Consider the following 72089-nt stretch of genomic DNA (forward strand, 5'->3'; position numbering starts at 1 on the left):
TTTTTCTTAATAACCCCTAACATATATCACAGTGCCTGGCACATAGTAGTATTTGATAGATGCTTATTGGCTGAACAACTGACTCCAGTACCTCTACCTCTCAGTTACTTTGAAGGACATCAGCACAGCACTAACTACTCCATTCTCCTTTCCCAATATGGACTCCTTTTCCTCTAAAAATCTTTTCTACCTTATCTAAGGACTTCTGGTTCATTTGAAATTATTGATCTCTCTCTCTACTTATAATGTCTCCTGTAAATCATCTTCAAGCTGGCTAATGAATACTAAGGTTTGTGATGCCCCAAGGGGATAATCATTGCTCTATTATAACTTCCCCATGCCTCATACTGGAAAAAAATTTCTCTTCCACTTTCTCCAACAGCCCCATTCACCCCAACCTTCATAAGCCCTGGTAATATTAGGCACAATAAGAATTAATGACCATATTTTCTTTATATAACAAAGATAATGCCAAATGTGATGGATTGTACCTTTAAAGCCCCCCTACCAGGGAGTCTCGGGTTGATACAAAAGGGTGTGTTGGAGTGAGCTCTAGCCAGTTAGCTTCCAGCAGTAAGGCTGATCAAACTGGCCCAAGTCAGAAATGAAGCATATTGAAGTTCCCACAACTGTCAGTACTGGGATTAGTCTAGTGAGTAGTCATTACACTACTGGCCTGGGGAAGGTAGAAAGATTCAGTCAAAACTCACACAAACATACACACACATTTTTAAGGGGAAAAAAATAAAATACATAATGTTGCAAGGAAAATCAATTTTATTGAAAGTTATCAAAATATATATTTTTAAAACTATGTATTCATGTATATATATATATATACACACACACACACATACACACACACACACACACACACACACACATATATATATATATATATATATATATCACAATGGAAATATATGATCAGGTGGGAAAGAACAGAGAGCACAAAGGAAAAAGGATGGTCTACAGATATTGCAGGATTTGTATTGGGAAAAAGCCATAAAATAGAGTAATAAGTGAAAAGCCATAAAAAACTTAAACTCTGTGAAAGGTGGAAGCCCAAACATGGTGGGTGACCTATTTACAATCATAACTTAAACACAGATTCATAATTTAAGATACTGTGACCTATAAAAGCCAAAACAAGAATATTGTGACCCATATGTGACAGGTACATGATCGATACCCAAGCTTACATTTGGGCATAACATTGGCTTAATTCCCAAGCTCATCACTAAGCAGAAAACTAAAATATTCACCAATAAGTAGTGATGCACTCTCTAGCTCCTCCTGCCTTTGTCTATTTTCTATAATTGCCAGAGGGATTTGGGTGTTCTTGAGTGGACATCCACAGAACTATCTGGCTGCCTCCCCAGACCAGAGATTACCCCTGGTTGTAAGTATTCATAATGATTGATTAAACTACTACCTATAATCAATCTAAAGCTCTATGGCCTCTTCCTTTGGTATAAAAAGAACATCTCATGGTTAAGGGGGAGGTACAGGGCTCCCCAGCCTGGGGAATTCTGAACCTTACAGATATACATAGCGCTGGACACTGCTAACTTAACTGGTTGCTTTCAATTCCTTCTTTATAATAGAGGGGTCAGGGAAATTTCTTCCTTCTCTGACTTAGTCATGGAAGAAGGATATTGTACATTGTCTTCCAAGGGCCAGTGAGTCATCTCACCAATCCTGGCTCCCTCAGTATATCCACACCTCTTTCCTCCCCACTCCACCCCACCCCCCAGTCAATAATAGCAACAAAGGCAACACCTTTCTACTGCTTGATTCTGGAAAGTCCACATGGTACCAAACTGTGAGACAAACTCCAAACTCCAACTCTCAACCCACATTCTTCCCTTCTGGAATCTTTTTTTCCCAGAAATACTCACAAAGAAGTCCCAGAAGCTGGAATTCCACAATGTCAATAGCATATGGATTCTTGGAATGTCTCTGTCATATCCATGTCAATGGCAATGCAGGGTTAATGTTTGTTTTCATTTTATTCTATGTGTATTAAAGTTGCAGTGATCATACATTTTGTGTTTGAACCAAGCATGTAAAAAAAAATCATGAGAGCTAGCTATTGAAGAAGTACAGGCCTGAGATGTCTATTAAAAAGCACTATCTTAAAATATTAATATTTCTTCTCTTAAACCAGGGCTTAGAAATAAGGAGTTAAAGGATGCTTTGCCAAACAGAAAAAGGCAAAATGGTAGTGGGGGCAAAGTATTGCCCAGGATTGTTTATACACTGATCTCTCCCCAGTGGCCAATGGTGGTATTACAGCCGGCTTACAGATTGAAAACCACAATCAGGTAGTAGACAGGGAGAACCCATTCGAAAAGACTGCCACCTAGTGGCAAATTCGGGTTCCAGCCTGAATTAATCCAAACTCCTCTGATTTTTTTAACCCATATGTCAGCACATGAAAAAGAAACCAAGCTCTCATATCACAAATGAATGTTCTAAGATATTCTCATAGAGAAGTTAATAAAGTGTGCATCTTCAGACCATAAGGCTGGTCTTTCCAGAAGTTACTCAACTTACCTGTCCAGTCAGAAAACAGATAAGGTGGCTATCCTGTACAAAGCTCTAGTTACACAGAGAATGCATGTCTCAGATATAAATAATGATCAAAGCCTATTAGGTCTGGTCACCATACCACTTTCTGCAAGAAGATTTTCCTGTTCCCTCCAGATGTTAGTACCTTCCTCTAGCACCTCTGTCCACTGTTCCATCTAGCTGTCTGAAACATATTGTCTCTACCCACGCCTTAGAATATAACTTTATTGAGAGCAAGGACAGTTATGGTTTTGACTTTATATATATATATGCACACTCACATATATATATACATATATATATTGACAATATATATATAGATTGATCAATCCCATACTCAAAATAGTTAAAAGAAAAGAAATCAGAATCATGAAAGTTTCAAGGGATTATTCTTTATTAGAAGCAAATAAATCAGTGCTTTTCTGTTTCTGAGTAACTGTATTAAAAAAAAAAACCTACTTCCATCTCTCCTGAAAGTCCATACCATACTGTCTGTTACACAGACCTAATGTGATCTCTGCAGCCATAATCAGTGGCATTTTAATTTGACTTTTTGTTTGAACATTAAACCAAACACTTTCCAAATGTTGTGTCTCAGAATCAGACATTACGTGTATGATGAAAACGATCTACCTGCTTGTAATACCTGAGCTGTAATTCCCTTTAAAAAAAAATAGAATCAGGCAGTTAATGTTCCATTTATGAGCCTAAATACCATACATGGATTCTGGAAATTTCCAAAGCTTGTGTGATTATATAGTTCCTCTCTGTGACCATACAGTCATTACCACTACATAAAAGTCACAGTGCTTTTATATCTCATAATTACTTTCTCTTATAAATTTAAATTATACAGAGTGTTAATACTTCCCTTGCTGTATAGCCCAGGGCAAATTAATAAAATGAAATGACACCATCCTAAACATATGTATGCTTTTATTCTCCTAGATTTTGATCCCTCTTTCATCCCCCTCCCCTCTTCCTCTGTGGTTGTTTTTTTACATAACTTTTTCAAGGTCAAGGACAGCATCAGAAACATGGTCTGGTACGTACAAGGCACCACCATCTTGAATTCATCAAAAAAAATATGAGGAAAGGCATTCTTGTAGCTTTGTCACAGACAAAGTAAGTCACACAAAATTCTTGCCTCCCTCCCAATCCCTTTCTGCCTGAAATTATGCTTGACATAAATTTCTGATTTAAAGTATAAAGGGTACAATAGATTTCCTTTACATTATAACATTTTGAGGAGGCATCATATACACATACATTATATGTAGATATGATAGGGGCTTATGGGGTGTTCAAGAAGGATTAGCAACTCTGGTATGACAGCTTGCTGAGCTCTTTTCAGGGCTGCGCATCCACCTTTGGTGTCTACCTGGCACTCCACTCTCCCCTGTAGCTCCAAGAAGCTAAAGTGTGTGCAATGGCCACACCCCAGTAAACCATCTTAGCAGATGGGCTAAACCAGGTTAAGGGTAACTGATAGGCCTAAAATTCATTGGTGAATTAGGGGAGGAGGTGTCTACCCCAAATATGTGAAGACTTCCTCCAGCATAATGGGTGACTGAGAACAACTTATTTCAACAGCCATGAAGGCAAATCCATTCCATCCTGGGCCATCAACAGTGGTCTTGACTTTCTCATGCCACTGGATGTCAATGACTCTGGAAGAGTGAAACTGACAACTTTGTGCAACTCTACTTCACTTAAATCCAATTCACCCATGAGTCAAGATATCACCCTGTGATATCATTGGTCCTTTTCAAAAATTAAGGACAAAACAACAACATATGTAGATATGATATATGTTGCTTCTATAAAAGGATTAATGGATTTAGAAAAGATGAGTCACCTTCAGATAGTTTTCTTCATCATATCAAAAATGCCCTGTGCATTTGAAGTGCTTACACCTAATTTGCAGAGTATAAGTGAAAAAGATCCTGAAAGGATTTGGAGATTATTAAGTCCACCTCCCTTCATTTTATAAATGAGAAAGCTGAGGCCCAAAGAGGTCAAATGACACATGTACAGTAAGAGGTATTAGACTGATGACCAAATTGAAGGCTTACAGAGCCATTGTGCTGACCTCATTGTTGTATGCCTATGAAACCTGGACAGTATACTAGCACCATGCCAGGAAACTGAATCACTTCCATTTAAATTGTCTTAGGAAGATTTTAGAGATCATCTGGCAGGATAAGATACCAGACACTGAAGTCCTTTCTCAAACTAAACTGCCAAGCATTCAAACTCTACTGCAGAAAGCATAGTTCCAATGGGCTGGCCACTGTTTGAATGCCGAATATATACTTTCCAAAAAAGCTATTTTGTAGAGAACTCACACAAGGCAAGCACTCACATGGTGGTCAGAAAAAGCAGTGCAAGGACACTCTCGCGGTCTCTTAAAAACTTTGGAATTGATTGTATGATATGGGAGACACTAACACAGGACCTTCCAGCACGGTGTGCCCTCAGCAGAAAAGGTGCTGTGCTCTGTGAACAAAGTAGAATTGAAATAGCTCAAAAGAAATGCAAGATGTGAAAACTGAGGATCCACTCCAAATGTTCACATGGACTATTTGTGCCTAACCTGTGGTAGAGCATTCTGACTGGCCACATTTGGAAACCCTGTAACTTGACACTAGCATAGTAATCTCTTTTTGGTCCTCTTTAAGAACAAAGGACAACAACCAACCAGTAAGTGACAGAACCAGGCTGTGGATCCAGATCAGGGACATCCACATTGAGAGCTCTTTCCTTCTCATTTGCTCATTATTTAGTATATGCCTAGTTCTGGAAAATTCTGGAAATACTAAGGTAAACATGAAATACTTTCTGCCCAATAGCAGCTTACATGGTGGGGATGGGAGGGTGGTGGGAGGGAACAAGGTAGAGACAGTGTACGCAGACACTTTATTTCAAAAGACTTACAAGGTAAATTCTAGAAGGAAAGCAGTAGCAACTGTGGAGATTAGGATATGCTTTTAGTTGGAGGTGGAAATCAAACTGTACAGTGAAAGGGTACCCTTGAAGGTAGTTAGATGATTATCCCAGAATTCCTTAACTGAAGTTTGGTGCAGTGAAAATAAAGGGTCAGAAAGTCTAGGTTTGAATTCTACCATTTTCAAGGTATGAGACCCCAGACAAGTCACTGGTCCCCACTTAACCTTAGTTTACACAATGTTAAAATCCTCAAGGATGATTGAATATGTAACAGTCTCCAGCAAGGCTTTGAGGAAATACCATAGGAGCTATAGTTCTTTCCTACCCCAGGAAGAGAGGAAGCCAATGGGAGAGTCCTCTGGGCCTCCTGAGGGATCACATGCAACAGAAATCTTGAGGAGTTCTAGAAAGAGAAATAGGAGAGAAGAAGAGACTGTGGGGATCTTTGGGGCCAGTCAAAACCTTGGCGGAGGGTATTTCCAATGAATGAATGAATAATAAAGCATTTACTATGTACAGAACAGTTTGCTAAGCTTTGAGGAATACAGAAGTAAGACAGCCCTGTTCTCAGGGAGTTTACATTGTGATACGGGAGAAAACACATATAAGAGATTTTAGCTAGAAGTCAGGTAGAAAGGTCCTATGGCCTTTCAAGGGCAACAGTTAAGCAAATAGTCATGCATCTTCTTCAATGTTATCTTTGGTGATAAAATCCTATCTGTTTCTGATATTGAAACATCTAACACCACCAAGGACTTTGGTGGCATGAATTTTCTTTTCATAGATCTTCTATAGTTGTGGCTGTCAGGTTTTTTTATCCACAAAGTTGCTTTCTAGAATGCTGGCTTTGGGGGGGTTGAGCTGAAAGAAGCAATCTGGTGAGTGCTGCTATTCCCGGGAGATCTTGACCTTACCTGTCCATGGATGGCAATTGATTCGCAGGTGGGGCAGTGAGGAAGATGAGACACTTCTTCATAGCGAATATCAGCTCCACTAACTGGATGATGGATAGTGCATGCCAAATCCACCTCCCAGAGTTTTTAGGAGAAAAAAAAGTATTGTGAACTTTAAAGTACTATAGAAGTATGAATCATTGTTATATAAATTAAGTCAAGCCTAAAAAAACTCTAAAGTTGATTATGATTCCTGGACCACAGAACTGAAAAGGAGAGTGCTAAGAAGTCATAAATGGCATATAATTTGTTGTTGTTGTTGTTCAGTCATGACCCATGGACCCATGGACCATACTGTCCATGGAGTTTTCTTGGCAAAGATACTAGGGTAGTTTGAAATTTCATTCTTCAATGGAATAAGGCAAACAAAGGTTAAGTGACTTGCCCAAGGTCATACAACTAGTCAGTGTCTGAGGCTGGAATTGAATTCAAGTCTTCCCAACTCCAGATTCAGTGCCCTGTGCAATATGCCATCTAGCTGCCCCTTTCAATAACAGCAACAACATTTATATAGCGCTTTTAAGGTTTGCAAAATGTGTCACAAATATTATATCATTCGATTCTCACAGGTAGGTGTTATTATTATCCCCATTTTACAGATGAGAAAATTGAGGTAGACAGCAGTGACATGCTCAGGGTAAAACAGCTAGTTAGAGTTAGAACTAGAGCTCAGGTTCATGTGTTGTTTGGGGGGTGAGGGAGTTTCATCCCAGTCTAGTGTATTAAATTCCTTTGCTGCCTTTAGATAGCATCTGAAAGCCCACTAACTTTGACCCAGAATTCTCAGTAATCTGCCAGGATTCTTTTATTTTTCTTTTTTTTCCGTTAAGACCATGTCAGTAATTCATGAAGGTGGAACTAATATAATTCCCTAAGTCCTAGGGTCATATAGAATCACAAGATTTATAACCAAAGGAAACCTTAGAGAAGGGGTTCTTAATCAGGGATCTACAGACTATGGCTAGATTTCAGGAAGAGTCCATAACTCTGTAGAGGAAAGAATTATATCTTTATTTTTACTAGTCTCTAACTGAAATTGAGCATTTCCTTTAGTTATTTAAAAATATCTTTTTGGGAAGGGAAGGGGTAAAGGGAATAAGCATTTATACAGTGCCAGACACTGTGCTAAGTGCTTTTTTTTTTAACAAATATTATCTCATTTGATGCTCACAACAGCCCTGCAATACTTGTGCTATTATCTTCATTCTACAGTTGGGGAAACTGAGGCAAATAGAGGTTAACCAACTTGCCCATGGTCATATAGTTAGTTAATCTGAGACTGAATTTGAGTTCAGGTCTTCCTGATTCCAGTTTCAGAGTTCTTTCCACTATACCACCTAGCTGCCTCAAAAGAGAGAATAGAATAAATGGGGGGCAGGATAGGATTAAGGAAATATGCTTAATTTTTCACAACATGACTACCATGGAAGTGTTTTGCGTGACTACACATGTATAACCTGTATTGAGTTGCTCGCCTTCTCCATGAGGGTGGGTAGGGAAGGAGGAAGAGAGAAAATTTGGAAACCAAAGTTTAAAAAAATGTTAAAATAATTGTTTTCACATGGAACTGGGAAATAAGATGTATAGGCAATGGGGTATAGAAATCTATCCTGCCTTACAGGAAAATTGAAGGGGAAGGAGATAAGAGAAGGGTGGGGGAGATAGAAGGGAGGGCAGATTAGGGGAAGGAGTATTCAGAATGCATATCACCTTGGGGTGGGGGGAGGGGCCAGATAGGGAGAAAATTTGGAACTCAAAATCTTGTGGAAGTGAATATTGAAAACTAAAAATAAATAAATTAACAAACAAACAAACAAACAAAAAGGAAAGTATCCATAGACTTCACTAGATTGCCAAAAAGGTCCATGACACAAAAGAGGTTAAGACCACCTGACTTTGAGGTTACCTAATATAACCCTATCATTTTATCATTTTATAGCTCAATCAATAGCCATTCATAACTTTTAAGTATATGAAAAATAAATACAAAATAAAAACAAAGTTGGTAGCCAGGGAAGAAGAACGAAAGAAGTTGGAGAGACCAGCAACATCTTGCTAGAGAAGTTTGCTTGAGCTGCATCCTGAAGGAAAAAAGAGATTCTGTGTGGAAGAATTAAATAAGGAATGCATTCTAGACATGGGAGAAAGCCAATGCAAAGGCCAGAGACTGGAGATGATATCTCATTTGAAAAACAAAAACAGGGCAGAGCAATGAAACTGCAAAGTGCTGTCATTGTCCAGTTGTGAAGAGCTTAAAAACCCAACAGAAGAATGCAAATTTTTATTCTAGAGGCAGTAAGGAGTCACTTGTTGTGGTGGTGGTTGTGGTTGTGGTTGTTGTTGTTGTTGTTGTTGCTGCTGCTGTTGTTCATCCATCGTTCTCAGAGAGGACCAAGTAAGCCACCAGACTTTGCTGACTTAGGGAAGTAAAAATGCCAGATTTGTACTTAAAGGAAATCCTTTTGGAAACAACATGGAAGATGGATTGGAAAAGGAAGAGATTTGAGGTAGGAATAATCCTTAGGAGGCCCCTAGAATGGTCCAGGCAATAGGTGATAATGAGCTGAACTAAGGTGATGGTAGTGTGAGCAGAGAAGTAACCAGACATAAGAGATGTTGTGGGGGCAGAAATGACAAAAATTGGTAGGTAATGGGATATGTGGGGCAAGGGAGCATGAAGAGTTGAGGATACTGTCAAGGCTGGGAACCTGGGAAAATAGTGATACCTTCCACAGTAATAAAGAAATTTGATAGAAGAGTATGTCTAGGGAAAGGATAATGAGTTATATTTGGAACATAGTGAGTTTGAAAACAGTTCTTTAACATTTGTTATAGTTCAGTTGTTTTAAGTTGTATCTGACTCTTTGTGACCTCATTTGGGGTGTTTTGGTAAAAAAAAAAAACACTAGAATGGTTTGCCATTTCCTTCTCCAGCTCATTTTACGGATGAGGAAACTAAGGCAAATAGGGTTAAGTGACTTGCCCAGAGTCACACAGCAACTTAGTGTCTGCGGCCAGATTTGAACTCAGGAAAATAAGTCTTCCTGACACCAGGCCTGGCATTTTATCCACTGCTCAACATATTGAGCACTTCATAAATGCTTTCTTCGTTCATTCCACAAGGCATCAAAGCAGGTTCCAAATCTGGTGTTCTTTGTTTGCTACATCTACTCTGATATCTCACAGGAATGCTGCAATTATACTGAAGAAGATCTGGCTTTTATTTTTGGGCCAGTGGTTGAGACCGAGAGAAACTATATACAAAATAGGATAGAGAAAGATCTGTCACTCCAAATAAAGTGCTAGAGAGTACAGAAAGAAAAAGCAGGAAAATATCAACATCCCTTTCACTCCCTCTACTGGCTGGTATTATAGAATGTATCAGAGAAGTTTTGTAATGAATTAAATCTTGGTTTCTTTTTACTTATCAGCTTTTTTTTCTTTTTTTCTCCTTTTTAAAAAAATTATTTTATTTGTAACTTATGGGATAAAATGAGCATTTCTTGCCAGCTAAAGCCATTTTAACACACTCTCTACTATAATCACATCAGAGTTACAAGGGCTTTTTTTTTTTTTTTGCTGTGGCTTAGTGACTGAGTCCTGGTTTATGTGAATTGCGAAATGTCTTGGCTAGGAATAGAAAGATCTGAATGGAAAATAGTAACAGACACTCTCAATTTTTCAAAATGCTTTGCATCCATGATCTCATTTGAGCCCCCACAAGAACTTGGTCAGGGATTACTACAGGTATTAACAACATCATCTTCATCATCATCATCATCAGCCCTATTTTACAGGTGAGGAAACAGTTTATGCATGATTAAGTGACTTGTCCAGGGACACACAGCAATTAAATGTCAGAAGTGGGATTGAAACCTAGATCTTCCTGGCTTCTACTCCAACATCCTTTCCACTGCTCTAAATTGTCTAGAGGCCCAACTCAGCTTGTCAATCCACAATCATTTTAGGAGCACTTACTATGTTCCATGCTCAATCATTGGGAAAGATACAAATGGAATGTAAGAAGCAGTCTCTGTGTTCAAAGAGTTACAATCTCATAGGGGCAATAGGACATACACATGTGAAATCTTATATCTTACAGAGATTCAGTGAAGGGAGCTAATATGGGCTACAGGTCTTAGAAGACCTAATAGAGGAGAAACATAGACTTGATTTAAAAGGGACCTCAAAAGTCATTGAGTCCAACCCCTAGACAAATCATAAATTTGTTCTATAACATCTTTAACAACTGGTCAGCTAGCCTTTACTAAAAGACCTCTAGAGACAGGGAATTCACTACCACCCAGGGTAGTTCATTCGACTTTTAGATAACTATAAGTGCTAGGAATTTATCCTTATGACAAGCCAAAATATATCTCCATGCTACCAGGCCTTTAACATCTTTCAGTCACCAGAACACTAGCATCCTAACTGACTTCCCTGCCTCCAATCTCTTTTCACTCCAATCTGACCTTTACATAGCTGTCAAATTAATCTTCTTAATGCACAAAATTGACTATGTCACTGCCCTGTTCAAATACCTTCACTGACTCATGTAAAAACTACATTTAAGGCTTTCCACAGTATCCTCCAATTTTTCTTCTAACCTTATTTTCTTCATATTACTCCCTTTCAGGCACCTTATGTTCCAGCCAAACTTGGCTAGTAGCTTTTTGTGTGTGTGATTTCATACTACCCTCTCACAATTTCACTTATTCACAAATCATTCCCTATGTCAGTATCTAGGCCTAATAAACTACTTGTCTTTCCTTCAAAGCCAGCTCAGTTGTTACCTTCTCTACCAAGTCTTCACTGATAATCTCCCCCCCCAATCATTGCTAGCTCTTCCTCCTCAAATTTTTTTATAGTACTTTATCTAGATTGCTTCCTCACCACTAACACATCTTATTTTGAATAATATGTATGTAGGTACAAGCAATATTCAACCCCTTCCCATTAGATTTTAAGCCAGGGATTGCATCATCTTTCATCTTTTTCATCCCTAGAGCCCAGCATAGTTCGATGCTCAATATATATTTGTTTAATTAAATCAAATTGACCCTAGAATATATTTTGTGCTATAAAGCAAGAACATTGAACAGATAACTTTTGATGTGGGTGAGGGAGAGTTAGAAACTAGAAATAGTGTAGGGGACTGCTGGGGTGCTCAGGTGAGAATGGTCTTAAGGAACTAAAGAGAAGTATGAGGATATTAAAGGGCAGCTAGGTGGCACAGTGGATAGGGTGCCTGGCCAGAAGTCAGGAAGACTCATCTTCCTGAGTTTAAATCTGGCCTCAGTCACTTACTATCTGTGTGACTGTGAGCAAGTCACTTTACCCTGTTTGCCTCATTTCCTTGTCTGTAAAATGAGCTTGAGAAGGAAATGGCAAACCACTCCAGTATCTTTGCCAAGAAAACCCCAAAAGGGGTCACAAAGAGTAGGATATGACTGAAAAATGACTGAACAATAATAACAAAATTAGGACACTGAAGTGAGGGTTATTTGGGTAAGGGATGAAGGCAGTCAAAAGACAAAAGCTCCTACTCTCAAGGAGCTCAAATTCTAAGCTCTTCATAAAACTAAACCTTCTTATTCTAAGTGGCCTTGATACCTTAGCTAGTTGAGGACACTTCTCAATCAATCATAGGTATTAGATTGAATTTTAAAAGTCTTTGAAAGCCACTGAATTAAGTTAAATGATGTTATATGAGAAGTTTTGTTTTGTTTTGTTTTGTTTTTTTCTAAGGTGCTGAGGGATTTCATCTGTCCTTTGTGTCCTGTATAAAAGCATGGAGTTAGCTAAGAGGTCTAGAAAAGAGTGAACCTAATGTTCCAGCTAAAATTCCTAAGAAGAAATGTTCCAGGGAAAGAGGGAAGTAGAAGAGAGGCCTCTTCTCTCCTCCTACCCTTTTGTCCAAAGGAGGGCCTTGTAAACTTTGAAGGTTCCAGAGGTTTTGGACCTTCCATTTTCCCAACAGCCTAGCCTTGTCCCCCTGGAACAACAGTGGCTGTTGGGTAGTAGTTAAATCAGTGACCAAAGATAGCCTGAAGACAGTCACCATGTTTAAGGGGAACTTCTTGACTATCTCACAAATGGGAGAAAAGAGCTTCCCATAACAAAAAACTGTGAGTTTCCCTTTTGCCAGAAGCTCTCTAATCTTGAGCCCACTCTGCCCCAGATTCTATATGTATTGGTGGGAAAGTGCATCATAAACAAAGTTTGGAACAAAGTTTTATACCAACTTTTTCTTACTGTGTCACTTTAGTAAATACCCCTTTATAAAACTTATTTAAGGCTGGTTCATTAATTGATTCCCAAATGAAAAGCTTAGGGAAACAGACAGGTAAGAGTTCAATTTGATGGCATTAGAGAATCAGTCCCTCAACTCCCAAGGAACCCTAAACCTTGAAGGAAAGAAGTAGCTGGACTCCAGGACCAAAGACTCATCTGTGAGAATAGAAGTTTGGATAAGGATCCTCAGAGCTAGCACTTGTGTGGTAGTAGTTAGCACTACTATGTGGTAGTGAAGACAATGTAGCTCATTGGAGAAGTGGATTTGGAGTCAGAAGACATGGATTCAAAATCTGCCTCCACCATATAATCCCAGTTCAGAGTTGGCAAGGTCAAGTGAATACTCTGAGGTTTGGTTAGATTATATATAAAATAGCAAGGAGAAGGGAAGTGGTAAGGAAAAGGAAGCCATCTCTATGTTCTTATAAACTGTTTTACTCAGGAGCATAGTTGTTTTGTCTAGGGCTTAGTCAACGATGACAATAGGACAATAGTCTTGGGCTACTTATCAGATAGCTTGATTTCTACTGATGTGAATGCTAATTAATTTCCCCCCAAAAAAAATGAAGAAAGAGTGAGCCTGAGGCACTCTTTATACAGTACCGTTCTTTGTGTATTGTCTCTGCCAAGAGACAATAAGATCCTTGAAGGTAAAGACCCTATTTTCCCTTCTATATTATCCCCAGCACTTAGAATAGTTCCTGGCACATAGTAGGCATTTTAAAAATGCTTGTGTGATTGGGGCTGAGAATTTCAGACTGTAACAACAGGTCAGTAGGAGAGAAATGTAAGCAGGGATTGATTGTCTTTTGAACCCCTCCAATCACAATACATACATAGCACCTATATCCCTATTTTTAAGAGATCTGTTTGTGGGCCTCCTTTGTCATTTCTTCAAGTTATCTCAGCCCAGGATGATGGATTCATGGAAAGCCAATGATAACCTGGAAAAGAAGGTAGTTTCATTTCTGAAGCAGAATATGGGATAGGACCCTAAGGGACCTCTACTCTATTCATTTGGGTAGTTAGGCAGCACAGTGCATAGACAGCCGGACCTGAAGTCAGGAAGGCTCACCTTCTTGAGTTCGAATCTAGCCTCAGACAACTAACTGTTTGACCCTGGGCAAGTCAGTTAACCTTGCTTGCCTCAGTTTTTTCATATGTAAAATGAACTGGAAAAGGAAATGGCAAACCATTCTAGTATCTCTGCAACAAGAAATCCAAATAAGGTCAAGAAGAGTTGGACATCACTGAAAAGACTGAACAACAATACTCCATTCAGAAAACATGCATATGTTGTTTGGAGGAATAAAATGGACTATGCACATGGTTGTGCAGGAATAAAACATTTACAAAGAGACATTGTAATGTGGTGAAAAGAGGGCTGGATTTGGAGTTGGAGGACCCGGGTGCAAATCCTTGCTAGGAAAGTACCTCTATGGTCTCTTGTGGCTTTAAATTTCTAATCCTATGTGGTTCACTGTAGAAATAGTGCTTTATGGTTTACAAAGGACCTTCCTTACAGTGACCCAGGGTTCAAATTCCATCTCTGTCACATGCTGATTGTTTGACCCTGGGAAAGTCATTTAACTTCTCAGTGCTTTAGGCAACTATATAGGACTCTAAGTTACAGAGAAGGGGTCTATTCTTTCTCTCCAACAAGACATTAGGCCCCTTAAAGTCAAAGATTTTGTCTTATCACTCCATGTATACTTGGTATGCCCTGCACAGGATCTCAATAAGTGATTTTGATGATGAAAATGACTGAATTATTGGACCTCAGATTAGAACTTGAAGGACTTTAGGGGTTCATGAGTTCGTAAATTTAGAACTGGAAGGACCCTTGAAGTCTTATAATCCAACTCCCCCAATTCTCATTTTACAGATAAAAAAAAAACACTGAGGCTCAAAGAAAATAAATGTTTCATCAAACATCACAAGTGAAAGGATGTGATTTGAACTCAGGTCCTCTGACACCATAGCTAGTGATTTTTCTACTATGCTAGGACAATAAATATGAAAGCATTTTGAAAAGTTTTAAGTGCCAGAAGTCCTTCTATCAAATGTTCTATGACATGTATGTGACATGCCAAGTGCTAAACCATCAATCAGAGTAGCTCCTAAATCTTGACTCAAATGAGCAAAGGAACATGACATCACGGAAAGAGTCCTGAGTCAAGAGACCTGAGTTCTGATGCCAATTCTAGTTCTTGATAGCTGTGTGATCACAGGCAAGTAATCTAACCTCTCCTTTGGAAAATAGTAATTTTTGTATATGTCATTGAGATATTGTGAGTAGAGCATTATATTAAGTTATAAATAAAAATCAGTGAGGACATTTTTCAGTATGAGTAAATATAATACTCCCTTTTCTAGATGGCGGCACTCAGCAAGTTCTGCATATAATTCAATTCACATGATCAGAATTTAAGAGAGGCAGCATGGTACAATGGTGAACTGACAGATTTTGACCTTGAATCTGCATTTACTTTCTTTGGGTCTCATTTTCCTCATTGGAAAAATAAAGGAGTTAGACTAAATGACCTCTGATGGCCCTTCTACCTTTAGATTTATGATCCTAAATTATAGAGGTTGTTGCTTATCCTTCATTCTCAAAGAAGACCATCACATTAGAGAGGTGATGGCATGACATGCAAGTGAATTGTATTTAAGTAATCTATGATGATGCCAATAAGTCCTGCCTCTGATAGGCATTAGCTGTATGATCTTGAGGAGGTCACTGAAATTCTTATTGGTCCCAGGCAACTTTCTAAGATTCTGAATTTGGGGAAAGTTGATGATTTACATTGAAATCATTGAAAGAGTTCCCTACATTGATGAAATCACTGGCCCCAGCCCCTCTAGGACCAAAATAAAAACCAAACAAACAAATCCAGAGCTTATTAGCTGCTTTGTGTACCTCTATGGGTTTTTTTGTTTTGTTTTGTTTTCTTTTTGTTTTCTTTTTGCAGATAGACTCTGCTGAAACTCATTGTCTAAAATACGTTCTTTTATCTTCCCAAAGGCAGGGTGTGGACAATTTTCTCCAATTGCTTGGTTCCATCCAGTAAGGGTAACTCAAGCCACCTGTTTCCATTTGAGGTTCAATGCACAAGAAGTTGGTTATTTGCCATTGCTCCACTCTCTCTAGTCACCATCACTCCCCTCCCCCCAACCAACCCCAGCCAAAGAACTGGGGTGGAAAACATCAATAGGTCATGGGTATGTGTTGTATGCCTAATTCCTGACCAATGCTAAAGCTTTCACAGCTTTTGTACCCTAATCATAGATAGTTTAAAGTAAGACAATAATTTACAAAGGACTCATGAAGAAAAGCTAGCAACATCCCTAGGGTTGTCAGCAAACATGTATTTTTGATAGTTTCCCTTTTCTATTTTTAACTATAATACCTGAGGGGAAGAAACCAAGTCATGGCTTTTGAGTGAGGAAAATGTTAATGCATTATTGATTTGCCTTCTAACCATGTAACTCAAGAAAGAACATAGCCTTGGGGACTGAACGGTTTAAGAGGTTGATAATGGAATATGGAAACTCATTTCTTGCTTCAGGATCTGGGGGCCCACCTCTATTATTGAAAGCTGTTCTGTCTAGTAATAATTTAATGGACCATTACAGGAAGGAATAGAATGCACTGATAACTCAATTGTCCACAAAACACCTTCATTACAAAAGAGTTGCTCATTCAAAGAAAAGTAACCACAGTAAACAAATGTTGATGGATACGCTAAAAGAGAAATGATTAAAATAACATGGGAAAAACTTTCCCAGAGAAGACATCCTGGTTTATGTAGGCAGCCTAAAATTGTCTTATAGAACTGTTTATCTGCAGATAAAATAATGAATGTCATTTGGGATTGCTAGTAGGAAAAGCCAAAGCCTCTTCTGTAAGAACTAACTGGCAAATACATAGGATTTTGTCATTGGCTTTTTATGTGACCATATCCAAATCCCATGACTTCTTGTTCCTCCATCTGGAAAATGGATATAAGACTACTTTCTTCTCTGCATCTTCTAGAGAATAGAAGAAAGCTATTCTAGAGAGCCAAATGTGATAAAAAGAACATAATGAATGCTTTTGCATGGTATCACTGCCATCTTTCAATGCCTTGCCAAAATGATTAACACAAAGGGAAAGAGGAGAGGGACAGTCCAGGATCTCTAGACCCTTTTGTCGACACAGAGTTGGGCTATACATGTGTTAATTCACAACTTCTTAACCTGGGGTCCATGAAATTTTTAAAAATATTTTCGTAACTGTTTCAACATAATTGATTTTCTTTGCAATACTGTGCATTTTATTTCATATATTTAAAAGTAAATTATTCTGAAGAGTTCAGTTCACGGGGTTCAGCAGACTCCCAGAGGGGTCCTAGATTTTAAAAAATGGTTAAGAACCTCTGATCTACAAAAAGGATCATATTGTAGCTATCAAGGTGATGGGTGGAGCTCAGCAAAGAAGATTCCATAAGTAGCAAGTCTGGGAGGGTCTATAATATTACTTACATGATACTAGCATTGTTATAAACAAACGAGTTAAAGGAAAGAGTCAGACCAAGAGAATTAATGTGCATAGTGCTTATGTCAACTACTCTAAGCACAGTGATATCCTTCTGAAGCGTGTGAAGGAAAATGATGAGAAGAAAAAGGAAGTCAAAGAGAAAGGTGCCCGGGTTCAGCTGAAGTGTAAGCTGTATCCACCAAAAGATATACACTTGGTGAGAATTCATAGCAAGGAGCCTGAGCTGTTGAGCCAATCCACTCTAAATTCACGGTGTAAGATTCTGTAAAATAAGTAATATTCATTTTTTAATATTTTTGGGGTAGGGGGAAGTAAATTCTGCTTCCCTTGGGGTAACCTACAAGTCTAATCATATTTAAATAGCCTTTTATGATTTTTAATGCACTTTCTCAACAACTCTGAGAGGTAGGCAATCCCTATTTCACATATGGGGAGCCTAAGACTGATGGAGGAGAGCCAGTAAATGTCAGAGCTGAAATTCAAACCTAGAGGGGTTTTTTTTGCCTTCTCATCTAGTACTAGTGTCAATGAGGATATTGTCAAATGAGGGCGTTGCCCTACCTGATCTCACAATCCTTCCTAGATCTGATTCCTGTGAGGCTATGGTTTCTCCTGAGCACCACCTTGAAGAGAATTATAAGTGTTTGCAGATTCTAAACAGTGACTATTATTTTTGGACAATAGACCCCTAAAGTATATGATAGCTTTATCTGGACTACTGTGTTAGTTCATATCATCCCATTTTGAGAAGGATCTTGATAATGAAGTTGAGAGTGTTTAGGGGAGGAGATCAGGATGGCTAATTGCAGATCAACTGACAAGACAAAAAGTGTTTAGCCTAAAGAGTAGAGGGCATTAGGTGGGAGGGGTCAGGGGAAAGGGAAGAGGACCTGGTAACTGTCTTCAGCTACTTATATTTTAATTGCTGTTACCATAAGATGGATTAAACTTATTTTACTTGGCCCCAGAGGTTACAGGTAGAAACTGGCAAAGCTGATTTGAACCTAAATCCTCTGGCATCAGATCCAGTGTTCTTCCTACTATATAGACAGATAAATAGGCAGATATATGTGTGTCTGTTTAATCACATGTACTGAAATCAACCATATTAGTATAATCAAATATATCCTCCAATAAATCATGTAAATTTTTAGTCTTCTTATTACATCTCTATGGCACTGTACTGCCAACGGCCCAGATACAGTTATAGCTATATAAGCTATTTACGAGCTTCTTGGACTTTACATATTGCTATATTTAAAGCCTCAAAGTCTCAATCTGACTTGGGCTTATGGTTCATATAATTGGGGGGTAATTACATGGCTTTGAAAAAACTCCCATATTTTCTTACTATCTTTCAAAAGATGCACCCTGATCGGTAGGTATTTAATGTACAATGCCAGCCACAACTCACTATGATTAAATGCCTTCCTTGGACAAATTCAGGCCTTCTTCAACTTTAAAGTAATGACTTTACAGAGTGACATATTGGTCCTATATGCCAAAGTAAACTGCCCTGGTAACCTCATCTTGTTCCAGGGAAACTCTCAATAGAAAAATTCCCTTTTGTAAAACAGGAATTGCATAAAGTTTTTCTGTTCCCTTTCTTACATGGAAACCCGTCTCTGGACAAACAAAAAAATATATAAATTATTCATTACAAAAAAAAAAGGGACATCAGAAAAAAAGTTAGTTTTCAACATCAAACATTTCCCATCACCTTTACTCAAAATATCCATCTGTGTTCCAGGAATAGGGATTAGATCAAAGTGTCACCTGATATACAGACTACAATGGGAATTTTAAGTCCCACGAAGAGAGTTTCAGTCTGCTTGTGCCTCGTGGAACAGTCCATGTTTCCTCACACAACCCCATCAAACCAGTCAGGGGAGGCCCCAGGGAATAGCCAGGACATTTCTCAGAGAGAAAACATCCCAAGGGGCTAAGCAGCTGAACATACGCCAGGAAAATAGAACCATGAAAAGTCAGGCCTGTTTCATCTGTGGCAGGTGAGAGCAGGTCCCAGAAGGTAATCCTGCCCTCCTAGTTAGCTTTGGGGAGAAAGTTTCAGAGGGGCAGGTCCAGAATGCAAGGGAAAAGTGGAGAAGGCTCACAGAACAACAAAGGAAAAGATGAAAGATTGGAAAAGTAGAGCCTAAGAGGAAAGCTTAGGGGTGATTTTGTAGGGGAAAAGGATGTTGGGGGAAAAACTTAACAAGTTTTCAAGTATAATGGGATATAACATAGATAGTTTTGTGCAATTTTCCCTTAGACCATAACAAAATGAAATGGATTTAAATTGCACTAGGAGGAATTGGGGTTAGACATAAGGAAATAATTCACGAAGGCGATTGTAAGATATGATAAATTGTCCAAAGAAGAGATTGCAAGCAACTCTCTTCTTTAAAATCTCCAGAGGAATGAAAACCAGTATGGGTCTGAAGTACTTTGTACTACATAGCCTAGAAGCCATTAGATGGGTTATACGACATCTTAGAGTCCTTTCCTATGACTAAAATGGACTAATTCTAAATGATGATGAAAATAAGGGTATGCCTAAAAGTTGTAAGAAGTGTGGATGCAAGTGAAAAACTAGTTGGGGAGGCATGGGGAAGAAATTGTTATGCATAGTCTATATCTGTCATGTCATTCACAGCCAAACTGAGAAAGAGGTAACTACACTGATTGCCTCCGGTTTCATATCTTCCTCTCACTTAAACAACCCCCCCAACCCCGCAATCGGGTTTCCAGTCACTACCACTCGACAGAAACTGCTTTCTCCAAAGTCATCAACAATCTCTTTATTGCTCAATCTAGTGGTCTTTTCTCAGTCACCACCCTTCTTGAACCTTCTCTAGTATTTGGTACTTTTGGACAATCATATAATTCCCTGATCAACTTATCCTGCTCTCATCTCTCTCAAGAGCTCTATTCCTACATCTCCAACTGGTTTTCTCTTTGATGGCTCAAATTCATCATCTCTAAAACAGAACTCATTATCTTTCTCCATAAATATAACCTTCCTCCTAACTTCCTTATTTCTGATGAAAATACTATTATAATTCCATGCACCTAGGTTTCCAACCTAGGAGTTATCCTTGAATCTTTGCTCAAACTCAATCTCTATATCCAATTAGTTGCCAAGTATTAGTGATTCCAGAACTTCATCTCTCACATTTGTCCCCTTCTCCATATTCCCACTGTAATCACCCAAGCACTGATCCTCACTCAACTCTCACCTGGACTAGTGCAATAATCACCTAATTGGTTCCCCTCCACTTTGTCTCTCTTGTCTCCTATCCATTCCATACACAAGCACCAAACTGATATTCTCAAAGCTCTGGCATAACCATGTCACTTTCCTGCTCAAGAAGCTTCAGTGGTTCCCCATTATCTCCAGTATGAAATACAAATTCCTCTGTTTGGCATTTAAACCCCTTCACAATCCAGTATAAATCTATCTTTCCAGGCTGGCCATACTCTTCCTCATGACTCTATTCTCTAGCTAAATTGCTTGCTACTCCCTGTACCTTAGTTCTTCATCTCCTTCCTCTGTACCTTTGCATAAGCTATGCTCCATGCCTAAAACTCTCTCTCTCCTCACCTCCACCTCTTGGAAACTGTAACTTCCTTCATGACTCAGCTCAAGTATTACCTCCTTCAAGAGGCCTTTCTTGGTATTCTCAGTTGTTAGTACCTCCTGTCACTGTGTATTTATTTTGTACCTGACCTCTATTTAGTTACCTGAGAATATACTATATCCCCCAAGTAGAATGTAAGATCCTTGAGGGAAGGGACTTTGTTGCTCCTGCATTTGTATGGCCAGCATTTGGCACATGGCCTGATATCTAGTAGATGTATGTATTGATTGAGTGATTGATCGATTGCCTACAAAGAAAAAATGAATGGTAAAAAATCATATTTAATTCAATCCTGTAATTAGATGCCACATGAGACACCTCCTTTATTCTAATTGTACTGGATCAGGACTGAATTACATAATTACATCCATAGACAATCAATTAAGAGTCTAGATTTCCTATAATATCAGAGTCTAAATAGTAACAACTTATTTTTCTATTTTTTGGCACTTTCACTTGTTTATTCCATCAACATGGGTATGATTAAAATGATAGATTCAGTAAGTTAGATAGCTTTTTATTTCTTCCCATGGGAATCCAGGCTAAAAATGAGATTTTTCCATCTTTTCTACACATGCATCAAATCAAACGATTGCATTTATTAAGTGCCTCCTCTTTTCTAATTAAAGTTTCTACCACCCAACTCCCCCTTACTTTATTTTCTCTTCTACAGTTAGCATATTTCTTCATTTTGGTTCCTTTCTCTTCCTTATTTCAAATTCATTGTACTTTGTTCAACTTGCCAGAGTCCAGCTATACAATCTAACAGTACAACAAATGCAATTAAATTTTACCTATGCTAGTCTAGACTGCTCTTTTCTTTCTTCTTATCTAACTATTCTTTCAAACCCCTATCCTGTACCTGATGATTTTTGGTGGAAAGAGGAATCAGGGTCTAGGGAAACCTCAGTAGAAGAAGCAGAAATTGAGAACAGGGATGGAATGGGGTGAAAAGGAAAACACACAGATGGTCTAAGGAGCTGGCGGGAGGTAGGGCTCTTGGGAAGACAAAATTCTCTCCTGCCAAACTCTTGCTCATAGCCAATTCACCACAGACCAGAAATGTGTTGTCAGAAGGTTTCGATGTATTTCCCTTTGTGGTAATAAATTTTCATCAAGTCATAGGGCCAGAAGGGGGCTGGAGTCCATTCCCACCCTTATCCATCCTCTAAGTAAGACCGTCCTGAAATCTTTCCCAAGGGCCTCATGTTGGGCCGCTTTTACCAAACAAATTTTAGCAGTATTTCTGGTCTGAGTTCAATAGGAAAAGAACTAATGAGTCAGACCAAACAGAGGCTAATTCATTCCCACTATTATCAAAGCAAAGTCTGGGCAGCATTCACATGATGGCTATTGTGCTCCAGTGTGGGGCTAACCCAGGCAGCTTTACTTTGGATACAGACAGTAAAATACAGTTTCCTTTCATCAATAATTAATATCTTACTTTTTTTTTCCTTCAAAAACAAATGACTCTCCAAAATACTGACTCCACAGACATGGGTACTACCTTGTAACAGAGGCAGTGCCCTGGCAACTGGAATAAAGAACTGTATTTATCGAAATAACTGGGTTTCATTTGAGCAACAGGAGATAAAAAGAGCCTGTGTCCCATTTTAATATAGTAAATAATAAGCTCATGCAAAGTCAGGTAAATGCAGCTGCTAAACCCCCAGGCAGTGCTTTTCCTTGGCTCTGAATGAGCATCAGGCTTCTGAGTGAAAAGGAGGTAGGAAAGCAGAGAAGAGACAGGTAATAACAAGTAGAGTTGACTGCTAGTTACATATCTTGTTGGGAGGGAGGGTGAGGTCTGAGGTACTCAACATTAACAGGACCTCAAAGATGCAGCACCATAATAAACACGATCATGAAAGCCTCAAAGTATCTCAGCTTTGGTAGGAGTAGTCCCTCACCTCCCATCCAGCCCCCATCATACACACATACACACACACACGCACACACCCCTTAATTTCTGATCCAAATTGACTGTATATGTGAGTATGTGTGTGAGCTTGCATGGATTGTGGCATGTTACAAGTACATAATGACTTTTACCAATAAGAAATTATGGGCCATCACTGGCAGAAGTTGCTATATATTATTCATTTCTGTATCCTGCCCGGGTTTGAAGAGCAGTTGTGTCCATTGGGAAGTGTCCTATCAGAATACAGGTAAGTATTATGAGAGGCTAGAGATTCTAGTTTGTTTCCTTTCTACATCATTATTTTTCTGAGGCCTCTATAAATAACATGCTCTTGTGAATCATTGCATATGAACTGAAATGTGGCAATACTCCAGGTCTCTGACCTGATCAGGATATTTTCTCCTGAATTTGTCATGGTGCTTCAACTCTCAAAAGAACATACAGTTTTTAAAGTATATATACTATATTTAATGGAATAAAAGACTTTATCAAAGGAATAAAATTCAGCTATAACAAACTATCCTGCCTGACTTCCTAGACTGCTTTGCCATTGTTCAATTGTTTAAATCATGTCTGCCTCTTCATGACCCCATTTGGGGTTTTCTTGGCAAAAATACTGGAGTGGTTTGTCATTTCCTTCTCCAGCTCATTTTACAGATGACAAAAGTGAGGCAAACAGTGTCAGTTGACCTACTCAAGGTCACACAGCTAGTAAGTGTCTGAGGTAGGATTTAAACTCAAGGCTTCTTGACTCTAGGCCTGGAGCTCTACCACTGCACGACCTAGCTTCTTAGGTAGATATAAATGCTTCCTTCAAAGTCTATATCAAACAAAGTCAATCAATAAGCATTTATTAAATACCTACTATGTACAATGCCCTGTGCTAAGGGTTCAGAGCCAAAAATGAAACCATCCCTGCCATTATGGAGCTTATATCCTATCAAGGAAAAGACAACACATACATAATAAATGCTTAGTGATAGATATGAGCACAAACACATAGAATATATATACATATATAACTATATATGGTAGCTGTGGAGGAAGGGCACTAGCAGCTAGGATTATCAGAGAAAATATGGGGTAGGTACATGATAGCCATAGACTATTTTAATATCTAAAGTAATATGGTATCAGATGCTCCAATAAAATCTTGCTCTAATGACTCACCACACCATGGATGTAACATAGGTATTTCTAAGCCTAGGCCAGTGGAGCTCAAGCTCTGGAGGTTTCTGTTAAGCTTGAAAGACTTCAAGGATTAGCCCAGAAACAGGCTGCATTTCTGTGGTCTGTAACCCAGCCTACCCAAGTTAGGAGAGGCTCATCATTAGGCTGGCCACAGCAGGTTGAATCTGTAGGCCATAGACACACTCAAGAAGCATCTCATCTACAAAGTCATAGAGGGGTTGCAACTTACATTAATTACATTAATTAAGTATTGCTATCAATAAAATCACAGTAACCTGAACCAATGAATTGTTTTATCTATTCAATGATGCCATCTTCTAGTTTATCATAGAATCGAATCATAGAACTAGAGCTATCAGGAAACCGTCTAGTCCTGACATCTCCTAGTTAATTATTATAGAAAAATAAGAAATATTTGGAATTCTATTGAATATTCTCTAGCCTTAAAATCTCATTCCCTTCCTATTATCATAAATACCTGGCTTCATTTGTATTTTTAATAAAATTAAAGTAGTGTATCAAAACTGATAAGCTTAACGTCATTAATAAATGGATGAAACATTAAACAAATCATAGACTTTGTGAGAGTGGGAGGGGACCAAAGGTCATCTAATCTAACTTCAAATCTTAGTAATCCTTTTTTAAAAGAATCCCAACAGAAGAACATCCAACCTCTACTTAAATAAGTCTAGTGATGGCAAGTTCATTATTTGGGAAAGCCTTTCTCATTGCTGAACAGCTCAAATTGTTGGAAAGTTATTTCCTAGGAACCAAAACATACCTTCTTGGCCTTTTTATACATTGGCCCTAACTTTCTCTTGAACCAGAACAGGAAAGTCCACTAAATACTCTTACTAGACTTTTTTTTAATGGACCTGTAATTTCATTAGCATTTTGAAGTATCAATGAAGAAAGTCTTTCTACCAATGCAGATTAGCACTTATCCTATAACATAATAGAGAATTGTCTTGGAAATTGAGAGACTAAATGGCTTACCCAGAGTCACACAGCCAGAATATTTCAGTGGTGGAACTTGAATCCAGGTCTTCCTAACTCCAAGCCACCTCTCTATTAGTCACACCATGCTGCATCTAACCAGACATTAATTTGGCACTTTTCCTGATTCCCCCCATAATGCTAATGCTTTCCTGCTATTGCTTTTCTCCAGCTTATCCTGTATGTATCTTGTTTGCACATAGTTGCTTACATGTTGTCTCCGCCAGTAGACCATAAACTCCTTAAGGAGTAGGAACTGTTTTGTTTCTGTTTTTTTGTTTTCCTTTGTATCCCTAGCTCTAAGTACACAGTGGGCCACAATAATGCTTGTTGACTGACAGACTTACAGAGGTTCATAACATTTTAACTACAGAAGTATTTTTAATTTGATAATATAGTTTCTTAACACACAAATAATTAGAACAAAAAATAAAAGTAATCCAAGTTTCTATCTGGAAAATAAATCAAAACTTGCTGAAAGAATCATTCAGTTTGTTAAATGAACAAAAATCTCCTTAGCCTTGCAGTTTGGTTTTCATGTCTATAGAATTTCACTGGATTCTTTAAGAGGACCCACGCTGAGTAATTAAGACTAAAAATCCAGATCAATTGGATGTAGCCTCCTAAGCACATTATTAACAGTTAAGATGGAAATATGCTGGCATCTCCTTCATTTTTGGTAATGTCAGTGATTCTTATATGTATCCAAATCAAGATTACCTTTCCTTTTTATCAGTAATGGAGTTACAAGAAAGCACATACCTCTAACAAGTTGTTCACTTTTCTCAAGTGCTGAAAATGGGCAAATATAGGTGGCCGAAGAAACAATCACTTTATAACAAATCAGGTTTAGTGAAAAATAGTCTTCACTGACCCTTTGACATACCCATCATCCTTCACCACAACATATCTTCAGCACTGATATACTCAGCATACGCTACGTAGACATCAACACTATGTTCAGCGGGGCTCTGGGCAACCAGAAAGCAGTGCTACAAGTATCTAGGAAGAGAGAAAAAGCTTACCAGAAAAGAGAATGGAATACCAATGACAACTTTACCCTTTTTATTTTTTCTGCAACAACTAATTCTTCTCTCTCTCTCTCTCTCTCCTCTGTGTGTGTGTATAATATTCTTAGATAACATTAATATAAATACATTTATGTATTATAAATATATCTCTTTTAATATATGCATATATGAACATGTATGTGCAAAATTAAATTTATACAATCTATATAATGTGTAGTATGTCGTATGTATATAAATATATAATATGTAAAAAAAGGAATGCAAGATGCACACATTCAGGGAATCCACACCAAATGTTCACACAGACTATTTGTGTCCAACCTGTGGTAGAGTATCCTGAGCTCATACTGGTTAGATCAGCTGCAGTTGGACATACTATAATTTGACTCTAACATAGTGATGTCATTTTGGTCCTCTTTGAGAACAAAAAACAACAACAAACCAACCATGTAATACGTACATAACATATACATTGACACATTTATAGTGAATTATCTAAACATATATAGACAGGAAAAACAAAACAGATGAAAGATTTAAACATGAGTCTATTAAATAGGAGCCTATTGAGTTGCTAGTCTACTTATCTTTCCATTTATTTATTTAATAAAGCTTGCAGGTGGACAATGAACTGGGCTCAGAATAGAGTAGGAGGGCTCTCCCCAAGATGGTACAGTGAGTTGAAGCAAAATGGCCCAGGTTCCTCAGAACTACTCCATTTAAAAAAAAAAATTAAGGCCAGAAATCATGAAGAAACCCAAAAAGAAACTATAGTAAGTGCATTTTGCCAGCCTAGGTTGGCACAAAGAGATAGTCAGAAGCCTGCAGACACTGGGGAAGAGGTCCAACAAGAAAAACCTAGCCAGGGTGTCCAAGCTAGGAAAGCTTTCCAGTACAGGGGCCAGTAGCAAGCCAAAAAGCCTAGAGCCTATCACTATGCTCTGGGCAGAGAGATGGAAACTTGGACCAAGATCTAGCCAGGGGAGCCTGAAGTCTGCAACTGTCATTCTGAGCCCATGCACAAATGGTTCCATGAAAAACTACATTATTGTTAACAGAAATTTAGTCCAGGCCAACAATTAAGAAGGAGGGCACATTTAGGGACTTCTTAGTCAAATATGTCAACAGTTATTATTGTTATTATTATCATCTAGCTTCTATTAATTCTATTAATAATCTTTGAGCTTATGTAGCACTTCTCACACCTTATTATACGGGTGCTGAAGGACATGAATAAATCTACTACATTAGACTTTCCACATAATACTGGAAGAGATACACTTTCTGTCACTCATTGTCTTGTTCATAATAGATACTTAGTAAATGGTTGTTAAATTGAGTATAACAATATTGTTTGACATGCAATATATCCAGACCTTATAATAGGGCTTTATGGAAATAAATTGAATGTTCCTCTCTCCCTCCTCTACAAAGGTGGGGAACCAAAGGTGGGGAATGTTACATATACTGTTTGACATGATTGATTTGTTGGTGGCTGTTGCTAAATTGAATTTTTCCTCTGTAAAAAAAAAAATTTCTGTTACTAGGGATGGTTTAATAGGTTTAGGAGGGAAAAGTAAGAAACAAAGGAGATCAATCAATGAATAAACAGTTATTAAATGCCTAATAAGTTCCAGGAAATGGGTTAAGGGCTAAGGATACAAAGATAAAAGAGAATCAGTCCCTGCCCTCAGGGAGTTAACATTCTAATGAAAGAGACAATATGCATGTATAGAGGTATATACAGAACACAGACAAAACAGATACAATGCAATGCAATGCAAAAAAGCTCAAATAAAAATGGTTTTTTTTTTGAGGGGGAGTGGAGCCCAGATGGTGGAATGAAAGCAGTGACTTGTTTGAGCTCTCCCACAAAGCCCTCCAAATACGTGTAAAAAAATGGCTCTAAACAAATTCTAGAGCAGCAGAAAGCAAAAAAAAAAAAGACTGAAACAAATTTCCTGGATGGTTGATTGAAAGGTCTATTGCACCAGGCTAGGAGACAAACACAGTTCAGCATGGACATGCAGGCCAAGACCAGGCCTCAGCGAACCTGGAGCAACGGTCAGAGGACTGAATCACAGGCAGCTGTGGCAGTTTCCAGACTTCTCAACCCACAAACACCAAAGACACCTTAGAAGGTCAGTAGGAAAAGTCTGTGACTGCAGTAAGAGAGAAATTCAGTCCCAGCCCCAGTCCAGGGGAGGCCTTGGGGCAGTGGCTACTTTCAGAGATTGGCCCACAGACAGAGGGGGAATTGAATGGCTAATTACAGGGGGATTGCAGGGATCTTTTTGCTGATGCTGAGTCAGGATTCTCTTGCTTTGCGCTTGCTTGGATATGGGTCACAGGTCTGAGTGGAGGTCCTGGGTCCAAGAGGAGCACTGGTGTGGTGGAGCTTATAGTGGTAATGGAGAGGGAATCCTCCTCACAGTTCCAAAGCACTGGAAGCAGACCCCTACCTTAACAAAGAGTTTAAAACTCAAGTAATTGGCTGGGAACATGCACAAACAGCAAAAAAAAAAAAAGTCAGACCATAGAATCTTTCTTTGTTGACAAAGAAGATCAAAACATGCAATCAGAAGAAGACAATAAAGTCAAAGACAACAAAGTTCCTACAACCAAAGCCTACAAGAAAAATATGAATCAATCTCAGGCCATGGAAGAGCTCAGAGGATTTTGAGAAATGAGTAAAAGAAATAGAGGAAAAACTGGTAAGAGAAATGAGAGTGATACAAGAAAGTTATGAAAAACAAGTCAACAGCTTGCTAAAGGAGACCCAAAAAAATACTGAAGAAAATAATACCTTAAAAAATAGCCTAACCCAAATGGCAAAAGAGGTCCAAAAAGCCAATGAGGAGAAGAATGCCCTAAAAAGCAAAATTGGCCAAATGGAAAAGGAAGTCCAAAAGCTTACTGAAGAAAATACTTCCTTAAAAATTAGAATGAGCAAATTGAAGCTAGTGACTTTATGAGAAATCAAGACATTTTAAAACAAAAGCAAAAGAATGAAAAAATAGAAGACAACGTGAAATGTCTCATTGGAAAAACAACTGACCTGGAAAATAGATTCAGGAGAGAGAACTTAAAAATTATTGGACTATCTGAAAGCCATGATCAAAAAAAAAGAGCCTAGACATCATCTTTCAAGAAATTGTCAAGGAAAACTACCCTGATATTTAGAACCAGAGGGCAAAATAGAAATTGAAAGAATCCACCAATCACCTCCTGAAAGAGATCCCCAAAGGAAAACTCCTAGGAATATTGTAGCCAAATTCCAGAGTTCCCAGGTCAAGGAGAAAATATTGCAAGCAGCCAGAAAGTAACAATTCAAATATTATGGAAACACAATCAGGATGACACCAGATTTAGCAGCTTCTACATTAAGGGACCGCAGGGCTTGGAATATGATATTTAGAGGGCAAAGGAGATAGGATTACAGCCAAGAATCACCTACCCAACAAAACTGAGTATAATCCTTCAGGGGAAAAAATGGATATTCAGTGAAATGGAGGACTTTCAAGCACTCTTGATGAAAAGACCAGAGCTGAATAGAAAATTTGACTTTCAAATAGAAGACTCAAGAGAAACATGAAGAGGTAAACAGGAAAAAGAAATCATGAGGGACTTATTAAGGTTCAATTGTTTACATTGCTACATGGAGAGATAATATTTGTAACTCATGAGAGGTTTGTCAGTATTAAGGTAGTTGAAGGGGAAAAAATTATATGCGTAGATAGGGAGAGGGAGAGAGAGAGAGAGAGATGATACAGGGTGAGTTGAAAATGAATGGGTGATATCTGGAGAATAAAATTAAGGGATGAGAGAGGATTATACTGGGAGAAGGAGAAAAGGAGAGGTAGAATAGGGTAAATTACCTCACATAAAACAGACAAAAAAAGGTTTTTACAATGGAGGAGAAGTGGGGGGAAGGTAAGAGGGAATAAGTGAATCTTATTCTTATTGGATTTGGCTTAAGGAAGGAATAACATACATACTCAATTGGGTATGGAAATCTATCTTACTCTACAGGAAAACAGGGAGGAAGAGGATAAGACAGCGGGAGGATGAGAGGGGAGGGCAGATTGGGGGAGGGGGTAATCAGAAGCAAACCCTTCTGAGGAGTAACAGGGTCAAAAGAGAATAGAATAAATGGGGGGAGCAGGATAGGATAAAGGGAAATATAGTTAGTTTTTCACAACATGGCTACTATGGAAGTGTTTTGCATGACTGCACATGTATAACCTGTATCAAGTTGCTTGCCTTCTCAATAAGGGTAAGTGGGAAGGGGAGAAAATTTGCAACCCGAAGTTTTAAAAACAAATGTTAAAAATTGTTTTCACATGCAGCTGGGAAATAAGATATACAGGCAATGGGGTATAGAAATCTATCCTGCCCTAAAGGAAAATAGAAGGGGAAGGGGATAAGAGAAGGGGGAGGGGAGTTAGAAGGGAGGACAGATTAGGGGTAGGGGTATTCAGAATGCATGCTGTCTTAGGGTGGGGGCAGGCATGAGATGGGGAGAAAATTTGGAACTCAAAATCTTGTGGAAGTGAATGTTGAAAACTAAAAATAAGTGAATTAATAGAGAAAAAATTTTAAAAAGAAATAAAGAACAAAAAAGAAAGAAAAAATGAATGACTGAAAAAAACGGTTCTTTTCAATTTAAAAGAATGAAATTGAAACAGCAACATTTTTGAGCACAAGCTTTAATTATCTACTATGTGCCACACATTGTGTTAAGCACTGAGGATATAAATATAATTAAAGAAACAATCCCTACTTGCAAGGAGCTTACATTCTAATGTAGGAAGCCTATACACATACAAAAATAAGAAGAAGAATAAAAAGAATAAAGCAAATAAATAAAAGTAGTTAATGGCAAGATAGTTTAGGAGAAAGGGAACTGCAGAGGGAGGGGGATATCAAGATAAGTTTTCCATGGAAGATAGGGTTTGAGCTGCCTTCTAACTTAAGATTCATATTGTTCAGTATCTTGGACCTTTCTACCACCTACAGGAGCTTGAATGTCTTTATGATGAAAATCAACATATAGAATTTGTCTCTTCATCCCAAATAAGCATTATTGAAAACTTGTAAAGTAATGGTTAGTGATTAACCATCTGAGCCTTCTCCTAAGTTTAGGAGTCTTCAAAACGCACACTGACCATCACATAGTGCAGTTCTTTAGGTAAATTGTCATCCTAGCAGATTTCCTTTGGGGTTCCAGAGATTTTTCCACAGAAAAAGCAAAATTATCTCAAGTTCAGAGCATTTTTTTTGACATGGCATTTTGAAGTGTGAATTTTTCTAATTATGTGATATAACTCAGAAGACAATAGGGATTAGACCAAGACTTTTTTTTGTCCAGGTTTCTTAGAGGAGAATGAATCAATTTTATGTGAGTCAATCGTTCTTTCCATCACTTTAAGGAATTACAATCAATAAAATTGTTTCATCTTCCCATCTTTACAGTTAATAATGAAATTTCCTGGAAATAAATAAAATCAGAAGAATATAGGCAAAGAATTCAAAGTTTAAATGTGAGTAAAGTAAACCAATGGAGTTCTGAATATATTAATTCAAATGTAACAGAATCTACAAATCATGAATCATTAAACAACAACAATAGTATGTTGTACTATTCTTTTCTTCAAAAAATTGTCTCAACTATTACAATGTAATAAATATTAATATGTGGAAGCTAGAAGAAAAGTACGATTGCCTCCATTTCTACACATTGGTTCCAATAGCCAATAAGAAGAGCTCCTTGTCAGTAGACAGCTTCTCCATATGGCCTTTTCCCAACTGACATTGTTCAGATTATATAACTCCTCATAATGTAACAGGACCTCCTTCGATGAGATCCATGGTCATTCAGAAGAAATCCATAATGGGAAAATCAAGTAGATTAAGGTTGTGTATTGCCCATATCTTAATATGTGTTTGGGTGATTGTTTCATCAGGATCTATACTCATACACCACATATTCACACATACTCACTTGGATAAATGCTATGAATGGACAATGAGCCAGACTCATAACTCAAGAAGAGAATAATCTGAAATGAATTTGAGAAATCAGAGTGCTTTCTTTCAATGATCCAGAATTGCTCTCTGCAACATGTGCCTCTTTTTAATATCAACATTCTCTCTGTACTGGTATATGGCTGCAAACATGAGAAAGCTCAATCTCAAAAGAGTCAAAATTTCTGATTCCCAAGATGGGTTTACATAAGCTACAACACTTATGGATGAGGAATGGTGTTAAAGATAAAGACATGTATGATTAGAAAAGGAGGAAAGTAACACACGTATTGGTAGTGAGAAATATAATATGGATACTACAGCATCCAGAAAACGCTAAAAGATCTAGAGGGAAGTCTATGGTGTTTGAAGAGAAGTGTCTGCTCCTTCCTAGATTTAAGGGAAAAGGTGAATGAAACTATGCATGAACTGACAAAAAAAAAACTCAAAAAAGCCCATGAATTTTCTTGAAAAAAAAATCCCCAAAGAGGAATAATAAATCAGATAAAAAGCATAAAGTTATATAGGGTGGGGTAAAGAATCTGTGCAGATAGGACTGCATTGAAGTAGGTTAAGCAAAACTAAATATAGGTAGAAAGTTGTTGTTGTTTGTCCTTCATTTTTGAAAAGGAGCAATGACTCATGTATGAATTGTATTTAACTGAGATTAAGTTGCACAAAGTCTTCAAGATGACTGATGGTATCCAAAGAAAGAACTATGGAGTTTGCAGATTGCTATTTTTCTTCTGTTTTGTTTTGTTTTCTTTTTTTTGTGGTTCCTCCTATTGGTTCTAATTCTTCCTTACAACATCACTCATGTAAAAATATGTTTAATTGGAATGTATATGTATAGACTATATCAGATTGTGCACTGTCTTGGGGATGGAGCTTCCGGAAGTGATTGTTGATAAATCAAAATAAATCAATAAAAAAAAATTACTGATGGGGGGAAGGAAGTACTGACTCAAAAGAGAGAGAGAGAAAAACTGAAAAAAATACCAAAGCTACAGATGGAGGAAAGCAAGTGGAAATAGAAGAAAATAGAAGAATACCCCTCATTTTAAATAGGAATTAACTGAACAATACAATAAGAATGGCAGAGTGGATAAGAAATCAAAATCTCTTAATCTATTGTTTACAAGAAACATCTAAAAAGCAAATAAGATTTAGGTATAAAATTTATAACATATCAGATTAATCCTAAAAAAGTAGGAGTTGTAATCATGTTATAAGAAAAAGAAAAAGAAAAATTCACCGTATAAGTGGAGATACACAAAGAAATTACATTATGTTTAAAAGAACCAAAGATACTGAAACAATGTCATTATTAAACATATATGTACATTTAAAGGGAAAAATAATTAAAATTGACATTGATAGTTACATAATAATAACAGGAGGCTTAAATAGTCCTCTTTCAGAATTAGACAAATTTGACAAAAAGATAAACAAAAGAGAAACTGTAGAACTGAATAAACTGTTGAACAATTTATAGCTAAAAGGTTTGTAGTATCTTCTGAATTTGTGTGTGTGTGTGTGTGTGTGTGTGTGTGTGTGTGTGTGTGTGTACATTTTCCTCAGGAGCCCATGGCATTTTTACAAAAACAGACTTTGTATTATAAGACTCAGAGAAATGTTAAATAAGTATAAGAAATATTAATACTCAACACAGCCTACATAGAACATAACACAATAAAAATGATGATCAATTTGGAAAAGGAAAGACGAAGTCCTAAATGGAGATTTAATAATAAAATCCTAAACAATGAGTGGCCATAGAACAGATCATCGAACCAAGCAATAATTTTGTGAAAGATGATAATAATGATGAATCATCATACTAATATTTCTGGAATTCAATTAAAGCAATCTTCAGGGAAAATTAAATCTCTAAAGATATACCTTGAGGAACTTGATTTTAAAAAGATTAAAAAATTGTACATACATTCTAAAAAATTGTAAAGCCAATAAATAAACCCAAAATAAGCAGAATATAGAACATCTTGACAACTAGAGAAGAAACAGATAAATCCAAAACCAAGAAGACTATAGAACTGATAAATAAAATTAAAAGCTGTTTCTTTGAGAAGATTAATAATTGATAATCATTTAGCCAACTTGATTAAGAGGAAGTAAGAAAATAATTTAATGAAAATTTTAAAGTATGAAAAAAAGAAGAAAAATATATAAGAATCTACTCTACAGTTATATGCTAATGAAACTGAGAATTTAAAAGAGAGAATTATCTACAAAATTAGAAAATGTTCAAGTTAACACAAAACAAAATAGAAATTCTAAATAATCCAGATTTAGAAAAGGAAATACAACTGCTATTTTAAAAAATTAGCAAAGGAAAAAAATCACTGATTCAAAAGGATTTTAGAAGAATCCTTTCAAACTTTTAAAGAGCAATGTAAATGTATGTTGTAAATTATTTTTATTCTCAAAACTTGAGAAAAAACTAATCTGCCAAATTCATGAGGCAAATATAGTTCCAGTTCCTAGACTGGGGAAGCAGAAAGAAAGTAAGGATTAAAATAGACCAATGTAATTAATGATGATCTATTTAAAATTCATAAATAAAATTCTGGAAAAAAGTCCTATACTAGTGTATTTTTTAAATTCCTATGATTAAGGTAAATTTACACAAGGAATGCATGAATTGTTCAACAAAAGGAAAGCAATCATTATAACGGTAAAACATTCCAAAACACATTAGTATAGTAATAGTTACTGAAAAGACCTTTGACAAAGTACAGCACTCATTGTAGGCTAAAGAGACTACAAAGTATAGGTATAGATGGATCTTTTTTGTAAAAATGATTTTTTAAAAAAAAATCTATCTCTAACCAAAAGCTAGAATTATATTCAAAAGAGAATTTCAAGAAACTTTCCCCTAAAAACATCAGAGTAAGGTAAGTATCCCCCCTTGTACCATTATTATTTAAGATAGTTCTAGAAATGCTAGCAGTAGTAATGAGAAAAGAAAGAAAGGCATTTGTTGCTGCTGGGTCATTTCAATTGTGTCCGACTCTTTATAATCCTATTTGGGGTTTTCTTGACAAAAATACTAGCATGGTTTGTCATTTCCTTCTCCAATTTATTTCACAGGTGAGGAAACCAAGGCAAAAAGGATTAAGTGACTTGCCCTGAGTCACACAGCTTGTAAGTATCTGAAGCTGCATTTGAACTCAGGAAAATGAGTCTTCCTAACTCCAGTCCTGGCAGTCTATCAACTCCACCACCTAGAGGCCCATTAAAGGCGTAACAATAAGCAATAAGGAGATGATACTATCTTTATTTGCTGACAACATGATAGTTTCCAAAGAAATCCCTGGTAATATCAAAGAAAATAACTTAGTCAATAGCACCAATAAAGTTGCAGGTTATAAAACAAACCCACAAAATCAATAACATTTCTATATAGCAATAACAAAATCTAGGAGGCAATTAATAGGAAGGGAAGCATCATTCAAAATAATTACAAAATACTTAAAATATCTGGGAGTCAATCTAGCAAAATCCAGTCTATCTCTGTAAATGGGTCATGAAGAGTTGGGCATGACTGAAAAATGACTGAACAATAATAACTACACCTGTGATTTCATTGTATAGGGAACTTCCAGGTGAGGAAATTCCCTATGCTAATGAAGGCTAGTACCTTTTCTTCAACTCAGAATTGGTCAGCTGCCTAGGACACTGGAAAGCTATATGACTTGCCCAGGATCACATAGCCAGTATGTGTCAAAGGCAGAATTTGACCAGGCTTTCCTGGCTTAGAAGCTAAGTCTCAATCCATCATGTCATGTTGCTTATCTTATAGATACAATTACAAAATATTCCTTAAAGAAATAATGAACAACTTAAATAACTGGAGGGATATCCAGTGGAAAAGTATAAAGACTAAATATGACTGAAATAAAGAGGTGTCAGAAAACACTCTCAACCCACCCCTTGGTGGAAGTGGGAGGTCCATAGCCATTGCACGTTGCACATGTTTTCAGACTTTTTCAGTGTATTGATCAGTTGTGCTAAATTTTTTTCCTCTTTTTTTGACATTCAAAATTACTACTTTTTATATGGGATCATTCTCTGAAAGGAAGAAGGCAAAACAGGAATATGGGGTATAATTACAATGATGCATGACTACCAAATACTTCATAAGCAGTGGTTTCATTACCACTCGTGCTGATTTTTGTGCGCAGTTGTTAGCACATGCTAGACACAGCAGCTGACAAATTCAATCTGGAAAAAGCTCCCTCAATTGGACCTGTCTGGGATATTAGCCTTGACAGTCAGGGCTAAGGTACAGGTATAAATAAAAACCACTGAACCATTATGAAAACCCTCCAGAGTTACCTTGAGGGGATCTGCCTAGAAAATTGGCAGGGGAGGGAAGGGAATAAGCATTTATTAACTATATATTATGTGTCAGGCATTGTGCTAAATACTTTACAATTTTTTTAAATTTTATTTATTTTTTGTCACATTTTGAGTTGTAATCTCTCTCTCTCTCTCTCTCTCCCTTCCAACCTCAAACAAGAGAAGGCCAACATTTGACACAGATGTATATGTGTGTGTGTGTGTGTGTGTGTGTGTGCGTGTGTGTGTGTGTGTGTGTGCATGTATGTATGTATGTATATATGTGAAATTATAAAATATATGCTTCCATATATCAGTTCTTTCTTTGGGGGTGGATAGCATCTTCCTTCCTAGGGCCTTTGTGGTTAATTTGAATATTCTTGCTCAGAAGAGGTTAGTCATTCAGTTACTCTTCAAACAATATTGCTGTTACTGTATATAATGTTCTCTTGATTCTATTCATTTCACTCTTTATCATTTCATGCACATCTTTCCATGTTTTTCTAAACTCAATCTGCTCATCATTTCTTACATGACAATAGTATTCCATCACAATCATATACCACAACTTATTCAACCATTCCCTAATTTGTTTGTTTTTTTGCTTGGAGGCAAATGGCGGTTAAGCGACTTGCCTAAGGTCACACAGCTAGTAAGTATCTGAGACTGGATTTGAACTCAGGTCCTTTTAACTCCAGGGCCAGTGCTCTATCCACTGTGCCACCTACCTGCCCCTCCAATTGATGGACACAATTTACAAATATCATTTCATGTGATCCTCACAAAAATCCTGTGAGGTAGTTGCAATTAAAAACTCCACTTTCTAGTTGGAAAAATTGAGACAGATAAAAGTTAAGTAACTTTTCTGGGGTTACACAACCAGTAAATGTCAGAGGCTGGATTTGAATTCACGTCTTCCACATTCCACATCTAGTGATTTATTGACTGTGCTAACCTTTGGAGGGAAGACACCCACAAATCCTCTGCCCTTTCCCCTCCCCATTAGAGATTAAAACTTCAGAAACTTAAAATAAACAGACCCTAAAAAGCATAAGCATAAAAGGCTCTTTGTTAAATATGATCAGTAGCATTTATCAAAAACCAAAGCATAGCATTATTTGTGACAGAGAAATGGGGAACTTTCCTAGTAAATTCAGAGATGGAGTAAGAATGGGCCCTCTCTTCAATATTATTTGACTAGCAATAAGACAAAATTAAGAAATTAAGGAACTAAGCAGTGGCAAAAAGAGAGGAAAAAAATCCCCATTAATAGATGACACAACAGTTTATTTAGAAAACTATGGGAAATTAAAAAAAATTAATCAGAAGTAATAATAGCTTCAGCAAAATAGCAGCAGCATGTAAAAATAAATCCATAAAACACAGGCCTCTGGAAACCTCATCCAAGGCTGTTTCTATTATGCTAGTCTGCCCTCCTGCTAATAAAAATAATCTACATATGTAAAGTGCTTTAAAGTTGACAGAGCACTGTTCTCGTAATAGCTCCTCGATGTTGGAAAATATGCATAAATTTTTTTGCTGAAAATCATGGAATCACTATGTTTTTGGCCAGCCTTGACTCAGGCCCATCAAGTGGGTCAGGATGAGAATGAAATGAGACATTTGTAGACCATACAGCCTTTAACCAAAGGAAGTGACTCGACAATTGTACAGAAAGTGTGTTCCTCAGAGATACAACATTAGTTCAGTGAAATGTCACTCTCCTCATCTCTGTTCTTGACAGGATGGTGGTTTTCTGTCAGAAGGGTGGATGAATTAACTTATATAAGAGTAAGAGTGCATCAAGCCTGAGGATATACTGTGCTCTGGGCTTTTATTCCTTCTGAAACCAGAAAGCTATGTCAGTGACTCAAACCTTACTCTCCTCAACCAATCAAGTTTTGAGGATTCTTTCATTGCATTTTTAAGAGAAAAATTAGGTGGTGTAACAACACTAACAATAACAACAAACAACAATAATAGTAGCATTTATATAATACTTTAAGGTCTAGAAAATGCTTTACAAATACTATTTCATCTGATCCTCACAATAACCCTGGGGGGTAGATGCTATTATAATCCTCATTTTTTCAGATTAGGAAACTGAGGTAGAGATAACTTAAGTGGCTTGCCCAGAATCACACAAGTAATAAGATTCTGAGGCTGGATTTGAACTCAGGTCTTCTTGACTCCAGGGCCAGCACTCTGGTGGCTGGATGTGGTATCAGGAAGACCTGAGCTGGAATTCTCAGACAGAAGTTGTGTGACCTTTGGCAAGTTGTTTAACCTTGTTGTCCCTCAGTGCCAATATCTTTAAAACAGGGGGTTAGGGGGTGGACTCAGTGCTCTCCAAGATCCTTTCCATATCTAAATTGCTGAGCCTATGATTCTATGACTTTCCAGATTCCTTAGGCCACACATAATGAATTTCTAGCTTTGTGCCAGCATTTACTGCTATGCGTCCCAACCACATTAGTAGTAGATGTTACTCTTAAACATAATATAAAGGCTGGAAAATACTCCATGCTATAACATCTTCATTTTACAGATGGGAAAAATGATATTCAGAAAGGTTAATTGATTTGCCAAGTGTCAGAAGTATAGTTATCATCTGAGCTCTTTCCATGTCACCATATAACTTGCCCAAATCTAAAATGTCAATAAAGATGTGCATTCCACATCTAGTCATGTGGCAATATATGGTGTAACTACAGAGTACTAAAAGACTTTTTTTTTTAAACAAACAGCCCAGAACTTATCCATAAGACTATTGTCTTTCAAAGTAGCCACTTTGGAAAGTACCTACTAATTCTCAGGACAAAATATTTTTAGAACTCTCTTTTAAAAAATACCTTTTTTAGTGCCAATTTATTAGTAATACAAGAAAAAAAAATCTCCACAAATCATAGTCTTGGTGCCTTCTCACTCTCTTTCCATTCTCATCTTCTCCCCAACCCTATCCCACAAATCAAGAATGGCATTCTTTGGATGATCAGCCACTTCATTTGACAGAATAGTTTCTTTATTACTTAGACTAGTCCCAAAAACCAAACCCAACCTCAAAGAATAAAAGTTGGCTATCATTAATGATATTATAGATAATATGCTGAATTCTGAAGGCATTTAATAAAGAGAAGGACCAGAAGTAGTTAAAGCACTGACAGCATAGTTAGAGTGACTGAATAACTGTGAAGGAGAATACTTCTTCGGATGTTGATATAGCCCACTTAGGACAGCCCCTTCACTTCAAGAGGGAGGGGAAACATACAAAAAGACACAGCAAGAATAACTGATGAAAATTCAAGGGGACAGGCCAAGACTTCAAAGGAATTCTGTCCATCCTTGGGTTTAGACTTATCTACTTACCTTAAGATAGGCACATTTATCAAACTCTTTTGTTCCTTTGTTTTCTTGTTCAGCCTTTTTACAGTCATGTGTCCTCTTCTGTCTGACCCCATTTGTGCTTTTCTTGGCAAGGATACTGAAGTGGTTTGTTGTTTCCTTCTTCAGCTCATTTTACAGATGAAGAAACTGAGGCAAATAGGGGTAAGTGACTTGCCCAAGGCCACACAGCTAGTAAGAGTCTGAGGCCAGATTTGAACTCGGGAAGATGAGTGTTCCTGACTCCAGTCATGGAATTCTGTCCACTGCACCACCTAGTGGCCCCAAAAATACCAAACCTCACAGGCCTCTAACGTTTGCAGGACACACAGAACCAGTCAATCGCCAAGACCAATCAGCATTTCTGGGAATTTAGCTGTTTATGAATTGGTTCATGTTTCCCTATACCAAGACAAAGCAAAGACACTGAAAAGGTCTTGAGGTGGAAAGGATACATATCTAGCACCCTCTTTGTGTGAGCTCCTCTAGTAGTTTGCATTAAATGATTCAACAAACCTTCTACTCATTTTAAAGTGAGTGTGGCAGGGTGCAGAGCCAAGATGGCCAAGTAAAAGCAGCGACTTGCCTGGGCAAACCCCAAACCCCTCCAAATACCTGTAAAAAATGGCTCTAAACAAATTCTAAATCAGCAGAGCCCACAAAAAGACAAAGTGAAACAAATTTCCAGCCCAAGACAACCTGGATGGTTGATTGGAAAGGTATATCATGTGGGGCTGGGAGAGGAATGCAGTTTGGTATGGGCGCGCAGGCCGCAGCAAACCTGGAGCAGGCCTCAGAAGATTGAATCGCGGGCAGCTGTGGCAGTTTCCAGACTTCTCAACCCATGAATGCCAAAAACAACTTAGAAGGTCAGTGGGAAAAGTCTGTTTCTGCAGTGGCAGAGGAGCACAGGGTCTCAGTCCCATTCCCCAAGCTCAGCCCCAGGGCAGTGGCTGCCTCCTGAGCTTCTGGCCCACAGTAAGGGGGAATTGAGTGGCTGATCAGAGGGGGATTAAGGAGATCTCTTTGCTGGTGCAGGATTCACTTGCTTGCCAGTACTTAGATCTGGGTCACAGTTCTGGGTGGCGGTCCTGGGGAAAGGAGGACCGCTGGCATGGTGGAGCTTGTAGTGGCAGTAAATAGGAAATCCTCCTCACAGTTCCAAGACAGAAAAGAGTGCTTATGGTCACTCATAGAGCTGAACACAGGACAGGAAAGGAGTAAACACCTCACCATTGATCATAGCACCTTGGAAGAACTGAAAATTTGCAGATCCCTAGAAGTATCTCTGAAAACAGCTGCACAAAATCCCTGAAGCTTGGGACAGTACATTCTCCACACTGGAAACAGAATCCAACCTTAACAAAGAATTTATAACTGAAGTAATTGGCTGGGTTCATGAGCAAGCAGTGCAAAAAGAGTCAGACTATATTATCTTACTTTGGTGACAAAGAAGATCAAAACATACAAGAAGAAGACAATGAAGCCAAAGCTCCTACATTCAAGGCCTCCAAGAAAAATATGAATTGGTCCCAGGCCATGGAAGAGCTCAAAAAGGATTTTGAGAAGCAAGTAAGAGAAGTAGAGGAAAAACTGAGAGTGATGCTAAAGGAGACCCAAAAAAATACTGAAGAAAATAACACCTTAAAAAATAGCCTAGACCAAATGGCAAAAGAGGTCCAAAAAGTCAATGAGGAGAAGAATGCCCTAAAAAGCAAAATTGGCCAAATGGAAAAGGAAGTCCAAAAGCTTACTGAAGAAAATATTTCCTTAAAAATTAGAATGGAGCAATTGGAAGCTAGTGACTATTTGAGAAATCAAGGCACTGAAAAACTAATCCAAAAGAATGAAAAAATAGAGGAGAATGTGAAACATCTCATTGGAAAAACAACTGACGGGGAAAATAGATCCAGGAGAGAGAACTTAAAAATTATTGGACTATCTGAAAACCATGATCAAAAAGAGCCTAGATATCATCTTTCAAGAAATTATCAAGGAAAACTACTCTGATATTCCAGAACCAGAGGGCAAAATAGAAGTTGAAAGAATCCACCAATCACCTCCTGAAAGAGATCCCCAAAGGATAACTCCTAGGAATATTGTAGCCAAATTCCAGAATTCCCAGGTCAAAGAGAAAATATTGCAAGCAGCCAGAAAGAAACAATTCAAGTATTGTGGAAACACAGTCAGGATAACACAAGATTTAGCAGCTTCTACATTAAGGGATCAGAGGGCAATGGAGTATGATATTCCAGAGGGCAAAGGAGATAGGATTACAACCAAGAATCACCTACCCAGCAAAACTCAATATAATCCTTTAGGGTGAAAAATGGTCATTTTATGAAATAGGGGACTTTCAAGCATTCCTGAGAAAAAGACCAGAGCTGAATAGAAAATTTGACTTTCAAACACAAGACTCAAATGAAACATGGAAGAAGTAAACAGGAAAGAGAAATCATAAGAGACTTACTAAGGTTGAACTGTTTACATTCCTGCATGGAAAGATGATATTTGTAACTCATGAGTTCTTTGTCAGTATTAGGGGAGTGAGAGGGAAAAAATTATCTGTATGTATAGATAGATGGATAGATAGATAGATACATAGATAGACAGACAGATAGATAGATAGATAGATAGATAGATAGATAGATAGATAGATAGATAGATAGATAGATAGATAGATAGATAGATAGATAGATAGATGGATGGATGGATAGATAGATACATGGATGGATAGATAGATACATAGATAGATAGATAGATAGATAGATACATAGATAGATAGATAGATACATAGATAGATAGATAGATAGATAGATAGATAGATAGATAGATAGATAGATAGATATATAGATAGATGATAGATAGATAGATAGATAGATAGATGGCACAGAGTGAGTTGAAGATGAAGGGGTGATATCTGGAAAATAAAATTAAGGGGTGAGAGAGGATTATACTGGGAGAAGGAGAAGGGAAGAAGTAGAATGGGGTAAATTATCTCACATGAAACAGACAAGGAAAGGCTTTCACAGTGGAGGAGAAATGGGGGAAGGTGAGAGGGAATGAGTGAATCTTATTCTCATAGGATTTGGCTTAAGGAGGGAATTACATACACAATGAAATATGGAAATCTATCTTACCCTACAGAAAATAAGGGGGGAAGGAGACAAGAGAACAGGGGGTTGATAGAGGGGAGAACAGATTGGGGGAGGGGATAATCAGAAGCAAACACTTCTGATGAGGGACAGGGACAAAAGAGAGAATAGAATAAATGGGGGTAGGATAGGATGAAGGGAAATATACTTAGTTTTTCACAACATGACTACTATGGAAGTGTTTTACATGACTACACATTTATAACCTGTATCGAGATGCTTGCCTTATTAATGAGGGTGGGTGGGGAGGGAGGAAGGGAGAAAATTTGTAAGCCCAAGTTTTAAAAACACATGTTAAAAATTTTTTTAAAAGTTAAAAAGAAATAAAGTGAGTGTGGCACCAGCTTCTTGAATTCCCAAGCCCAAATAATATGAATGTTTCTTTTCAGGTGTTCTTGCTAAAATAATAATAATAATAATAATAACAACAACAACAACAATAATAGCATGTTTTACATCTTACATACATATTTCACATGTACAATATGTACAAGTCTGTATGTATGCATAATATAGATATAGTGGGGTGAATAAATAAGGTAAATTTAAATACTTTGCTTCAGAAACATGAATAAAATTGTTGCCAACTTTATACCGTATAAGACACGTAGTTGGGAGATTGTTAGTCAAGAATGAAACCTGTAATTGACTTCCATTCAGTAAGCAAATATTAAGTCCCCATTATGTTGAAGGCAGTGTGGATACAAATAAATGACACAATTTGAGGAAGCTTACCTTCTTCTGGGGGTGAATGGAAGAGGGAGGTGACATGGACAGATATATAGAAATGAGATAATTCTAAAATGTAGCAAGTATTAACCTCAAATGAAATCAGGAAAAGTTTTCCCTAGAAGTGATTTGCTGAGCTGAGCTCCAAAAGAATTTAAAGATTCTAAGAAGGGTGGAAAGGAATAAGCATTTACTAAGCACTCTCCAAATATCATCTCATTTAACCTCCACAACAACCCTACAACCCAACAACCCCGGTTGTCGTTCTCATTTGTCAACTGAGGAACTTGAAGCAAACAGGTTAAGTGATTTGCACAGGGTCCAGTAGATAGTATGTGAAGACACATTAGAACTCAATTCTTCCTGACTTCAGGCCCTGTGCTTTATCCACTGTACCACCTAGCTGCCTCTAGGATTCTAAAGAAGAGGAGGGATTATTAAGGAGGTACTATATTCAGGGCGTGAATAACATACTGGAATAAATCTGTACAAAGTCTCAGGAGCAGGAGATACAATTCCCAGGTTCATGGAACAGCAAGAATAGATCAGTTTGGTTCAAACAATTCAGTTCAATAAACATTTATTTAGAGTCTACTGTGTGCCAGGCACTGTACTAAGTGCTGGGGACACAAAAAGGGACAAAAGACAGTCACTGTATGTATTTATTATGCAAATAGATATATACAGAGCAAAGAGATATACAGAATAAATAGGAAGTAATTAACAGAGAGACGGCACTAGAACTAAGAGTAGTTGGGGAAAGACTTCCTATAGGAGGTGGAAATTTGCTTGTAATTTAAAAGAAACCAGGGAGGAAAGGAGTGAAGGAAGGCAAAATGGATATAATAATAATGCTTACTTCCTAGGGTTGTTAAGATCAAATGGTACAATAATTTTAATTATTTTATAAACCTTAAAGCAAAATAAAAATCCTAGCAATTTTTACTAACATTATTATAATAATTATTATTATTAACTACTATTTTTAAAAAGCATAGGACCTAGTAGATTTGTAAGAGAAATCTATCAAACATTCAAATAACAATTTAATATTACTTTTTTTGCAAAAATAGAAACAAAGTATTCTACAAAATTCCTAATGAGACAAATATGATATAAATTGATTAATAAGTAATTGATCAATAATTTTTAAGCATTTATGATGTGTAAGGCACATATATGTTAGGGATGCAAAGAATGGCCAAAAAAAGTCAATTTTATCAAGGTGCTTATTTTCTGATGGGGAAGACAACATGGAAAAAATAGATATATAATATAATTCTAAAGAGGTGGCATCTAGGGGAACCAGAAAAGGCCTCCTGCAGAAGATAGGTTTTGAGTTGAGTTTCAAAGGAAGGCAGGTATCCCAAGAGATAGAATTAAAGAAAGTCCCATAGGTACATAAATATTTATAGCAGCTCTTTTCATTGTGGCAAAGAATTGGATATTAGGAGATGCCCATCAAGTGGGGATGGGCTGAATAAGTTATGGTATATGATTGAGATGGAATACTATTGTGCTATAAGAAAGAATGAGGGTGGTTATGATTTCAGAAAAACTTGGGAAGACTTATATGAACTGGTATAAAGTGAAATGAGTAGATTGAGGAGAAAATTGTACACAATAATATCAATATCGTAGTAATAACCAAATAAGAAAGACGTAACTATTCTGATCAATGCAACGAACCATGACAATTCCAAAGCAATCACAATTTTTACAATAATGCTATCTGCCTCCAAAGAGAGAATTAATGAACTCAATGCAGAATGAAACATTTGTTCACTTTATTTTGCCACTCTTTTTTCCACATGACTAATGTGGAAATGTATTTTTCATGACTTAATATGTATTATGGGTATAGTATTTCTTCCTTTTTCAATGGGAGTAAGGGGTTGAAGGGAGGAAAAGAATTCAGAACCGAATTTTTTTAAAAAAAAGAAGCTTACAAAGTCTTGATTTAAATGAAAACATAGTTAAGTTGGTTCTCAATCAGTATTTTTAAATTAATAAATATATGAATTAATGAATAAATAAACTGAAAATTCAGATCTGGGCCTTGAAATGGAGCAAAAATATAAAACTATATAGCTATTCAATTTGTATGTGTGTCTGAGATAGAGCATAAGTGCACAGTATAGACATATATTCATCATCCTTCAATTTACCTGATATTTTAATCTGAAAGTTTCAGTCATGACATCTAAGATATGACAATATTCTAACACAGCATTAAGATAATTTTCAGGGATCCAGAGATTGACAAATGAGACATTCCTTGCCATGATATATTAAAAAAAAAAAGAAAAGAAAAGAAAGAGAAAATGAAAATGAAAAAAATCAACATCCAAAGTAGAAGTTTGGGGAGATTTGCCTGGACAATAGTCCATTTGCAAAAGATTTGTCAGGTTTTATGAATTTTCAACCATAACATTGTATGTGTCAAGAGTAAGATAAGGTAGCTGAAACGATTTTGCAGGATAAGAGAGGTGATAGTTATACTGTATTAAGACTATCCATCTGGAGTATTGTGTTCTCTTCCAGGGTGCCACATTTTAGGGAGGACACCAATAAGCCAGAGAAGATGTAAAGGAATATGACAGAAGCGCTGAAGAATTTAGAATTAGATGGATTGCTTGAAGTAACTGGAGATGTTTAGACTGGAGAAGAACAATCTAAGGGAACATGAGAATTGTGTTCAAGATTCTGAAGGACTGTCATGTAAAGCAGCAATTCAGTTGGTCCTTCTTGGTCTCAGGGGACCCAAATAGGAGCAACCAGTGTAAGTTGCAGAGATACAGAGTTAGGCTGAGTATAAGAAAAACTTCCTTATAAGTTGAGCAATCACAAAGTAGAATGGACTGCCTTAAGATGTCGTGAGTGTCCCTCTACCTAGAAGTCTTCCAACAGAGTCTTGATGACCACATGAGTTATATGGAAGAAGAGATTCTCTTCTAGGTATTATTTCAGCTATCAGTCTTCCAAGATCCCTTGAATTCTGAGATTCCATCATTCTGAAATATGAGTTTACATATTCCTTTAGGAATGAAAAAACCCCTTGGTACTATATATGCTATAAGTAAATGCTGTCTGAGAAATAAAAATGGAAAATAGAAATTTTCCCAAGTTATTGACCCATCCCTCTGTTAAGTATATTCACCTGCATGCATGTGTGCATATCAGTAATTCATAACTTACAGTATTAGAGAGTTTACCTGAGCTACTAAAAAAATTGACTTGTCTGTGGTCACACAGCTAGTATGCATCAAATATAGGATTTAAAAGCAAATCTGCCAGCCTCCAGAGCTAGCTGTTACCCCATACAAAATTCTACCTTCATACACGAATTGCAGAAAAATTTTATATAGGTGCTTTCTGAGTGAAGGAGTTATATCCATTTTCTAGAGACATTCTTTTTCTGAGCTAGACATGTCTCCACTGTTGGCTAACTTCTGTTTCTAGCAACTTGGCAAGTTTTAAGTTGATCTATTAATTTTCCTAATAGGACACATCTCAGTGAACAGGTCATTTTAACCCCAGAAAAGTAATTCAGTGAATTGCCTGCTCGAGAAATGCTTGAGATATGACGTGCTGTAACACCTCTTTCTTACCCTTAAAATAATACTCATCAAGAATCTTGACAAGTTAATGAAGCATCTCTTTCCCTGCCTTAAAAAAAAGAAAGAAAGAAAGAAAGAAAGAAAGAAAGAAAGAAAGAAAAAGAAAGAAAGAAAGAAAGAAAGAAAGAAAGTAGGCTGGCATGCTTTCCTGAAGTTGTATATATGTGCTTCCAAAAATTCTTCATTTGACCCTCAAAATACCTTTTAACACTTTCCTTCCAAGTGATGTCAGGGTCTGGGGGCCACTTGGTACACTACCAGACTATTTAAAAATAATTCCATCATATTGGTCAATTCTCAGGGGTCTCTCTAGAACTAAGTAGAATTGTAAAACTATCTGTAAAAAGATCTCCTATTTCAGTTTCCACTTCCTTTTAACACCCTTGATTGTATTTTACTTGGACTGGGGAACAAGTCAAATCTCAAAGTTTAAAATATGGGTAAGTTTTTCAGCAGTTTTGACACGCCTGTTCCCTCTACACTCATCTTTCATCCTAATAAGCCTGATCAAATCACATTCCCATTTGTATAGCTAGATTCCAAATGATTTTGCTATAATAATCCCTTTACCACCATTTTATCTTCTTTCTCCATTCATTGTCTACTGGAATCTTCAAGACATTCCCCCAACCCCACCCCCACCCTTTTCCTGTCCTGCATGTACTTGTTTTAAAAGTCTGTCAACAGTCAGTTGAAATGTTTAGTCTTGTTTGATATTAATTTTCCACTTTTGTTGCTCTAATTATTTGGCAGATTTTAGGTCCTCTTAATAATCCCCAAAGTCCTTTGAACCTTTTTACCTTTTTCTGTTTATGCTTGGTGTTGTTCCTTAGCAACAATTGAATTCTGCTGACTTTTTATTCCATGAGATTTATTGAGTGAGTGACTACTGTGTGTGAGAGTGAATGAGGACATTCCAGGTACTTTATTTTTGATGATTGCCCTCCATTCTCCCCCAAAAATTTTTGAATTGTGATTACGGTCGAGATATAGATAGATAGATAGATAGATAGATAGATAGATAGATAGACAGATATAGATATAAAATCAAAGCCAAATCACATTTTTCATTAGCTATTATACTTACTTTCTTCTGTTGATATCTGCTTCCTTTACTGATATAAATACCTTTTTAAGGCTACTAATCAATAAAACTCCATGGAACAATAGAGGGATTTTTACTTTTATAGAATAATAGTAGGGAGGGACTTCATCAGCCACTGAGTCACCCTTAATAAATCAACATACATTCATTAAGCACCTGCTACATGCCAGCCACTGTGCTAGATTCTCATGATAAAAAGATGAAAAAAATCTTTGTTATTAAGTAGTTTACATTCTAGTGTGGGGGCAGAGAAGTGTATATACATATATAAGTTTGTGCAAGATAAATTAAAAGTAATTAAATACAAGGTGATTAGGGATGGCAAACATTAGCCATTGGGAGGATCAGAAAAAGCTTCATATAGAAGGTGATTTTTGAGTTATGTCCTGACGGACAAAGATTCCGAGAGGCAAAGATTAGAAAAGAGTTTTTTGTTTTGTTTTGCTTTGTTTTTGTTTTTGTTTTACTGAGCATGCAATACAGACAGGTCAAAAGACACCATTAAGAATCTCCAACAAGTGATTTTTCAACTTTCCTTTAAAGACTTCCAAGTAAATGGAAACCCACCAAATTACTATAAATCCAGCTTTACTGATAGGTTCTAACCACTTTACCACCACAAGTATAATCTGTGTCATTTTAACAGTCTATTCTACATGCTGATAATTAATTACATTGGCAGTTGACTCTAGAAATAATTTACCAGAAATGCTTGATGAACCTTCAAATCACAGTACCAATTTGGTTTTTGGGTTTTTTGTTTGTTTGCCTGTTTGTTTGTTTGTTTACAAACCATGGTAAAACTAGGTTTCTTTTGAGATTTACATAATTTCTTTCAGGCCCTTAACTCTTTCATAGTTGATATAAAACAAGAGTCCATAACTATTACAGCAGATCTATATCTATCAGTAAATTCTAAAAAGTTATCTAGACAATTTCTAAGTTAGCCAACCCATCACACCACCCCTCCCACACAACAACATAAACTTTATTCAGACCCAATTAAAGGGGAAGAAGCATTTATTAAGTGTGAACTATGTGTCAGACATTATAAAATGTCTTACAAATATTATCTCATTCAATCCTGACAACAACCCCGGGAGATAGATCCTATTATGACCCCCATTTCACAGTTGAGGAAACTGAAGCAGACAGAAGTTAAAGAGACATGCTTAAAGTTACACAACTAATAAGTGTCTGGGGTCAGATTTGAGCTTAGGTCTTCTTCACTTCTTCACTTAGGTCTGCTCCATTCATTGCACTACTTAAGTGACAGAGAAGAGTCTGACCAGCAACCCCAGGCCCTTCTCTGCTCCTAAATTTCACTACCTGTACCACACATTCCTCCCTTCTCCCACATACTTTCCTGTGTGTGCACATACACACATACACACACACACATACAAATTCATACTTTATTTTCATCATCTTCACAAGACCCCTGATAATCTTAGTGATTAGAAGAAATGAAAAGTAGTTTTTCCTCACAATTGGGAAAAAAGATGCTTAGCTGTTCTATGTTTTCCACAATATCCAGAAACCTGAATTTGGCATGGTCCAGATCCTCTTCCTTTCACTTTATTTAAAGGGTTCACAAACCCATTAAACAAATTTACATATATGGGAGGAGGTTGAAGGAGTTCACATATCAAATAATAGATGTAAGAGGCTGAGTTGCCCAGGGTTGCCTAGCATGTCAAAGGTGGGACTAAAATCAAGAGAGACATGACTTCAAATCCAATGTCAGACACATGTATGACTATGTCAGACACATGTATGACTATGTGTTAAGTCCCTTAACCTGTGTTTGCCTCAGTTTGCCCATTGGTAAAAATGAAAACAAAGCCTGAGGATAATGACATACCTGCTTCCCAAGGTTGTTGTGAAGATCAAATGAGATAAAATTGTAAAGTGCTTAGCATAGTATTGGGCACATAGTAAATACTATATATTAGTCAATAATAAAAATAGCAATTATAAAAAGCCATTTACTTAAAGGAAATTCTAGTCATTCATTTAAAATATCAATCTGTTCTTCATATATACAAGTATTACAAAGAAACAATGGAAAAGTGGGGAAAAAAAACACTGAGACAGTGAAAAAAAAATTGAGACAGTGAAATATTCCATTATCACATTCAGCTGTTCATCAAAATTATGCTCAAGTCATTGGAATCTTCTTTTCATAGAAACCTTTGGAGAACAGGTTGTGGTAATAATTTTACCGAACTGCTGTTGGACCTCTAACTTTTCTTCCCTGTCACTGATCCATCTGAGAAAAGCACAAGGCCTTAGCCTCCATAAACACAAAGTGCCCAGGTTGGTGGGGACAACTACTCACACTAAAAAACCCCCCTCTCTTTGCCATCACTGGAACTAGGTGAAGTCTCCAGCCACATCTACTTTGATAGACTCTATTTGGAGTCATCCAGAACCTATAGCATATTTGGAAGCATTAGGGAAATATAGCTGACAGACTTTGAAATTCTAGAGGCTGAGTTCAAAGCCAGTCTCTGATGCTTACTTCTTGTGTGACTCTGAGCAGGTCACTGAATGTCCATAAGCATCATTTTTTTCACCTACAAGACAAAGTGGTGGGATAAGATTTATAATTCTATAATCCTGAGAGGAAGCATCTACTTCCTCCTTCTCCAAACTGCCTTAAAAAAACAATTCTTCTTACTTCCATAACTATCATATACCCAGACATCAGCACTCCAATCAAGACCAGGGTTTCAGATTCCAGGAACCCTCATTCCCAGTCTACACATGGGAATGTGTAGCAATACAGCTACTAGATCTGTACCCCTAAGAGACAGAAGAAAAAGGAAGATGACCTTCACATACAAAAATATTTATGGCACTTATTTTGTGGTGGCAAAAATTGGAAGGTGAGAAAATTCCCATCAAATGGAGAATGGCTGAATAAGTTGTGGTATATGGTTGTGATGGAGTGTTGTTCACCCATTTTTCAGTTGTGCCCAACTCTCTGACTCCATTTGCAGTTTTCTTAACAAAGATACTGGAGTGGCTTGTCATTTCCTTCTCCAGATCATTTTACAGATAAGGAAACTGAGGCAAATAGGAATAAGTGACTTGCACAGGGTCATACAGTTAATATCTGAGGTTGGATTTGTAGTCAGGTCTACCTGACTCCAGTCCCAGAATTCTATTTACTGTGCCATCTAGCTGCCCTGTGATGTAATACTATTGTGCTGTAAGAAACAGTGAAGGGGATAGTTTCAGAAAAACCTGGGAAGACATGTATGAATTGATGCAAAGTGGAAGAAGCAAAAGGAGAACATTGTACATAATAACAGCAACACCATAATGATAAACAACTATAAGAAGACAGCTACTATGATTAATATAATGATCCCAATAAAATAATAAAAGACTTATAATGAAAAATGCTATTCATCTCCAGGGAGAGAACTGAGGCATTCTGAGTGCATATTGAAACACATTTTGTAACTTTATTTTTCTTGCTTTTTTGGTTTACAATCTGGCTAATATGGAAATATGTTTTGCATGACTTCATATTCATAATGGGTATCTTATTCTTAACTTTTCAATGCCTGGGGGAGGGCAAAGGGAAAGAAAGAATTTGAAATTCAATATTTTAAAAAATAAATAAATATAAAAAACTCAAAATAATGTGCCTGAAGCATAGATCTAGCTATGTCATTTTCTTACTCAACCAACTCTACTCTTCCTATTGCCTCTAGGATCAAATTGCTTAGTGTTGAGCTGTGGTCCTAGTGGTAGTGTCTTGCATGTGCAGGGACCTGGTGGAGTGTTTCTGCATTCCCCCGGGGCTACACTGAAGCACACTGAAGGATGCTTGTTTGCCCAGGGCTATGCAGATGCCCATGATGGTTCTCAGAGCTGGAGTCTGCTGGTTCTCCTCACTATGCTAAGGCATGTGAGGGGGGTGGGCAGGTGGGAATGGAGTCCTGGTGTTGGCCTTTGCCTGCTCCACCACACTGGGGCTCAAGCTCTCCCACTGGCTTACTGAGATGGGACTTGCTGCTGGCTTGCTGGAATCCTTCCTGCCCTGGAATATGCACCCCTTTTACCTGAGTGAGATGAACTTGTATTATGGATTTTCCAAGTTTTTTGGGGTGGCTAAAGGATTGTTACACTCCATCTTTTTGCTGGTTCTACTGTTCTAGGATTTGTTTTGGGTTGATATTTTATAGTTTTTTGGAGGTGACTATGGGAGAGTTACAGCAATTTACTGCTTACTCCACCATCTTGCCTCCCAGAAATCAATCTCCACAGATTTTTTTAAGTTAAAAAAGTAAATTTCTTTAAAAGCAGATTTTGTCACACTGGAAGAGAAGGATGGAGTTAAAGAGGGACTGGCTTGGACTACATCTGAATCCCTTGAGGATGAGAGATAAGAGATAAGGAGTGGTAGCAAGGGAAAGGGTGTTTCCTTGGGTAGACAAGGTCTTTAAGTCACTAGAATTAATAGGGGACACGATGGTGGGAGTTAATATAGTTGAACAATAAAGGAAATATCAATTTACTGGGTCCTATGAGTTCTGAAGGAGGTTTCTTTCTTTCTTTTTTAGTTTTCAACATTTACTTCCAGCAGCACCAGCCACCCCCCACCACACACACCCTTAGCACAGCACTCCCTTGTACTTCCAGTAAGAGAATGAGATTTCTCTCCCTTCCCCCTCCCAACAACATTGGCAGCCCACAACTTGAGCAAATGGATGTGGGACTATATACTGATCTAGGAAAGCCTGAGAGCAGGCTTCACATCCCAGACTTTCTCTTCTGCTTTGTGTTTCCTTCCCAAAACCACAGGTATGTGACCAGCAAGCCTTGATCCTGAGAGATGGATGGTTCTAGCCTTGGAAACTACCTTTTGGAGGGGCAGCTAGGTGGCGCAATGGATAGATCACCAGCCCTGGAATCAGAGGGACCTGAGCTCAGATCCGGTCTCAAACACATAGTACTTCACATGGACTCTGAGCAAGTCACTTAGCCCCAGTTGACTCACTAAAAAAAAAAAAAAAGGAAACTACCATTTGAATTGAGTTCCTGGCTTCCTGAGTTGGTGCCAATTACTCAAAGTGAGGGGTTTCCTATAATTAGCACTGCTTCTCAAAGGAGAGCACCAAAGATCATCCATCCTGAAGGGACTAAAGCAATGATGTCAATTTAAATAGAAATGGATTACTGAAGTCCACAAATTGACTTAGAATGCCACAAATTAACATTATCTATATTATATTATATTATATTTTTATTCATTTTGTTAAACATTTCCAAATTATATTTTAATGTGGTTTAGGCCAGATTAGAGAGTTTTGCAGGCTACCTCTGGCTTATAGGCCACAAGTTTGACACCTCTGGACTGAAGAACCATTCCAGCTATCTCCAAACCGTGCTACTTCCATTCTGTCTAGCCATCATACCCTCCTCTTCTCCATTAGAAACTAGGACACTATCTTTGTGAGCTCTGAAGGTGAGCTTTTACCTTATTTTGCCTGACTGGATGTAGGCCTTCAACTCATTTCCTGCTTTCCCACTCCCCTCTATGTGTTATCTTCTTTCCTTAGAATGTAAGCTCCTTAAAGGTAAGGACTGTCTTTCTTGCTTGTATTTGTATACCCAGCATTTAGCACATAGTAAGTACTTAAAAATGTTCTGTCTGTCTATCTATCTATCTATCTACCTACCTCCCCACATATAATCTATCTATTCCTATACTGACCAGAAGATTTTGGATCTTGTGAACCATTCAACCAGGATGTTTGGAGTAGAAGTAAGGTGTTTGTTTGATTTGAACCCAGAACATCCTGATTCCAAGTGTATCACTTTCTCCACTACCCCAATATGTTCCATACTTTTTTTCTAATCTGCATCTCCCTCTCCCCCTCACTCCTTTCCTATCCCACATTCCAGCAATAGTTCAAGATCATAGGCATTAACTGCTGAGAATAAATTTTGCTGGAAAATTATATCCATCTGTAATTCTGATTCATAGAAGTAAAGGGATAGAGGCAGCATCCAGCACATGCTGTGTCTGACCACAATTTTTTTTGCAGAAAAGTAGCCAGAAGGAATACACATCTTTTACTGTGTTTGGCATTTCCCAGATCAGCTTGAAATTTGAGTTTCTAGAATTTATAACTTAAAAAGGAAGATGAAGCAAAAAGAGAGACACTATAAAACCTGACCTCCACTGGGCAATGTCAATCTTATCCCAATCCATGCTAGAAGATGGGGGGAAAATAGATAAGCTATTGTTTATTAAAGCTGGAGATGAGAGGATAGAAGGTGGAAAAGGAATAATAGGGGGAAAGAGATAGAAAAAAATGTGTTTTATATTATTTATCCTCATTTCTAATCAAGTACCAGATAGAAACAACTCCATTTGCAAATTAGAAAACAATACCGAAAGTGTAACAAGAAGGCCCTGTAGAGTTTTTTTTTAATTCATAGCTACTACATTGCAACCTAAAAGTTAGTACCAAAAAGGGAATATGAAACATTTCCTTTCAATAGATGCGAATCATTAGAACAATTTGCATGCAATATTAGATAGCTCTAACATCCGCTCAACCAAAGACTTTACACGTGTAGGAGCCCACAGACAAAGGGGCAGCATTTTCAGGATATTGCTCAATGAAGGATTTAAAAGGAACTCAGCCTGAAAAAGGAGGAGGGCTGCTCGGACAAAGGAAGCATTTGGGAGAGAAGGCTGAGTCCAATGTGACATGAGAAAAGCTGTTGAAATCTTTCAAGTCTAAGGGGAAAGCAGGAAGAAGGAAGGATGCACTCTTCTTCTGTGGAAATTCAGACAGTCTGTTTGACAGCCCTGTTTGGGCTGGCAATTATTTCCCAGAGGGGAGAAAAACTGGTAGGAGCTGATGCAGAGCTGAGGAGGCAGAGCTGAGAGAACAATATACACAATAACTACAATAATGTCAATAAAAATAACACTAAAGGCAGCTGAGCTCAGATCGAATGCAATGACTAATACTCCTCCCAGAAGACAGATGCTGAAATACACAGTGGAAAAGTACTAAATTTGGTATCAGAGAACCAAGGTTCAAAACCTAGCTCTGATATTTGCTATCTTATGACCTCAAGCAAGTCACTGAAGTATTCTATGCCTCAGTTTCCTTATGTGTAAAATGAGGGATAACTTCTAAGGTGCTTCCTAGACATAAATCTATGATTCTAAGACCAGTTTTCTCATTAAAGATACACTGGATTGCAGATTCAGAATATTGCATGTACATTCAGGCATTCATGGCAGTTGATTTTGCTTAGCTATTTTGTTTAAAAAAAAAAAGGAGGGCTGATCCAAGTATGGTGGTGCATGCCTGCAATCACAACTCCTGGGGCAGCTGAGTCAGACAGATGTCTTGAGCTCAGGAGTTTTGAGCTATAGTGGGTTAAGCTGATCTGATGTCAATATGATAAACCACCAGGAACAGAAATCCCTGAGGTTGCCTAAAAAAGGGTAAACTGGGACAAGTTATAAATGGAGTAGGTCAAAGCCTTTACCCCGATCAGGTATATTGGTAGTAGCCTCTGCCCTTTCAACAAGATATTTAGAGCCAGTCTTGAAAAAATTTTAGGTGAAGATACTTTGAGGGGCATAGGGCATGTCAGGGAAATTACAAATAATTGTGGGCCAAAAGAAAAAGACAACAGGTATCAATAATATCTGTGTGTGTATGTATATATATATATATATATATATATATATATATATATGCATTCATGTGTGTGTGTGTGTGGTGTGTGTGTGTGTGTGTGTGTGTCTGTTTGTTATAAGGGCAGGTGGCATAGAGAACGGAATATTGCAACTGAAATCAGGAAAACCTGAATTTTATTCCTGCCTCAAATGGTTACTTGCTGTGTGATTCTGGGAAAGTGGCTTAACCTCTCTCAACTTCAATTTCCTCATTTGTAAAATGGGGACAATAAATAGTACCATACTTCACAAGTTTTGATTAGAGAAATGCAAATTAAAACAACCTTGAGATATCATTTTACACCTGCCAGATTGTCTAAAAGTATTGAAGGGGAAGTGACAAATGTTGGAGGATGTGTGGAAAAATTGGGACACTAATTCACTGTTGGGGGAACTGTGAACTGATTCAACTATTTTGGAGAGCAATCTGGAGTTATGCCCAAAGAGTCATAAAACTACCTATACCCTTTGACCCAGCAATATCACTAGTAGGTCGGCTTCCCAAGATGATTGAGGTAAAAGGAAAAGAACATATATGTTATGAAATATTTAAGGCAGCTCTCTTTGTGGTGGCAAAGAACTGGAAATTGAAGAGATCTTCATCAATTGGGAAATGAACAAATAAGTTGTAGTATATAATTGTGATGGAATACTATTGTGCTGTAAGAAATGATGAGCTCAATGATCTTTGAAGAACATGGATAAACTTGCACTAACTAATGAAAAGTGAAATGAACAGAACCAAGAGAACATTATATATAATAATAGCAATATTGTTTTAAGAACAATGTTGAATAAGTCTTTTTGACTACTATAAACACCCAAATTAACTACAAAGGATATATGAAGGAAAATGCTATTTGCATCAAGAGAAAGAACTGATAAATAGAAGCATGCATAAAATGGTTATATTTATATATATATACATATATACACACACATACACACACACACACACACACACACATATATATATATATATAAATTGTGTCTAATGGTAGCTATCTCTAAGGCAGACAGGGTAGGGGTACAGAAAAAAAGTTCTATGATTACTTATATTTAAAATGAATAGCAAGTTGTACATATGTTTCACGTACAATCATCTTTTTTTTCTATTCTACTGTTATGGAAATTCTTGTTTTATTCCTTAAATTCATAATAAAATAAGTATTTAAAAAATTACTCATCCAACCTCAAAATGTTATAAAAATGTTTATTATTATTGTGACTTTTCATTTCTCATCTGATATCATATTGTTATGTTATCATATTAAAGTAAAATCCAGCTTGCATATTATAAAACATGATATAGTGGTTTACATATTAGTGTGTGCATGTATGAGTCTGTTTTTTATTTTATAGATACATACACAACTAAAGCTTAAAATTCCATTAAAATTTTGGGGGATAGACATTCTATGTGTATAAATATAAATACACATACTCGCACATATGTATGTTTCTCAGAAATCTCTAAGCTTCTCCCAGAAGGCCAATAAGAAAATACATTGTTTCACCAGTATTACCAGGAAAGGACCAAGTCCTACATGCTATTAAAAATCTGCCTCTTAAAGTTTAATACACCCAAAATTGAGAGAATTTTTTTCCTACTCATTGGTAGGAACTGGGTCATTGGGTCTAGAATAGGATGGAACCTGAGAAATCGTTTAGTCCAACACTCTCATTTTACAGATGATTAGACTAAGGCTTAGAGGGGTAAGGTAATTTACCCAAAATTACACATTAATAAGTAGTAAATGCAGCAACAGGAAGCTAGGTGGTGTAATGAATAGAGTGCCAGGCTTAAAGTCAGGAAGACTTGTCTTCCTGAGTTCAAATCTGGCTTCAGATGCTTACTGAAGTACCCTGTGCAAGTCACTTAACCCTGTTGCTTCAGTTTCCTCATCTGTGAAATGAGCTGGAGAAAGAAATGGCAAACTACTCTAGTATCTTTGCCAAGAAAACCCCAAATAAAGTCATGAAAAGTCTGACATGATTAAAAGAATGACTAAACAAAAGAAGCACCAATCACCTGACATGAGGATTAATGGCTTTGGTTGACAGTGTAATGACAGGGCTAGTATCATAAGACACTACATTTAGAGCTGACCTCAGGGGTCATCTAGTCTAATTTCCTCATTTTATAGACAAGCAAGCGGAGGTCCAGAAAAGTGAAATAAGTTGTTAATCTTGGTAAAGCCAAGATTTGAACCTAAATCCTCCAACTCCAAATCCAGCTACAACAATATTTTTCATTTAAAAAAAAACATTAGAAAGTGAATTTTCTAAGACTTTACAAGTGAAACAGAGAGAGATCAACACTTGGGGAGGAAAAGAGGAAGGAAGGAGGGTATATAGACCTATCAGGATTATTTCGATTCAATAGGAAGAACTCTAAGTGAGGAAATTCCTTCCACTGATTCAGATCAGTCCATTACCTGTGACTTTTGGCTTTGGAGTTTCCTGGGAGCAATGAGAGGTTAACTCACTTGCTCAGAGTCACATAGCCAGTATGTCTCAGAGGCAAGACTTGAACCCAAGTCTTCCTTTTTCCTAGGCCAGCTCTCTATCCACTAGAGCATGAAATGATAGACCAGCCACCCAGGAGAACCGGTTTCTTTAGTCATATTACATGTATGTAAAAGGTAACCCAGGTAGCAATAGCCATTGCATGTGTGCTCAATCTGCCTGCAGAAATCTTGGCATCCCTGGAGGAGTAAACTACCTGAGATATTACAAAGATATCCAATCTAACCAAAAATAGCATAGAATAGGGCTGATCTGACAGTGTTAGGCAATAATGAGGATTTTTTCCCTTATTGTCAAAAGATAATGGATCAGAATCAATAGAGCTGGGGTACAGTGCATTTCACTGTGTAGTACAGTATAGTAATTGGAGAAAAAGAATTGGATTGGAAATTAGGACACCTGAATTCTAGTCCCAGGTCTGCTATTAAGGTACCATGTGACCTTGGACAAGTCACTTTTCTACTCTACACTTGAGTTTTCTCATTTAAGGAAGGAAAGAAGAAAGAGAAGGAAGGAAGGAAAAATGGAAGGAAGGGAAAAAGGAAGGAAGGAAAGAAGGAATGGAAGAAGGAGGGAAGGTGGGATGGAATGGAGAAAGAGAGAGGAAGGAAGGGAAAGAAATGGAGGAAGAAGAGGAAGAAAGGGAATAAGGAAAGGGAGAGGAAGGATGTAAAGGAGGGAGGGAGGAGAGGAAGGAGATAAGGGAGGGAGGGGAGGAAGGATTTATTAAGCTTCTACTATGTGCCAGACACTGTGCTGAGAATTTTATAAATATTATGCCACTTGATCTTCACAACAACCCTACGAAGTAGATACCACCATTATCCTCAATTTACAGGTAAGGAAACTGAGGCAAATAGAGGTTGAGTGACTTGCCCAAAATCACACAACTAGTAAGTATCTGAGGCCAAAACTGAACTCGTTTCTTCCTGACCCCAGGTCCAGTGCTCTATCCACTATCTAGCTGCCTCTAATGTGAACTAGATGGTCTTCAAGGTGTCTTCTACCTCTAGACCTAGGATCCTTTTGATAATATTCTGAATAAAGAGAAAGAACATGGCATAGTCAAAAAAGAACTAAACTAAGAGTCCAAAAACTTGAGTTCATATCCCAGTTGAATCATTCACTTAACTCTGTGACCACAGAAAAATCACTTAACCTCCCTGAAACTCAATTTTCCCATTTGTAGTGCAAGAATAAAACATCCTCACCTACTTCAAAGCATTTTTGAAGATCAAATGAGATAATGGATGCAAAGTTACTTTAAAAAAAACAAAGTGCTACCCAAATGTAGTGAAGACTACAGATTATTCTTTCCTTGACAGATAGTAATGCTACTGTCTCTCTCTTACATGCTTCAGGAAGCAGACACAGGTAATATGAAAAACCCTATCCCTCAATTACCAGGGAGAATTTCATCAGGCTGAGAGACAATGTTACCAAGGTCGAGGTGTTATTCTACTAACATGAACTATAAATTCATGGTCTAGATAGTGGAGGAGAGAGAAGAACCTAGTATGAAAAGTGGCTTTGAGCCAATTTGGAACTGGGGAAAGAGACTTGTTTGGGAGGTGCAAGGAGAAAGGTTATAATTAGAATTACAACTTGCCTCCCCCAAGATCTTTCACATGTGAGGCCTCAGGCTGTAGGAAATATAAAAAGAAAGAAGGCATCAGAAATAGATGTACCTGGAGCCACATTTTGTGCTGTGCTGCAGGTGGTCAGGTATTCCAGAGTGGAGAGCCAGTCCCCTGGGAAAGAGAACAGCCACCCTCTGCCAGGCACTGATAGTTTCTTGAAACACAAGCTGAAGGTCTTATGAAGGAGAGTGGAAAGAGTTCTGTAAGAATACAATGTGCAGTGGCATCCAAAGATAAGAGCTAATGGAGGCATTAGCTGAAGACCCCACTTTGCAGGATGATGAAAAGAATCATGAGACAGAGCAATGACCAGGGACAACTCCTGAGAACAAGTGGAGAAAGGAGCTAGAGCTAGGTTGTGATTAGTGGGAGTTAAAATACGTTAACGTGAAATTTGATTTAGTGTGAACTTAAAATGATGCCAGATCAAATTTAATACAAGCCGAAATTCAATGAATTCAACAAGTTCAAGCTAGTGAAAGGTTGAAGCATGCCAACATGTCATCAATCTGCACATGCTTATCATTAAGTCATATGTGGATGTGATGTGCTACTGTGTACCATATTACCAAAAGTTGTGTTAATTTTTTAAAAATTTTGTTGCTGTTCAGTCATTTCAGTCTTCTCTCACTCTTCACAACCCCATTTGGGGTTTTCTCGGCAAGGATACTGAAGTGGTTTGCCATTTCTCTCTTCAGCTCATTTTACAGATAAAGAAATTGAGGCAAAAAGGGGCAAATGACTTGCCCAGGGTCATGCAGCTACTAAGTGTCTGAGGCCAGATTTGAACTAAAGAAAATGAGTCTTCTTGACTACAGCCCAGCCCTCTATGTACTGTATCACCTAGCTGTTTTTTTTTAATGGAGCCTTTGCCAAAATGGATATTTTGGTAAATGGATACATAATGGATATTTACCAAAAAGAATATTTTAGATAAAAATGCTGCTGATGAAAAAAAAAACAAGAAGAGACTTGTTATTTACATTAAAACAAAAATGTTATGTAATTGAACAACATAAATGTGGTCATGGTAACCCTAAAATAGGAAGAGATGCCAAAATATCTAAATTTATGATATAGAATATTATAAAACTGGCAGGAAAAATAAATTAAAAATTCAAAGTTGCATCCACTTTTTGTGGTTTACAAACAACTGCAAGGAATAAAAGTGTTACAATGAGACAATTTCCTAGCTATACAGCTGAAAAGTCTAATTAAAAATGCATTCCTTTTAGCAAAGCAATCATTCACACTTAAGACAATAAAAGAAAATAGAAATAAAGAAACTTTCACTTTAAGCAATGTTTGGTTCAATCATTTGGAAAATTAAGCTCAATTGCATAATATTAAAATTGTGGGAGAAGCAGCCAGTGAGGACAAGGAAGTGGCAACTAAGTATCCTGATATTTTTTTAAAGAATGTAATCATGGGGTAGGACAGAGGATAGATCACAGGGCCTGGAGTCAGGAGGACCTGAGTTAAAATATGACCTCAGACACTTGACACTTACTAGCTGGGTGACCCTGGGCAAGTAACTTAGCCCCATTACCTGACAAACAAACAAACAAAAATAAATAAATTGGAAAGAGAATTGACGTAAATTAAGAGCAGCTAGGTGGCTCAGTGGATAGAGCACCAGCCCTGAAGTCAGGAGGATCTGAGTTCAAATCTGACCTCAGACCAAGCACTTGATGCTTACTAGCTGTGTGACCCTGGGCAAGTCACTTAACCCCAATTGCCTAAAAAAAAAAAAAAGGAAATTTTAAAAAAGAATGTAATCATGTGGGGCAGAGCCAAGATGATGGAGTAAAAGCAGGGACTCCCTTGAGCTGTCCCCCAAACCCCACTAAATACTGTAAAAAATGTCTCTAAACAAATTCTACAGTAGCAGAACACACAAAAAGACAGGGCAAAACACATTTCCAGCCAAAGACAACCTGGATGGTCAAAGGGGAAGGTCTGCTTCTCAGGGCTGAGAGAGGAGCACAGTTCAGCACAGGTCCCACTGACACAAACCGGGCCCAAGGGCCTGGAGCAGGCTTCAGGTGATTGAATCACTGTCAGGTATGGTGGTTTCCAGGCTTCTCAACTCAGAAATGCCAAAGACAACTGAGAAGGTCAGTAGGAAAGGTCTGTCTGACCCTGGTGAGAGAGGAGCCCAGGCCAACCCTGCACCAGCACAGCCGCGGGGAGGTGGCAGCAGCTACAAATGCTTCCAGAGCTCTCAACCCACAGATGGTAAGCGGATCAAACAACTGATCAGGAGATTATAGGGATCTCTTTGCTGACACTGAGACAGGATTCTGTTACTTTGCCCATACTTAGATCTGGATTGCAGTCCTGGGCGGCAGTCTTGGGGCAAAGAGGACCACTAGCATAGCAGAGCTTGTGGCAACAATGGAGAGGGAACCTTCCTCACAGTTCTACAGCAGAAAAGAGTTCCTGTGGTCACTCATAGACCAGATCACAGGCCAAGAGAGGGGTAAACACCTCTCCTTAGATCACACCACCTTGGAAGAACTGAAAACTTACAGGTCCCCTGAAGTATCTCTGAAAACAGCTGCACAGAACCCCTGAAGTTTGGGTCAGTGTACCCTCCACATGGGAAGCAGAAACTACTTTACCAAGATCTAAAAAGTCAAGTGATTGGCTGGGAACATAAGCCAGCAGCAGGAAAACAAAAAAAAGAAAACAACTCCAACTACAGAATCTTATTTTTTTGACAAGGAAGATCAAAACATACAATCAGAAGAAGACAACAAAGGCAAAGCTCCTACATCCAAAGCCTCCAAGAAAAATATGAATTGGTCTCAGGCCATAGAAGAGCTCAAAAAGGATTTTGAAAAACAAGTAAGAGAAGCAGAGGAAAAATTGGGAAAAGAAATGAGAGTAATATAAGAAAACCATGAAAAATGAGTCAACAGCTTGCTAAAGAAGATCCAAAACATACTGAAGAAAATAACACTTTAAAAAAATAGACTAGACTAAATGGCAAAAGAGGTCCAAAAAGTCAATGAGGAGAAGAATGCTTTAAGAAGCAGAATTGGCCAAATGGAAAACGAAGTCCAAAAGCTCACTGAAGAAAATAAGTTACTAAAAATTAGAATGGAGCAAATGTAAGCTAATGACTCTATATGAAATCAAGAAATTATAAAACAAAGCCAAAAGAATGAAAAAAAAATAGAAGACAAAGTAAAATATCTCACTGGAAAAACAACTGACCTGGAAAATAGATCTAGGAGAGAGAATTTTAAAATTACTGGACTACCTAAAAGCTATGATCAAAAAAAGAGCCTAGACATCATCTTTCAAGAAATTACCAAGGTAAACTGCCCTGATATTCTAGAACCAGGAGGTAAAATACAAACTGAAAGAATCCACTGATCACCTCCTGAAAGAGATCCGCAAAGAAAATCACTCACGAATATTATAGCCAAATTCCAGAGTTCCCAGGTCAAGGAGAAAATACTGCAAACAGCCAGAAATAAACAGTTCAAGTATTGTGGAAGCACAGTTAGGATAACACAAGATTCAGCAGCTTCTACATTAAGGAATCAGGGCGCTTAGAATATGATATTCTGGAGGTCAAAGAAAGATGGAGCTAAATAGAAAAAAAATGACTTTCAAATACAAGACTCAAGAGAAGCATGAAAAGGTAAACAGGGAAGAGAAATCATAATGCACTTATTAAAGCTGAATTGTTTACATTCCTACATGGAAAGATGATATTTGTAACTCATCAGACCTTTCTCATTATTAGGGTAGTTGGAGGGAATATATATAGACAGAGGGCACAGGGTGAGTTGAATATGAAGGGATGATATCTAAAAAAATAAAATTAAGGAGTGAGAAAGGAATGTACTGGGAGAAGAAGAAAGGGAAAGGTAGAATGGGATAAATTATCTCACATAAAAGAGGCAAGAAAAACTTTTACAGGGGAGGGGAAAAGGGGGGAGGTAAGAGGAATGAGTGAACCTTACTCTCATAGGATTTGGTTTAAGGAGGGCATAACATAAACACTCAGCTGGATATGGAAATCTATCTTACCCTAGAGGAAAGTAGGGGGAAAGTAAGAGAGGGAGTCATGATATAAGGGAGGGCAGACTGGGGGAGGGGTAATCAGAACCAAACACTTTTGAGGCGGGACAGGGTTAAAGGAGAGAATAGAATAAACAAGGGGTGGGATAGGATGAAGGGAAATATAGTTAATCTTTCACAACATGACTATTATGGAAGTGTTTTGCAGTACTACACATGTATAACCTATATCTGATTGCTTGCCTTCTCAATAAACGTGAGTAGGGAGGGAGGAAGGAAGAGAATTTGGAATTCAAAGTTTTAAAAATGAATGTTAAAAATTATTTTTACATGCAACTGGGAAATAAGATACACAGTTAATGGGGTATAGACATCTATCTTACACTATAGGAAAATAGAATTGGAAAGGAATAAGAGAAAGGGAGTGGTGATAGAAGGGAGGGCAGATTGGGGGAAGGGGTAGTCAGAATGTATACCATCGTGAGATGGGGGGAGAAAATTTGGAACTCAAAATCATGTGGAAGTGAATGTTGAAAACTAAAAATAAATTTTAAAAATAAAACAAAAAGAATATAATCAAAGGTGATACACTGACCAACAAAATTTCAATGTGAATGAAACAGGATTATTCTAGAACAGGATGCTTTCTAAAAGTTACCTTTCTAGGAAAGAAGAAATTCAACCTCTAGTTAAATTGCCTAATATTTTTATTGAGAAGTAATGCAGTGGATAAAGTATTGGGCCTGTAGTCAGGGAGACCTGAGTTCAAATCCGACCTCAGACACTTAACTAGCTGTGTGACCCTGAGAAAGTCACTTCACCCTGTTTTCCTCACTTTTGTCATCTATAAAATGAGCTGAAGAAGGAAATGACAAACCACTCCAGTATCTTTGTCAAAAACAAACAAAAAAAAAGAGGTCACAAACAATCAGACATGACTGAAAACAGCTACACATAATGCAGAAAGGGAATTTTAATAAAAACCAATACATGTTGTTATTCTCAAAATCATTGAGCTCTGAGAGGCTACAACCATTAATGGCTTTCAGTTCTTTAGTGGTCAGATAAGAAAGCTTGGGTAACTAGAACTGTTTTCAAAGGCTGGTTTTGAAGGTATTAAAATATTGTAAGGACAATGGCATGTTTAAGACATTACTGATTTTGGATAATCACTCTGGTCATTCCACCGCATTTGGTTCATTGTGTGAGAAAGTGAACATGCAAATTCATCCAGATGTGGATAAAGCTCTCTGTCCCTACCAGTATATATATATATATATATATATATATATATATATATATATATATATATAATATATATATACATATATATATATATATATATATATATATATGAAGATTTAGAGAAAGAGAAGAATTCAGTCTATGCTGCTGAAGTATTTTAAAACATCATAAACTTTTCATCATATCATCAGTGTAGGTTTAACTTTAGATATGATATTCAGCAATTTTTTAAAAATCATGCTTTCTATATTTTTTATAATAAACTTAATCAGAAATACATTTTCTTATTCTTTGTTGTTATGCTAATTTGGACTAGAGCCAATTAGGGTAGCTAGGTGGTGCAGTGGATAGAATTCGGGGCCTGGAGTCAGGGAAGATACATCTTCCTAAGTTCAAATCCAACCTCAGACACTTACTAGCTATCTCACCCTGGACAAGTCACTTAATCCTGTTTGCCTCAGTTTCTTCACCTATAAAATGATCTGGAGAAGGAAATGGTAAACCACCCCAGTATGTCTATTAAGAGAACCCCAAATGGAGTCAGGAAAAGTGGACATGACAATGGAGAAGGGAACGGCAAACCACCCCAGTCACCCCAGTATGTGTGTCAAGAGAGACCCAAATGAGGTTAGGAAAAGTGGACATGACTGAACAACAAAGAACCAATCACCAAATTTTACACATAATTACAACTTTGAATAACGCAAATTCAAATAATGCAACCACTACAGGGGATTCTTGATCCACATTAGCCTGGACTGGAGCTGTACAAGAACAATGACATTGCACAGGTGGCCAGAGGAAGAGTTAAAAAAATGCTCCAGATTTAGAGTTCCTTGGATTCAAGTCCCAGATCTACCTTTTACTTGATATATAACTTTGGGCAAATCGCTTAACCTCTTATCTGAGTCCCAGTTTCCTCTGCTGTGGAAATGAGGAGTTGGAATAGATAAGCTATAAAGTATCCATGGTCTACTATGATCTCCACCCACTGAAGACCCTAGATTATCTGGGTAAAGTCAATGAGCCAAAAGAGTGGGAGTTTCCCCATACTATATCTGGGCCCTTCAAGGCAAGAGAGGGCCTCCAACTTCAGGATTACTGAAATGTAAGGTACTGCTATTTCTGTAAAATCTGCCATCAGAATACTAGTCCAGAAACTAAAATTGAAAAGACTATTTAAACAAACTAGTTGTCTACACAGATCAAATTAATCCTGTAATTACCAAACGTACACTTCTCCATTTGCCCTGAGAATGTCTCCTCAGTGCTGCTACTTACTGCAAATGTCCTTTCTTTGACTTTGAAATTTCTTTTCCTCGTATTTGCACTGAAATTCTTCTCAAAGACTCTTGTTTGGTGGTTTCCTCTTACTAAAGGAATTGAATGAGTCATCTCTGCCTGCAATAAAGAATGAAGATAATATTTGAAGTGGCAGCAGCCTGAATAGATAGATGTAGGAAGGCTTTTTCTCTGTCTGGAAAAACATATTAAAATGCTTCAAGACTGCAATTTAGTTTTAAAATGCGTTCCACTGTTTTGTTTTGTTTTCTAAAAGTTCTTACATCTTGGCTTCCTTTATTAGCAGTAAAATCTTCCCTCTGTAGTGAGAGCACCACATGTCATGCCATGACAGATAATATACTTGCTTTTAAGCTCCAGAGTTAAAAAGCAGTCTGATTCAGAACCAGAGTAAAATCAGCTCTGTTATTTTTCCCTTTAGTCAGTGGATCAACACCAAGAAAAGACAACTAGCTCTTTGCCTTTGGCCGCATGATTTTAACTAATAACAATTGCTCTCATTTAACACAAAGGTTGTGGAGTTTCTGTTTGAGGAAGGGCAGATGGGGAGAGTGTGTTAGTCCAGAACAGGAGTGGAGAACCTGAGGCCTTGAGGCCACATGTGGCCCTCTAGGTGCTCAAGTGTGTCCCTTTGACTGAATCCAAATTTCACAGAACAAATCCCCTTAATAAAAAGATTTGTTCTGTAAAACTTGGACTCAGTCAAAAGGCAGCACTCAGGGACCTAGAAAGCCACATAATGGCATCAGGGCCTTATGGAAATACTTTTCACTGATGTAGATTGGAAATTTATTCTAACTTATAAATCAGCCAACAAGCATTTATTAAATGCTATTTCTGGGGGGGGAGGGGGGCGGGAGGGGAAGGAACGAGCACTAGGTAGCACAGTGGATAAAATGCAAGGCCGGGAGTCAGGAAGACCAGACACTTACTTAGCTGTGTGACCCCAGACAAGTCACTTAACCCAATTTGCCTCAGTTTCCTCATCTGTAAAATCAGTTGGAGAAGGAAATAGCAAACCACCCCTGTATCTTTGCCAAGAAAACCCTGTGCCAGGTACTGTGCATACCAGAACAAAGAAGAAAGCAATCTCTAATCTTAGAGAGTTGCCTGGGGGTACTAAGAAGTTAAGGGATTTTCCCAGAGTCAGACAGCTTGTAAGTGTCAGAGACAGGACTTCTTGACTCCATGGCCAGCCCTCTATCCAAGCTGTCTCTCAACACATAAAGTTCATTACCCAAAAAGGAATTATAAAGAAAGATATCAGCACCAGCATTTCTGCACCAAGGTCCTAATTTCATAACATATGAAAATCTGCTTGCTTAATTTCACATGACAGGGGCACTGAATACAAAGCAAATACCAGAATTGTGGGGGCAAAACTTAAGATCACAGATTTAGAGCTGAAAGAGATTCTAAAGGTCTTTCTCTCTTTGTTGTTGTTCAGTTTTTTTTAATCATGTCCTACTCTTCGTGTACCATTTGGGGTTTTCTTGGCTAGGATACTGGAGGAGTTTGCCATTTCTTTTTCCAGTTCATTTTACAGATGAGGAAACTAAGGTAAACAAGGGTTACAGTGACTTATCCAGGGTCTTACAGCTAAGTAAGCACCTGAGGCCACATTTGAACTCAGTAAGGTAAGTCTTCCTGACTTCAGGCCCAGCACTCCGTCTACTATACCACCTAGCTGCCCCTATTTTAATTATTTCTTATCCTATATACAGATTGTTTTGAAAACATTTATCTGCATATTGTTTCCTCCATTAGATTGTAAGCTTCTTGAGGACAGGGACTGTCCTTTGCCTCTTTTCATATCCCAAGCACTTAGCACAGCATCTAGCACATGATAGACACTTAATAAATGTTTACTGATTGATGTTATTGATTAATTGATTAAAGGTTACCTATTCCAACTTCACGTCTTAGGAAATAAAGAAACTGACATCTAAAATTCTTTAATGACTTACCCCAGCTCATGCTGGCACTGTGGAAGAACTTGGATTCAAACTCAGGTCCTTTAATTCCCAAAAAGGTAAGTAGTTTAATAAAGTAGAAAGAGTACTAGACCTGACACCTGAATTAAGATCCAAGCTCATTTACCAACTGTATGACCTTAAGTAGAGTTATTTGTAGAGCCCTTGGTAATCATGTCCGGTTTGTCATCTACATGTCTCTTAGTCCTTGACATACACTGCCATCAGTAACTACTGTTCTGAGGACATTACTACCAATGCCTAATTTATTCAAAGCGGAAGGAGAAAATTAAAAGTTCCATCCTTCCCCTTTGCTACTCTTTGCTACTCAAGAGTCATCACCTTAAAGAGTTCCAGAAGCTTGAAGACATCACTGCTAGAGTCCCTTCTGTGATACACACAGGCCCAGAGTTATGTCTAATTCTTTCAGCCAGTCTTAATGTATTTCCTGTCAGCATTATCTGATTTTATTCAATGGTTAAAATACTTCACTCCTTCCAAATTAATTAAAGACTTGTTCACCTCTAGTTTATAATCTCAAATGATTGACTTTTGCTTACCTTAATTGGACCATGGGGTATGGAACATCCTTCTTACCTTTAAAATCTGTTTTCCTTATGTTTGCCTTTATCTTTGTGGCTGGAAAAAAATCCAGTATTTATTCCATTGTTCCATCCCTACCACCTAGCTCCATCCTTCCTGTCTTCCAAGTACATTTATTAATGGAAATCACAAAAAATTCAAAAGAAAAATTGAGATGTAAACTTTAGCCCATAGTCTAAACACTTGATAAATTGAAGTAGAATCTTCCCCTCATTATGCAGTGTTGTAGGGAGTACATTACTTTCTTCTAATATAGTTACTGTTAATCTCTCTTTTTTTATTATTCTTTAGTACTCATCAGTGTGGAATTCTTAAAATTACCATTCAAAAGTTGAGGCAAAATAGATTTTTACTGCATCTGACAATATACATTTTTGAATTGCCTCTTTGGGGAAGGAGATGCAAAGTCAAACTGTGAATCAAATATTGGGTTCCTGGAGCAAATATCCTCACAACACCCGTTAATGGAAATCTAGCCATTATCTGCAATGCGAAAAGGAAAAAAATTCAGAGAGATTGTTACTTGGCACTACATTTTTTTTTACGTGAGTTAAAGTTTCAGAATAGAGTTATTGATTGTTATATATCTTAGCAAATGAAATTTCCATTCCCTGTCCCAAAAAATCTACATATGGGAGATACCAATTTACATTGTGTTCCTTAGGTATTGATGTCTCAGTACACTACATTATATCTAAACATATACTTCTCAGCTTCATCCTAAGTTATCCTGTCATGAATGAACGAATAAATGAATGAAGAGAGAAGTACCTATTATGGCAGATAGTTGATAAAGTGGATACAGTACTGGACCCAGAGTCAGGAAGACCTACATTCAATCTCAACCTCCAGAACTAATTACCTCTGTAACTCTAAGTCATTTAACCTCAATCTACCTCAGTTTCCTCATCTGTAAAATACAGATAATAATTGTTATGAACCTTCCAAAGTTGTTATGAAGATAAAATGAGATAATATTTGTTAAAATGCATATATAAATGCTAGCTATTAGCTTTTATTGTTATTAAATAGTTTTCAGGCACTGTGCTAAGTGCTGAAGATTCAAATGAAAAAAGCAAGACAGTCCCTAACTTTTAGGAGACTTCATTTTAATAGGAGAAACTAGCACATTTTAAAAAGTGGTGACAAGGGAGAGGTGTTTGGATCTGAGGAATTACACGGATGGTTACTTGATCCATAGTGCAGACATCTGACATCCTTTCCAGAAGCAATGGGTTTGATTGTTAAATTGAACACACAAGACTCAGATGCCTTCAAAGACCAAACATAAAATGGAAGTATATAAAGTACACAATGGAGTGATAAAAGGTCCTCAATTGAGCTTGTCGGCCTTTACTTTTGGACAGTATAATAGTTATAGTTTTATTTTTAAAAACCAGAGAGATCCTTTTGGGAAAGAGGTGGTAGACGATGGGTGTGGAACATCTCACATACTGTCAGTTGCTCTCCGGAGCAGCTATTTATGCTGAATTGTTTTTCTTGGTTATAAGTAAGTATTTTATAGTGGTGCAGGTGGTTTACTGGGAAGTTTTCCTGATATAAAAAAAATAACCATCATCATAAAAACTTCTTTTTCCCAAAAGAAAGTAGGGAAAGGACTTAGGAAAGAGCAGGCAAACTCAGCCAGTGATCTTGCACCTATTCAGAAGGAAAGCATATCAAAGTGCCTGGTTTACACTCCAAAAATCCATCAGTAAGATTGAACTATGTCTCTTTCAAGTGCAATTTTCCAAAAATTGTCATATTTACCCTTGAGTCCATTCTTCTTCCATATATGGTGAGTTCTTACTTAGATGTATCAGCCATTTCCAATCTACTACTGGGTCCAGGGCCATGCAGACATTTATGAGATTTTCAACATCTGGTAATAAATTCCTTCTGATATAATCCTTTAGAGGAACTTTGTGAAGCATTCCGCAGCTTTGTCTCTGAGGGACAAATGTTCATAAATAAAATATTTATCTACATAGGAAAGAAAGTCTCTCTGGCCAAGATGTACTATGAAAGCAAAGATCTTCAGGATAAGAAGGGCTAGAAGGCCATGTTCAAAGTCTATATGGTATCCCAGCATTCCCCTGGACATTCAATGTTGACAGGGCTAGTGAGTCCACCAGGACTTCTAAAATTTCCCCATGGTGCAGAAAGCCAGAAAACTCTGGGAGCTATTCTATAGCATATTACTCTTCGATCTTCCTCCAAATCCTTTAATTACCTTTTTCAGATAGTTGCCTTAAAAAAATAAACCTGGCTTATACTCAATGATTATATCTATATTTATGAAAGGTAGTCAATAGTTTCAGAATTCAGAAGGGGTCTAATCAGCTATGTCCATCTACACAGTGGCTTAGACAGGAGCCAAAAGTATTAGTTACCCTAAATGTATCACCAAATAATTAGCAATAACAACAAAAATATAATGTAAATAATGCCTGTATGTAGTCAGAAGCCAGCTTATATCTGCTAGAAGTACTTTCAAATAAAATTTACCATTAATTTCAAAATTTCAAAAATCATTACATGAGACAGAAACAATAATTCAT

This window comes from Phascolarctos cinereus, unplaced genomic scaffold (assembly GCF_003287225.1).
Source record: "Phascolarctos cinereus isolate Bilbo 61053 unplaced genomic scaffold, phaCin_HiC Scaffold_5;HRSCAF=322, whole genome shotgun sequence".
Taxonomy (NCBI): Eukaryota; Metazoa; Chordata; class Mammalia; order Diprotodontia; family Phascolarctidae; genus Phascolarctos; species Phascolarctos cinereus.